The sequence below is a fragment of the Phocoena phocoena genome, chromosome 1 (assembly GCF_963924675.1).
Source record: "Phocoena phocoena chromosome 1, mPhoPho1.1, whole genome shotgun sequence".
Lineage (NCBI taxonomy): Eukaryota > Metazoa > Chordata > Mammalia > Artiodactyla > Phocoenidae > Phocoena > Phocoena phocoena.
Genome location: NC_089219.1, coordinates 81,224,027 through 81,290,983, shown reverse-complemented (window position 1 = coordinate 81,290,983; position 66,957 = coordinate 81,224,027). Strand labels below are relative to the sequence as shown.

At 36.2% G+C, this 66,957-nt stretch overlaps 1 protein-coding gene across 1 annotated transcript; it reads right to left on the bottom strand.

Annotated features, from left to right (window-relative positions):
• Positions 1–6,258: 6,258 nt before the first annotated feature.
• BRDT (bromodomain testis associated) lies at positions 6,259–55,245 on the bottom strand. The gene is made up of 17 exons (XM_065874690.1): positions 55,057–55,245; positions 54,172–54,309; positions 52,332–52,446; positions 47,703–47,872; positions 46,672–47,025; positions 44,133–44,261; positions 42,904–43,092; positions 42,093–42,265; positions 41,727–42,016; positions 41,520–41,633; positions 40,921–41,052; positions 32,502–32,557; positions 30,161–30,335; positions 23,738–23,838; positions 14,745–14,950; positions 14,059–14,233; positions 6,259–6,327 (listed from the first exon to the last, which is right to left on the bottom strand). The coding sequence occupies exons 1-17, from the start codon at positions 55,243–55,245 to the stop codon at positions 6,259–6,261; spliced, it is 2,775 nt and encodes a 924-aa protein (XP_065730762.1).
• Between the last annotated feature and the right edge of the window lie 11,712 nt (positions 55,246–66,957).

Below are 66,957 nucleotides of genomic sequence, written 5' to 3'. Positions count from 1 at the left end.
CAATCACAAAGTTATAAGAGAAATAATAGAACCTGTGTATACTTTATCCAGTGTACTTTATGCTTTCTAATTGTATCATATATGTGGCTTTGTGCACCCACCACCAAAATCAAGAATACGGAACAGTTCCATTACCACAAGTATCCCTCATGTTGCCCTGTAATAACCATACTTACACCTCATTCCTAACCTTTGGTGACTGCTAATCTATCCTCTGTTTCCAAAATTTTGTCATTTCAAAAATGTTATATAAGTGAAATCATATAGTATATGATCTTTGGGGATTTTTTCCTACTCAGCATAATAATTCCCTATAAATTCAAGTTATTGTATATATCAATAGTTCATTCCTCTTTACTGCTGAGTAGTATTCCACAGTATGTATATATTACAAATTGTTTAACCATTTACCTATTATATGACATCTGGATGTTTTTGACTATTATGAAAAAAGCTGCTAGGAACATTAGTGTACACATTTTTGTGTGATCATAAGTTATCATTTATCTTAGATAAATGCCCAAGAGTACAATTGCTGTGTCACATGGCTTTGCATGTTTTGTTTGTAAGAAACTGCAAACTGGTTTCTAGAGTGGCTCTACCATTATATTCCCACCAGCAATATCTGAGTGACCCAGTTTTTCTCCATCCTTGCCAGCGTTTTGTGTCATTATTCTTTTATTTTAACCTTTCTGATAGATGTACAGTGATATCTCATTGCAGTTCAAATTTACATGTCACTGATGGCTAATGATGGTGAACATGCTTTCATGTGTATATGAAAAGAGGTATCCTCTCTTTGAGGAAATTTTGTTCATGTCTTTTGCCCATTTCTTAATATTTTTACAATTGTTTTGAGAGTTCTTATATATGATATTTCTTTGTCAGGTATGTGGTTTGCAAATACTTGTTCCTAATCTGTAGTTTATCTTTTCATAGAACAAAAGTTTTAATTTGAAAAGATCCAATTTCTCAATTTCTCATTTATGGATCATGCTTTTGGTATCAAGTCTAAAATCTTTTTGCTTAACACACAGAGCCTAAAGATTTTTCTTGTTTTTTTTCCTAAAATTTTATGGTTTTACATTTTACATTTAAGTCCAAGATGCATTTTTGAGTTAATTTTTGTATAAGATGTGAGACTTAGGTTGAGATTGTCTGTTTTTTTTTTTTTTTGCTATGGATATCCAGTTGCCCCAGTACCATTTGTTGTAAAGACTATCCTTCCAGGACTTCCCTGGTGGCACAGTGGTTAAGAATCCGCCTGCCAATGCAGGGGACACGGGTTCAGTCTCCGGTCCAGGAAGATCCCACAGGCCACGGAGCAACTAAGCCCGTGCACCACAACTACTGAGCCTGTGCTCTAGAGCCCACAAGCCACAACTACTGAGCCCATGTGCCATAACTATTGAAGCCCGTGTGCCTAGGGCCTGTGCTCCACAAGAGAAGCCACCACAATGAGAAGCACACACACCACAACAAACAGTAGCCCCTGCTCGCCGCAACTAGAGAAAGCCCTTGCACAGCAACGAAGACCCAACACAGTCAAAAATAAACTAAAAAAACCCCACAAAGACTATCCTTCCATCCTTCCTCCACTGAATTGCACTTTTGTCAAAAATCAATTGAGCATATTTTTATGGTTCTGCTTCTGGGTTCCCTATTCTGTTCTAGTCCACTGATCTCTGGGTCTACCTCTTCACTAATACATTTCTTGATTACTGTAGTTTTTTAAAATTTTATTTTATTTTGGCTGTACAGGGACTTAGTTGTGGTACACAGGATCTTTGTTGCTGCATGTGGGTTTCTTAGTTGCAGCATGCGGACTCTTAGCTGCAGCATGCATACGGAATCTAGTTCCCCCACCAGGGATCGAACCTGGGCCCGCTGCTTTGGGAGCTCGGAGTCTTACCCACTGGACCACCAGGGAAGTCCTCACTATAGCTTTTTAGTAAGCCTTAATGTCACACAGAATGATTCCTCATGCTATTCTTTTTTGTCAATATTATTTAAGTATTCTAGTGCTTTTCCCATTCCACATACATTTTAGAATAAGCTTGTTTAGGTCTATGAAAAACTGCCGGGGTTTTGATAGGATGTGATTTTGAAGAGAACTGACATCTTTACTATGTTGTCTTCCAATTAATGAACACAGTGTGCCTCTTCATTTATTTAGGTCTTTCTATTTTGATTTGTTCCATAAGCATTTTGTACTTTTCAGTATACAGATCCTGTACACGTTTTGTTAAGTGTATACCTAAATATTCCATATTCTTTCGAGTGATTATAAACGTTACTGTTTTTGTTTTCACATGCTCATTAGCCTGCAGAGAACAGATTTTTGTATGTTGATTTTGTATCCTGTGACCCTACTTAAATCACTTATTAGCTGTAGTTTTTTTTAGATTTCTTGGATTTTCTGTGTAGAAAATCATGTGCAAAAATTCAGCAGCTGTTCCTTAAAGCAAGATTAATTTAGAAACTGTTTAAACATTATAGTTACCCCCCAAAAATAGCCTATGGTGAAATCCTGCAGCCATTTTAAAATTGGAAATATAAATGACTCCTATTGCTTCTATTATTTAACATTTTGGGAAATTATAGCTAAAGAAATAAAAATACACCAAAAAGTTTTATTCATTTCCAATTTGTATAACTTGGGTTTTTTTTTGCATAACTCAAATAAATCACACTTGGAGTAGAATTCTTTTCATACATTATGGGATTTGGTCTGCTAGTATTTTGTTGAAGATTGTTGTGTCTAAGTTCATTAGAGATAATGGTCTGCAGCTTTTTTGTTTTTTTTTTTGGTACTGTCTTTGATTGTAGTATTGGTATTACTGGCCTTATGAGTTGGGAAGTATTCCCTGTTCCTGTTGATAAAATGTGTCCTGTTGACAAAAATTACAGAATAGGCCAATTTCTGGAAGAGGCATTTTCTAGAATAGATTTTTTTCTTCCAAGAGATTGTTTAACACTGGTATTAATCCTTCTTTAAATGTTTGGTATAATTTTTCAGTGAAATCATATGGGCTTGGAGATTTTTTTCAGAAGCCATTAAATTATGAATTAAAAAAATTTTAATGGTACAGGGCTATTTAGATTATTTCACATTGAGTTTTGATGGTTTATGTTTTTTGAGGAGTTGGTCCATTTCTTCAAATTTATGAATGTAAAGTTATTTGTAGTATTTCCCTTTTATCTTTTTTTTTTTTTTGCGGTACGTGGGCCTCTCACTGTTGTGGCCTCTCCCATTGCGGAGCACAGGCTCCGGACACGCAGGCTCAGCGGCCATGGCTCACGCGCCCAGCCGCTCCGCGGCATGTGGGATCTTCCCGGACCGGGGCACAAATCCGCGTCCCCCGCATTGGCAGGCGGACTCTCAACCACTGCGCCACCAGGGGAGCCCCTCTTTTATCTTTTCAATGATTATAGGATCTGTAGTGATTTGTGTCTTTTTCTTTTTGTTATTCTTGCTAGAGGTGTATGTCTTTCTCTAACCAGTTTCATTGGTGCCAAGCAGGCAGATTAATAAAGACTGGAGTTTTGCCAAGTGAATTCAACAAAGAAAGGAACAGTGGAGTTGACAGTGTATGCAAGGGAGCGATTATAAATGATAATGTACTACAGACTCTGGATGAGGAGAGATGTGAGGGTGTGAGGGGAGAGGTACTGTGAAAAGGCACTAGGGTTAAAGGATCGTAGGTCCTAGTGAGGTCTAATGATTGCTGGAGTCAGGGCCTTTCCAGATTAAGCTAGAAAAAGACAGGAGTAAATAGTGAGAGACTAGGATGCTTGAAACTGAGATTAAGGAAGAGTTATAGTTGTTGGCAATGACAAAGGAGTCGCTAAAGTTGATTAGATATTAAGGTCATTAGCAGAGAAGTCAAGGGACTGAGAAGCATCAATTAGAGAGTGACAGTGAAACAGAGACTAAAATCTCTGGGGAACGAGGAGGAGTGAACCAGGGATGCTAAATGACTATGGGTGGTATAGTCTGATGATCATGAAAAACTTAAAGCTGAGATATTTAGGGAAGGAGAGAAAGGTCTGCAAGAAGCACTCCCTAGATAAGAAAACCATTAGTGGAAAAAACAAGTACTAAATGACAGCCTGTAGGAGAGAGCCAGGGTTCAGTTAGAGGAGTGATTCCCAAACTTTGGTGTATATTAGAATCACCCGGAGGGTCAACTATAGGTTGCTGGGCCTATTTTGATTTAGTAAGTCTGAAGTCTGAGAATCTGCGTGTTCCCAGATGATGCTGATGCAGCTGGTCCATGGACCACACTTCCAGAACAACTCAAGAACAAAAAGGAAAAAAAAGCAAAAAGGTTGATTATATAGAGAATGTTGTTAACACAAGTAAACTCCATGCAAGAAGTTAAGAGAAGCCAATTTTGTACTAAAAAATAATGCATAACATAGGAAGGATCAGTCATACATCAATAATTTCTCTGCAGAACTGCCTTCAATCAACCTACCAAAATTTTGTTGAGTATCTGCAATGTGCCAGGCCCCTTACAGACTGAGCGAAGGTTCAAGTGTGAAACTGGTTAAACTAAACACTGATCACCATAACACAGCTCTCTATAAGGACTGCTGCAAATGTTTATAGGAAAACCTCAAGTAAGCCATTTAATGTAAAAGGATATGTTAATGAAGCTGAACTTTCTTTTTAGATATAGACAAAGATCATTCATTGAGCAGTTTTATTAGTTATCGAAAGGCAGTTGTTGAAAGATTTAATGTGTATGTGACAGAACTAAATTCTTATTTACTATTTTTATTCTCTTCAAAATGGAAAATTTCCCACAGATCATAAAAGCATTACACAATCAATATTTAAATGAACCAGAAAATACTGAAAAGTCTACAGAAAATGGAAAAAACCAAAAAGCAAAAAAAAAATCCTGTAATCCCATCACCTAGAGGTAACCACTATGCATTTCTGAAGTATCTAAGACTATATATATAAATAAAGATTAGAATATATATCTATATGATCTTTTAGGAAAAACAATGCATGCTGTTTAGTATATGCATACTAATTTCTTGGTTAAAAATATAGTTTAATAGGTATGATTTTCACTTTAATTCTGGCTATGTTTCATGAAGGTATCATCACCATTTTAGCTACTAGTTAATCATGTTTTTAAAATGGTCAATAGTTTAAAGATATTTCAAAAAATTATCATATTGATTATAAAAATAAATGAAGCCAAGAAAACTTTCTTTTTGTACAATACACATACACTTTGAATTTTCACTTTAGATGATACTGGAATAGTGCCTGAATGTTACACTTCAAGAGTCCAAAATTTTAAAATACATGAAGCTGATATACATGACTTATACATAATTCCAACTTGAGAATGATGAAACAAAAATATTTTACAGACTTAAATACTTAGTGAAGTAAAACTTTAGATTTCCATTGCTATCACATATGCATATTAAGAAATGTATAGATTCTTATAAAAACTTGCATACATAATTAATATCTACTGCTATTTTGCCTCAAATTCAACATCTTTCAAACCGTAGGTAATATAAATTTTGAATATAGAACCAATAGAGAATCTTATGTAACCTGACACTCAAAGAAACCAAGTATGGTTTGTTAGAGGTTCTAAATATTTTTGAAGGCAGACAAATATTTGTTTTAAAAGTTAAAAACTCATGGTGATCATTTTGTAATGTACAGATGTATTGAATCACTATGTTGTACACCTGGAAATAACAGTGTTGTAGGTTAATTATACTTCAATTTAAAAAAATAAATAAAATACTGAAACATCTGCATTACAAAAGGGCCCATCACTCCATAAAATAAGGTTTGAACTCCATTAAATGACAACTCCCTCTAAAAAGCAAAATTAGAAACTCAACAAGAACTATATTTTTGATACCCTTGTATAGTCTTCATATTTTAAACAGGAAGACACCATCTCTTTAGGATTTTCATTGATTAGACAGGGCCTATAATATATAGTAGACTATTTGTAAAATGAATAACATTTGGGAATTTATTCAATTTTTAGGGATCCAGAACTGTAAAATTTCCTGTAAATTATGTCATTAAAAAAATGAACATATAGCTATTAAAAAACGTTAAGTGAAAATTGTTTAATCATCTTAGAGCAGTCAAAATACAGTATAAGACTGGTATCTTGGTGTCTGAAAGCAATCATTTTACCATTTGCATTTTAATCTTTTGTATTATTCATTTAAGTTGATGGTTAATTAAAAAACCTAGTTTTAATCAAAGTTGTTTTCAAACATTGTCATAATGTCACTTTGAAGAGTCATATCAATGGTACCAGCCATCTGCAGAAAAGAAGAGAAAACGTAAATGTTACTTAAAAAGTTTATACCTTCATTATGTTACATCTATATGAAAAAATGGTAATGCAACATTTGGAACATACAAAATGAATGCAATTTATTTAACATAATGAGTTTATACATAACTTTTAATATCTGTTCAAATACTATCTGATTTTTGTTAAAATACTGTTCATGTAATAAATAAAAATAAGTTTAAAACTTACAAGAACACAAAGAGTTTAACCTATCTCTCCAATAAAGTTCTCAGTGTTAATATATAAACATGAACTGAGATTACGTGGTTTCATGTATCTCTCCAGCCAACACAGTGCTAGACACATAAAATTATTTTCTGAATGAACCAGTATCTTACCTATGTGAGAGAACTATACTATGTATAAAGCCAAGGGCTTTCCATGATTTTGCCAATTACTGTGTAACCTAAGGCAAATGATCTAACCAAGTTTATTTTATATACAGATATTTACGAAGAGCAACCAGATTGCATGTATAACACTCAGTACAATGTTGTTTATTAAATGCTAAAAAGCTAAATAAAATAAGCTAAAGTATAGGAAAAGCTAATTAAGACAAAAGAAACAAATGTTTCTTACTATACTCTGAAGCCTTCTCTAAAAGTCCTTGTGATACAAGTTAGATAGTATTTGCCACATCTGAAATGATACCAACTAGGAAAGTTCAAAAAATGTTTTGTTTTGTTTTTTGAAATCAGTGAAGAGTAGCAGCCCAGAATAGTAGGTGAAAGCACCAGTTTGCAACCAGTTGGTTGACTTCCTGGATGGGAATCAGTGTTCTCTGGCTATGTGGAAGAAGACTTGGAATTATGACTTAGCTACCAAAAGGATATTAAGAAGCTATGTGTGACTCTTAAAAACTATGAAAATTTCTTTAGACATGCCTTAGAGACAAAAGGGTAAATTCTTAGATCTTAGCGCAGGCTATTTTCCTAATGCCAGCTCTTAGCATACCAAATATCTAGCCCAAATAGTTTCTTAAAAGTTCTATTTTAACCCTCCATGAAAGTTGGATACACTGTCCTAGTTTAAATATCACTGATACTCCTAGAAGTATCCAAACATACTGCAAAATTCCAAAAATATGTAATGAAACTTGTTTTGTTTAAAAGTACTTTGGGAAATTTGGAGTCAAGATGGCAGAGTAAAAAGACACAGAGTTCATGTCTCCCCACAACTAGGGCACATACCAGACACTGGTGGGGGACCTTGACACCCAAGGGGATGGGAGGAACCCCTGAGTGACCGGGTAGGACATGGAGGGGAGCAAGTGGGGAGGAGTGGAGACTGGATGGGACTGGCGCTCCTGAGGGGTGGCTGGGAGAGGGGAGGGGTTCCCACGCCTGGAGGGACCCTCAGGAGTTTGGAGGATCAGACTGTACTACAAAGCTACAGTAATCAAGATAATATGGTACTGGCACAAAAACAGAAATATAGATCAATGGTACAGGATAGAAAGCAGAGATAAACCCATGTACATATGGTCACTGAATTTATGACAAAGCAGGCAAGAACATACAATGGAGAAAAGACAGCCTCTTCAATAAGTGGTGCTGGGAAAACTGGACAGCTACATGTAAAAGAATGAAATTAGAACACTCCCTAACACCATACACAAAAATAAACTCCAAATGGATTAAAGACCTAAATGTAAGACTGGACACTATAAAACTCTTAGAGGAAAACACAGGAAGAACACTCTTTGACATAAACCACAGCAAGATCTTTTTTGACCAACCTCCTACAGTAATGAAAATAAAAAAACAAAAATAAACAAATGGGACCTAATTAAACTTAAAAGCTTTTGCACAGCAAAGGAAACCATAAACAAGATGAAAAGACAACACTCAGAATGGGAGAAAATATTTGCAAATGAAACAACAGACAAAGGATTAATCTCCAAAATACAGAAACAGCTCATGGAGCTCAATATCAAAAAAACAAACAACCCAATCAACAAATGGGCAGAAAACCTAAATCGATAACTGTCTAAGGAGGACATACAGATGGCCAAGGGGCACATGAAAGGATGCTCAATGTCACTAATTATTAGAGAAATGCAAATCAAAACTACAATGAGGTATCACCTCACGCCAGTCAGAATGGCCATCATCAAAAGATCTACAAACAATAAATGCTGGAGAGGGTGTGGAGAAAAGGGAACCCTCTTACACTGTTGGTAGGAAAGTAAATTGATACAGTCACTGTGGAGAACAGTATGGAGGTTCCTTAAAAAACCAAAAATAGAACTACCATATGACACATCAATCCCACTACTGGGCATATACCTTGAGAAAACCATAATTCAAAAGGTTTTGACACATGTACCTCAATGTTCATTGCAGCACTATTTACAATAGCCAGGACATGGAAGCAGCCTAAATGTCCAACAACAGATTAATGGATAAAGAAGATGTGGTACATATATACAATGGAATATTGGTCAGCTGTAAAAAAGAATGAAATTGGATCATTTGTAGAGATGTGGACGGACCTAGAGACTGTCATACAGAGTGAAGTAAGCCAGAAAGAGAAAAACAAATATTGTCTATTAATGCATATATGTGGAATCTAGAAAAATGGTACAGATGAACCTACTTGAGGACAGGAATAGAAACACAGACACAGAGACTGGATTTGTGGACATGGGGCTGGGGGGGGAGGGGGAGAGGGGGGACTAACTGGGAGATTAGGATTGACATATATACACTACCATGCGTAAAATAGCTAGTGGGAACCTGCTATAAAGCACAGGAAGCTCAGCTCGGTGCTCTGTGACTTCCTAGATGGGTGGGATGGGGGGGGATGGGAGGGAGGGCCAAGAGGGAGGGGATATAGGTATACATATAGCTCATTCACTTCATTGTACAGCAGAAACTAACAATATTGTAAAGCAATTGTACTCCAATAAAAAAAATTTTTTAAATAAAAAATAAAAGTACTTTGGGAGCTCCCTGGTGGTCAGTGGTTAAGACTCTATGTTCCCAATGCAGGGGGCCCAGGTTCGATCCCTGGTGGGGGAACTAAGATCCCACATACTGCAACTAAGACTGCGAGCTGCAACTACTGAGCCCACATGCCGCAAAAAAGAGCCCGTGTGCCGCAACAAAGACCCAGTGCTGCAACGAAGACCCAGCAAGCCAAAAATGCATAAATGAATCAATTTAAAAAATAAACTAACTTAAAAAAAATGAATAAATAAAAGTACTTTATTTTAGATTCTCTTCCATTTTGACTAAATCTGAACTAGTGGAATACTTATTGATATCTAACTGGTTATTGCCTATACCAATTAACCTTAGATACCACAATTTAAATATTAAGGCTCTCTGCAGCTGACACCATAACCTGGATATGGTCCTAATATACACTTCAGCCATTCAAATTTAAGATCAAAAATTGGGTCAAAGGAACTGGCAATAAGCTCTGGTAGGGAGCTTATGCTAGACGTCAAGTTTTTGCAGCTGTTTACAATATGGATCTGTCAAGTAGCAGCAGCATAAGAGTTTGGGTTGTCAAGAATGATAGTAGGTAGCTCCAAAGTCAGGTTTTCAAATGTCAAGCTGCTAGAGATGGCATTTTTAGTCACATTTCAGTGGGTTCCAGAAAAATGCATGGGGCTTAGAAGTTATATCAGGTTACCTAGTTGGGTTGTTAGATGGCAGGTAGGTTGCTGAGATATCACTTGTGGGTGACTGAAGTCAGGCCCTTGTGAGTACCAAAAGGAAAAACTCCTAGGTCACTAGAGAAATACTTCTATTAAAGTACTAATTAAACTTAATAAAGAACTCCTAAAAAACAAACAAAAAAATAAAACAATATAAAAAATCTGCTGTTTAAATTAATTAAAATTAAATGAAAAATTTAGTTCCTTAGTTGCATTAGCCACATTTCAAGTGCTCAATGCCATATGTGACTAGCAGCTATTATATTTAATTGTATAAAGCACATTCCTGTAATTGTAGAAAGTTCTATAAGACCATATTGCTCTAAAGTAAACTCCACCATATGTTACAACACTGCTAAATGCAATTTGTTTCTGCCTTCATACTATAGATAAGAGGCTGACAAAACTTTTTTATATTATTTCCTAGGAAATTTACTTGTATCATAATCAATATCACAGCCAAAGCCAGTGGATTTTTTCTTCTGGAACTAATGTTTCTGTATGTCCTATGAATTCACATGAGTTTTCCAGGATTACAAAAATATCCAGCACCCAATAAGGTAGAATTTACATCTGGCATCAATGGTTACCAGGTAAGCAAAGAAGCAGAAAAACACTATCTGTAAAGGAGATCAATCAATCAATCGAAACCAACCTGGAAGTGACATAAATGTCAGAATTAGCAGAGAACCCATTAAACAGTTATGATAACTGTATTCCATTTGTTCAAAAGTTTAATAGAGATACTAAAAACATTAAAAAGACCCCAATCATCTTCTAGATATGACAACTATAATGTCTGAGATGGGACAACTTCAAGTGGCCTAATACAAAAGTAATTGGAGTCACTAAAAGGATAAAAAGGAGGGGCTTCCCTGGTGGTGCAGTGGTTGAGAATCTGCCTGCCAATGCAGGGGACACGGGTTCGAGCCCTGGTCTGGGAAGATCCCACATGCTGTGGAGCAACTGGGCCCGTGAGCCACAATTACTGAGCCTGAGCGTGTGGAGCCTGTGCTCCTCAACAAGAGAGGCTGCGATAGTGAGAGGCCCGCACACCACGATGAAGAGTGGCCCCCGCTTGCCACAACTAGAGAAAGCCCTCGCACAGAAACGAAGACCCAACACAGCCGTAAACAAATTTAAAAAAAGGAGAAAAGGGGCAAACAGAAAAAATATGAAGAAATAATGCCCCAAATTTTTCCAAGCTTGATCAAAACTATAAACACATCGCTCCAGTAAGTTCAACAAAGCACAAGAAACATGAAGAAAACAATTAATGAAAACCCAGTGATTAACTTGGAAGCAACCAAGATGTCTGTCAATGGATAAACTGTGGTACATTTATACAATGGGATATTACTCAGCACTAAAAAGATATGAGCTAGCAACCTACAAAGACATAGAGGAAACTTAAATGCATATAACTAAGTTAAAGAAGCCAATCTGAAAAAGGTATATATACTGTATGATTCCAACTATACAACATTCTGGAAGTGGCTAAACTATGGTAGTAAAAAGATCAGTGGTTGGCAGGGGTTCAGGAGGGAGGGGTGAACAGGAGGAGCACAGCGGACTTTCAGGAAAGGGAGAGTATTCTGATGGTACCATAATGGTTGGTGTATGTTATTATACATTTGTCAAAACCCATAAGAAGCACAACACAAAGAGTGAACCCTGATGTGAACTATGGACTTTCCTTGATAAAATAAGATTGATAATGGTGTGGCAATGTTGGTTCACAGATCGTGTAACAAATGTACTGCACTAAAGTGGGATGTTAATGGTGGGGGAGATTGTGAATTGGTGCGGCAAAAGGGAGAATATGTGGGAACGCTTTATACTTTCAATTTTGCTGTGAATCTAAAACACTTTAAAAATAAAGTCTATTAATGAAAAACAAAGGCCAAATAAAGATACTTTCATGTACACAACAGCTGAAAGATTTCATCACCAGCTGACCCACACCACAAGAAATGTTAGAAGGATGTCCTTTTAGGGAAAAGGAAAATTATACCATTTGGAAATCTGGATCTAGACAAATCAATAAAGAGCACTAGAAATGGTAACTACGTAGGTAAATACAAGGTTTTTTTTAAAAATGTCATTTAAAACTTTTAGAGACAATTTGACTGCTTAGACAATGGCCTAATGGCTAGGAGGGGGCGAATGGAAGTACACTATTGCAAGGCTATTACACTAAATGTGAAGTGGTGTGATATAACTTAAGAGAAGACTGTGACAAGCTTAAGTATATATTGTAAGCGCTAAAGCAACCACTAAAGTAACAAAACAAAGAGTTATTGATAATAAGTCAATAAAGGAAATAAAATGGAATCATAAAAAATACGATTAATCTAAAAGAATGCAGGGGAAAAAAAATAACAAGAACAGAGGACACACATCAAAAAATAGCAAGATGGGGCTTCCTTGGTGGTACAGTGATTGAGAGTCCGCCTGCCGATGCAAGGGGACACGGGTTCATGCCCCGGTCCGGGGAGATCCCACATGCCGCAGAGCAGCTGGGCCCGTGAGCCATGGCCGCTGAGCCTGCGCGTCCGGAGCCTGTGATCCACAACAGTGAGAGGCCCGCGTACCGCAAAAAAAAAAAAAAAAAAAAAAAAAAGCAAGATGATGGACTCAAACGTAACCATATCAATAATCATATTGAATGTAATGGTTAAACACTCCTATAAAAGACAGAGATTGGATTTTTTTTTTTTACGTCAAGACTACACTACATATTGCCTGTAAGAAAATAAATTTAAAGCACAGATAAGTTAAACGTAAAAGGATGGAAAAAATTTTTGCGCCATGCCAACACTAGTCATAAAAAAGGTGAAGTGGTTATATTTCACAGGAAATAATATTACCAGAAGTAAAAAAGATCATTTTGTAATGGAAAGGGGGTCAATTAATCATGAGGATGTAACAATTCTAAATGTCTATGCACCTAATAACAGCTTCAAAATAACATGAAATAAAATTGATAGAATTACAAGGGTAAAAAGACAAACCTATAATTATACCATTGTAGGTGCCAATGTCCTTTCTCAGTATTTGATAGTGCAAACAGGCAGAAAATCAGCAAGAATTTAGTAGACTTGTAAAACATTACCAACCAACTTGCCCTGTTTAATAAATACTCTACCCAGCAGCAGCAGAATACACATTCTTCTCAAGGGCACACAGAATATTTACCAAGGTAGATCATAATCTGGGCCATAAAACAAGTCTTAGTGAATTCAGAAGAATTCAAGACATTGTATGTTCTCTGACCACAATGGAGTTCAATTAGAAATCACTAATTTTCTATTATTTTCACTAGCCAGAAAATTTCCAAATATTTGGAAACTAAATAACACACTTCTAAATAGTCCACAGATAAAAGAATAATCCACCGCAATAAAAAAAAGGAATTAATTCTACTTTTTAAAACATCAGTTTTTAAATATTAAGGACTCCTTAAACACAAGTCTTTTTTTTTTTTTTGGTTTCCAGTTTTGTTAAGATATAATTGACATATAACTTCTTCATCTAGTGTTCAACTAAATAAACACTGACTAGGGACAGATGGCATATTTTTTAGCCGCAATTCATAGGCAGTTTATGGATTTTTCAACAGTAATAACAGGAAGTGATTTTACCTCTGTGCCAGGCATTTTCAGATGTGCTTAATACATGTAAATTCATTTCACCTTTTACCTTTATTATCCATACTTTACAAATAAGGAAATTGAGGCACAGGGAGGTTAAATAAATAGCCCAGGCTCCAACATCTAGTTAATGGAAGAACCAGGATTTGAACTCAAAGTCTAGTAGCCTCCAGGATTGATATTCTATTATTACACTATGCTTGTGTCTTTTGACTATGAAATTTTAATTTTACTCTCTGATTTTAGAACCTGATCCTCACCAAAGAGGTAACTGTCACTGAAGAACCACCCAGAATACATCTTTGAACATGTAAAGACACTGCTCTGTTAAATCTTTCCTTTGTTCATTAGATTTAATAAACTAAAATTCACTTACTGCTTCTCTTCTCCTCCGCTCTTGCTCTTTCTCCCTTGCTAAATTACGGTCTTTGAGAAGCCAGAGTTTGCCTCCATCTTGAGCTTCCAGTGACTGCTGATGTTCTTTCTGCTCTTCTCCAAGACACTTGTTTTGCATTTTATTTGGAAAAGATTCTAGAGTGAAGCCATGGTCCCTTAAAGAAACAGTGAAGTTCAAAGTAGGTTTCAAGCTCCTTAAAAGTTTTATTATGAAGATACGTTGTTAAATGACAAATATAAAGCAATGTTCTAGGTACCCTTTTTTGTATGTTATGACATTATTTTTAGTATTTTTGATGTCAAATTTTACATCGGGCAATCTATGTTAATGAAGAGAAGGTTTTAGAAAACTATGACCAAGGTTTACCATCATCTTCTTACACATAGAATGGAAATATTATGACATTTCTGGAAAATAATGACATCTTTATAATTTAGCAATATTGGTATCTTTAATAGCTTCTTCAATCACTTGATTATTTGTATCCCCTTCAAAATAGATACTACTACTTACCAATTTTTAAAAAATCAATAAAAATTTACTTTTTCTAAATATAATTTGCTATTTACTAAATAGCTGAATTATAGACACTTACAAAAATGAAATTTATTTTAAATACATGTCTGTATCTCTCAAAGCCTCCATTAATCCAGTAAATAACAGACCTTTGATTTCCTTGAAATACTTTTGGTTCCTTTGTATTCTGTTCCAGATGTTTCTGTATTAGTTCCTGTGTTCGAGCTCTCACTTCCTTTTCTATCGCTGCTTTTCTAAATTGGTTGAAGAGCTCATCTGATGATTTCACTACCCCTGATGTTTTGACTGGTTTGCCTAAACTTTTCCAAGAATCTGCATTCTTGATCTTTATATCCTAAAACAAATATTTGATTCAGTATATGTCTACAGATGTCAACTAAATTTTGGAAGAAAAGCAATATTTTTTGATATAGTAATAGATCAAAAATAAAGATTCCAAAGGCTTCATAACTTTACTAAACTTAAGTTAAAGGTTACTAAAATAGAAAAAATAGGATAACAGATTAACTAAATTCAACCATTCATCTAAGATCAAATTAAAATAGCGTGCTTGACAATTACTTCAATTTAATATGAAACATATATGTTAAGGGTATGACAATCTGTTAAGAATATAAAAATCCCCATGTCACTGTAATCAAGATATTTATGAACAACAAGGTCCTACTGTATAGCACAGAGAACTATATTCAATATCCTATGATGAACCATAATGGAAAAGAATTAAAAAAAAAAATATATATATATATATATATGTATAACCAAATCACTTTGCTGTGTGGAGTAATTAACACTGTAAATCAACCACACCTCAATAAAAGAAATTAAGTTACAAAACTTAAAAAAAAAGACATTTATGATCTTATGAGAAAAATAAAGCAAATATACAAGTGATTAATCGGAGGGAAAGTAAGACGATGCCAGAAGAACAGCACAGTGTTTGTTGAGAACCCTCTGACATAGCTATGTTTTCCTTTCTTCGGTATGAAGAAAAAAATTAACTGATTGTGATCACTGTTCTTAACTGTGATATGCCAAGGTCTAGATCAGTGCTGCCCAATAGAAATATATATAGTTTAAAATCTTCTAGTACCACAATTTTTTTAAACTAAAACTTTTAATAATATATTTTATTTCACCAAATATACCCAAAGCATTATTATTTCAACATGCAGTCAATATAAAAGACTGAAGATAATTTTATTTATTTATTTATTTATTTACTTACTTACTTACTTATGGCCGTGCTGTGCGGCTTGTGGGATCTTAGTTCCCCGGCCAGGGATTGAACCCAGGCCCTTGACAGTGAAAGCCTGGAGTCCTAACCACTGGACCACCAGGGAATTCCCTATATTTTTGTAATGTCTTCTAAATTGGTGTTTTACATTTATAGCACATCTCAATTCAAATGCTTAACTTTGATTAGAAATCATTGATCTGTAATTAGACTTCATAAAACTTACAGTTGAAAAAGTAGATATGCATAATCAAACTGTTCCAAACATCCTTACACTCTCCAATAACTGAACTGAGTATAAGTTTTTAAATTTAAGTTAATTGTAAGTTCTAAAACTAAGTTTCTCAGTTGCACTAGACATTTCAAGGGCTCAATAACTATATGTGGCTAGTGGCTACCATACTGGACACTGGATATTACATATCTAGATGGCCCTTCTAATAGTTGTCATATTCTCCAGGATAGTTAATGTTATACCACAAAACAAGTCTTATAAATTTAAGAAGACTGAAATCATATCAAGTGTCTTTCCTTACCACAATGATATGAAACTAGAAATCAATTACAAGAAGAAAATTGGTAAGTTCATAAATACGGAGTTTAAACAACATGCTGCTGAACAACCAATGCATCAAAGAAGAAGTCAAAAGAAGTTAAAAAAAATACCTTGAGACAAATGAAAATGGAAATACAACATACCAAAAGGTATGGGATACAGCAAAAGCAGTCCTAAGTTCATAGTGATAAATGCCTACATCAAAAACCAAGAACTATCTCATGTAAACCTAATTTACACCTCAAGGAACTAGAAGAAGAACAAATGAAGCCCAGAATTAGAAGAAGGAAGGAAACAATAAAGATCAGAGTAGAAATAAATGAAATAGAGACTATAAAAAGACCACAGAAAAGATCAATGAAAATAAGAACTGGTGTTCTGAAAAGATAAGCAAAACAGACGAACCTTCAGCTAGACTCACCAAGAAAAAAAAAGAGGACTCAAATCAATATCAGAAATGAAAGAGAAGGGACTTCCCTGGTGGCGCAGTGGTTAAGAATCCACCTGCCAATGCAGGGGACATGGGTTCGAGCCCTGGTCTGGGAAGATCCCACATGCCATGGAACAACTAAGCCGGTGCACCACAACTACTGAGCCTGTGCTCTAGAGCCCACAAGCTGCAACTACTGAGCCTGCGTGCCACAACTACTGAAGCCTGTGTGCCTAGAGCCCATGCTCCGCAACAAGAGAAGCCACCACAATAAGAAGCCCACGTACCGCAACGAAGAGTAGCCCCTGCTCACCACTACTAGAGAAAGCCTGCAAGCAATGAAGACCCAACTCAGCCAAAATCAATCAATCAATCAAAGAAAAAAAGCAAAAAAAAAAAAAAAAAAAAGAAATGAAAGAGGAGATATTACAACTGATACCACAGAAATATAAAGGATTGTAAGAAACTACTATCAACAATTATATGGCAACAAACTGGACAGCCTAGAAGAAACTGATAAATTACTAAAAACATACAACTTACCGAAAGTGAGTCATGGAGAAATTGAAAATGTGGACAAATCAATTACTAGTAAGGAGACTGAATCAGTAATCAAAAAATTTCCAAAAAGTCTAGGACTAGATGGCTTCACTGGTAAATTCTACCAAACATTTAAAGAACTAATACCAATCCTTCTCAAACTCTTCCAAAAACAGAAGAGGAGGGAACATTTCCAAACTTATTTAACTAGGCCAGCATTACCCTGATACCAAAATGAGATAAGGACATCACAAGAAAAGAAAATTACACACTAATATCCTTGATGAACACAGGTGCAAGAATCCCCGACAACATATTAGCAAACCAAATTCAACAATACAGTAAAAGTATGATACACTATGATCAAGTTGGTTTTATTCCAGGGATGCAAGGATAGTTTAACACCTGCAAGTCAAACAACATGATACACCACATTAACAAAATGAAGGATAAAAATATGATCTTAATAGATGCAGAAAAAGCATTTGACAGAATTCAACAGCCATTTATGATAAAAACTCTCAGCAAAGTAGGTATAGAGGGACTATATCCTAGCATATAAAGGCTATATATGACAAGCCCACATCTCATATCATACTCAGTGATGAAAGGCTGAAAGCTCTTCCTCTGAGATCAGGAATAAGACAAGGATGCTCACTCTCACCATTTCTAGTCAACATAGTACTGGAAGTCCCAGCCAGAGCAATCAGGCAAGATAAAGAAATAAAAGCACTCAAATCAGAAAGAAGTAAAACTGTCACTATTTGCAGATGACATGATATTATATATAGAAATCCCTAAAGACTCCATCAAAAACATTAGAATATAGAAATTCAGTAAAGTTGCGGGATACAAAATCAATATGCAAAAATCCACTGTGATTCTATACACTAACAAACTATCAGAAAGACAAATTAAGGAAAAAAATCACATTTACAATTGCATCAAAAAGAATAAAATACCTAGGAATAAACTTAACCAAGGTGAAAGACCTGTACACTGAAAACTATAACAGTGATGAAAGTAATGGAAGAAGATACAGAGAAATGGAAAGATATTCCATGTTCATGTACTGAAAGAATTACTATTGTTAAAACATCCATATGTACCCAAAGCAATCTACAGATTCAATGCAATCCCTATCAGAATTCTAATGACATTTTTCACAGAAACAGAACAAACAATCCTAGAATATGTATGGAACCACAAAAGACCCTAACTAGTCAAAGCAATTCCAAGAAAGAACAACAAAGCTGGAGGTATCATGCTCCCTGATTTCAAGCTATATTACAAACTTACAGTAATCAAAACAGTATGGTACTGGCATAAAAACAGACACATAGCACAATGGAAGAGAATAGAGAGCCCAGAAATAAACAAATGCACTTATGGTCAATTAATTTACAATAAAGGAGTGAAGGACTCATTTCATACTTGGGCACGTGTTCTGGTGAGTGAGTAGTCCCTGTGCTGCTGCAGAAGAAGATGGGGAAAGAGGAAATTAAAAGAGCAGTGAAGGAAAATAGTGTGAATAGGCTAGCCTTCATATAGTTTGGCTTGGCCTCAGAGTCTTGTGGGAGAGAGCCAGTAGCCTCATTATTATTTCATTGGAAAATGTAACTTTCTGTTACATTTAAAATAAAGGAAAATGACCTACAAAAACAAACAAACGAAAAGGAGTGAAGGATGTAAAATGGGTAATGGACAGTGTCTTTAACAAATGGTATTGGGAAAACTGACCAACCACATGCAAAATAATTAAACTAGACTATTATCTCATACCATATGTAAAAATCAACTCAAAATGGATTAAAGACTTGAATATAAGACCTAAAACCATAACTACAACTCCTAGAAGAAAACATAGGTGGTAAGCTCCTTGACATCCATCTTGGTGATAATTTTTTGGATCTGACACCAAAAGCAAAGGCAACAAAAGCAAAACTGAACAAGTGGAACTACACCAAACTAAAAAACCTTCTGCTTAGCAAAGGCAACCAACAACAAAATGAAAAGGCAACCTACTGAATGGCAGGAAATATTTGAAAATCATATGTCTGATAAGAGATATATATAAAGAACTTAGAAAACTAACTCAACAGCAGGAAAACAAACAAACTGAAAAAAAATGGGCAGAGGACCTGAATAGGCATTTTTCCAAAGAGAACAAGAACAAACATATGGGCAACAAGTCCATGAAAAGGTACTCAGCATCACTAATCATAAGGGAATATTAATTATAAGGGAAGTGCAAATCAAAACCACAATGAGATATCACCCTCACACCTATAAGAATGGCAATTATCAACTGTTGGCGAGGACACGGAGAAAAGGAAATCCTTGTACAGTGTTGGTGGAGATTTAAATTGGTATGGCCATTATGGAAAACAGCATAGAGATACCCGGAAAAAAAAAATCCTACTTCTGAATATATAGCCAAAGGAAATGAAATCAGGATCTTGAAGAATATCTGCACTCCCACGTTCATTGCAGCATTATTCATAATAGCCAGGATTTGGAAGTAACACCACGTGTCCATCGATGGATAAACAGAAAAAGGAAATGTGGCATATATACATGATGGAATATTATTCAGCCACAAAAAAACCAAGGAAATCGTGGATGGAACTTGAGGGCATTTATTATGCTAAGTGAAATAAGTAGACAGAGAAAGACAAATACCATATGATCTCACATATGTGGAATCTAAAAAAACCCCAAGAAACACCACTCCCCCCCAAACCCCCCAAATTTATAGATACAGAGAACAAAGTGATGGCTGCCAGAGGAGGGGGAGTGGGGAGTGGGCGTAATGAGTGAAGAAGGTCAAAAGGTACAACCTTCTAGCTGTAAAATAAGTAAGTCCTGGGGATGCAATGTACAGCATGGTGACTATAGTCAATAATACTCCATTGTACATTTGAAATGTGCTTAGAGTAGATCTTAAAAGTTCTCATCACAAGAAAAAAATTTTTAACTATGTTGGGAGAGGGAGAGAATAGACTTCCTGTGGTGACCATTTCTCAATATATTAAGTTGTATACCTGAAACTAATAATATTATATATCAGTTATACCTCAATTTAAAAAAAAAGAGTTAGCCTACTTATCTGGGGTAAGGAAAGATGACAATGCAATACCTGAACATCCTCTGTTTAAATTTTTTTTGATAAATGTCTCCTTAATAATTATGCTTGATTCCTCTTTTCATATTATTTCCATGAAATATTAGGGAGAAATTTGTCCAGGGTCCCAGGTAAACCAAAAGAAAATTTATGACAAGACTTTTCCATAAGCCTTTTTAATTTCCATCCTGAAGTAATCTCACCCCTACTGTACACACAAGACCTTCACCATAGGTCACCCAGTTGTGTTTATGAAGTCTTTCCTGTATGCTGCCAATAAAACCTGTTTTCGTTCTTACCCATGGAATGGGCTAAATACTAGTTCCAGACTTCATTTTTCTACTGAGTTAGTTAAAGAATCTTGCCTTCAGGTAGAGATTTGAAACAGAACAGGTAATACCTGGTAGTATACTTAATAGGAAATAAAGGGAGGATGAAACCCTGGTCTCTGGCTTGATCCTGGAAATGTCTATCTAATTGCAATAAAATTTTGGCAGGTCCTAAAACAAGAAAGTTCATAATTGGGTTTGGAGTACAGTACAGTTTTTCAGACATCACAGAGAAGAATAAGAAGACTTTTGACAGACAGAGATGAGGATGGAAAGCATTCCTCACTAAAGAAAGAAAATCATAATTAAAGATATTACTAGATATATCCGGGGAGAAATGAAAAGTTCAATTTCAGTGAATTACAAGGCTTATAGTTAAGACTGAAAGGCTAGATCGGAGTCATAAGGTAAAGGTGTTTAATCTTCACTCTGGAGTCAAAGTTAGAAACTACTGAAGGTTTCATACATATTAGTAATATGATCAGAGCAATACATCAGGAGGAACAGTGTAAGAATGTTAAAAGCAGAATGGATTAGAACAAGGAAGGTTTCAAGTTAGTCTGACCAGTTATAAATATTACAAAGAGCTCAGACTGAAAGCAATGAGGTCTGTTCTCTGAGGCAGAAGTGGAAAAGGAAACATGTTGAAAGTAAAACGCAAAGAATTTAGCAATTCCTTGGCTGTACGGGACTGAGAAATCAAAAATGATTAAAACTCACAGGATGTCAGGTCTAGAACTATATATTTGAGTCATCTGCAGAGAGACTGTAACTGAAATCACCACAGTGGATGTTCAACCAGAGAGAGAAGTAGTAGAAGACCCTGGACTCCTTACCCTATCAAGACTTTGGGAGGGATGCAGCACTTTTAGACATCATTGGTTCCTCTGATAGGACAAATTACAGGAATAAGGGAACAGCTGGATTCTAGGTAAAATTAAGGTACTGCTTCACAACTGGGGTGATTCTCCTTTGCCCAGGGAAGACCTATGGCAATGTCAGCAAAGTTTTTTGTTGTCACGTAGTGGTAAGGGAAGGGGTGTTGCTAGCATCTAGTAGATAGAGGTTAGGGTTCCTGTTAAGCATCCTACAATGTACAGGCCTACTCCCAACAAAAACTTATCCAGCCCAAAATGTCAATAGTGCTATAGTTGAGAAAGCCTGGTTTAAAATGTAAACAGGTAGTGGAGAAATAAGACAAAAGGAATAATAGAGACTATAGAGATGGCAGGAGAGCTCCACAAAAATCTGTTAAATGAAAGAAAATGAAGAAGAGAGATAGAGAAGTCTTGGCAAGAAGGGATACCCTTTCTTGAGGCAGAGGTAAGTAAGAGACGAACAGCAAAGCTAGAGCTCTGAGTAAAACAACAGAGGTTGGGACCTTGTAGAAATGTTTTATTTTAGTATCAGCTCTTCTTTGGGCAAGATGCTTGAACTGTCTGGGCCACAGTTTGTTCATAAAGACTAATTCTCAAAGATCTGTTCTAGCACCAAAATTCTGTAGCCTTTTTTTTTTTTTTTCAGTAAGTGGTAATAACACTCCTGACAGTGAGTGAGCAACGGTAGGAAATAATGTCAAGGATGGAAACAGTTTAAAATCAAGGGAAAAAAAAAAAAAGAATGGAAACGGTTTGTTGTGAAGAGAACAAGCCACACAATCCCATTCCTCCTCAAGCTTTCAACATTTTAGTTCTTACTATATGCTAGACATCAACAGAGAGTAGACTTATGTCACTTTTACCTTTAACACAAACTTCAATGGTATGACATATACTTGATGTTTTGCTGCTTATTTTTGCTGTAATCTCTTTGCCCTTTTGAAAATTTTCTTACTGTTTTCAAAATTTATTTTGGGTCAGTCAAAATTACAGTTTTGTTAAATGAGAAACAAAGATTTTAGTACACAGTAAACCAAATATTTGAGAAACTCTGCTGCTTTATTCTTTGCATCCTAAAGGGGACAGATGACACTTCCAATGTTTAAACAAAAAACAATAACAGTAAAAAATTTATGCTGGATATCAGGAGAGGCACTTTTTAAAGAAAATTTATTGTTTTTTTATTTTCCCCCTTGGCCACACTGCTTGCAGGATCTTAGCTCCCTGACTGGGGATTGAACCCGCACCCTCGGCAATGAAAGCAAGGAGTCCTAACCACTGGACCAGCAGGGAATTCCCAGGAAAGGTACTCTTTAAATGGTTCTTATCAATAACAAAACACCCATATTAAACACAGGTCACCTTTGATGATAATAATTATTAGCAGAGCAGTCTGTAAGAAAGTCAAAGATTCTAAGAATAAGAAAAAACAAGGCCAAAGCAATATGCTCCTCATGGTGAAATGTCAGATATTCCTAAGTGTGCCCAAGCAGTAAGATTTGTCCTCTGAAGTACTTACAAGGAAAAAAGAAAGGAAAGAATGGAAGGAAGGGAGGGAGAGAAAAAAGAGGGGATATGTGAATATCTCATTCATAGTCCATTTCTGACAGTTACTAGATTCAAATGTCTAGAATAGTACCTGGTGTATCTAATGTATCCCAAACATCTAGAATACTTGTTGAAAGACTGATCAATGTGTGGTTTGAGATTAAGTGCACCAAAGACTCCATGAGGAAATCACCTACAACAGATTCTAAAAGATAGTTTTATAACATGTTTTAAAATCAGGATAGCTGGCAAATACCAGCATTATAGAATTTACAATTAAACACAAATATGGGGACTGAAGGTAGAGGGTGGGAAAGAGTGTTGCTCACAGGTTAACTTTTTTTTTTAATAAGTAGGCAAAAATTAGGCTTAGAGATCCAAAATTCATTCAAATTAGGGCTTAAAATACCTCCATGCCATTTCTATATTCAATTTTAAATCCCTTCAATATTTGTGAGAAAAAATAACTTTACTCTTACCTTTTGCACTGGAACTTGACATTCTGATTCTAATACCACTGTGTCATTATCACCGGAAGGATGCATCACAGTTAGGCCATTCAAGCGTTGTTCAGGATTATCTGATGCACACATTTTTAGAATAGTATAGTCAAGTTGTTTCATCTTGATTCTCCAGAATTTGACATTTCCACCACCACCCGCCCCCCCCGCCAGGTCAGAAACTATGAAAATAAAATAACTAGTTTTTTTATGCTTAATTTTGGAGTATTCTTAGTTGGAGAATTGTAATACTGTAAAATAAACATTTTCACTTGAAATTTTACCTCCTTTATTTCTTCTCTTTTTCTTCTTTTTTTTTTTTTTTGGTCAGCATAAAGTATAGCTGACATTGTGGCTCACCTACCAAGACCTATTTTAGCTTTCCCCATGGTATAGCAGTCTTTCAGCTTGTAAACTGACCTCAGCTCCAGAGATGGGTCTTCATTGGCCAAGCTAATTATGGTAATCCTACCCCCCACACCAGTGAATCATTTAGAAAAGAGGAGGCCTAAGCCACCTTAGGGCTTCTAAGGAAAGATGCTTCCTGGTAGCCAAATTGAGAACAAAGAAAATACAAAGAATTGAAGAACGAAGATACCAGACACCTAAACTGCCCAGTGGAGAATAGGAGTAAGAAATGCAAAATGTTGTTTGACTCTGAGGTGAAGAGAACAAACCACACAATCCTGCTGACTGTAAAGCTTTCATACAAATATTTCATTTATTACAGGTGAAAATAATTTCAGAAATAGAGCTTGAGCCTTTGTCAAACATGTCTAAATGACTGACCTACTTCTGGACTACAATATGTATGATAACAAAATTCCTTGTGTAAGCCAGGAGCTGAATTTTCTACATTTGTGACCAAAAGCATAATGGTGTATGAAATGTAATTAGGTCATTTCTGTTTCAGGTCTCTCCAGCTCTTGTCTATAGGTACTAACTAGTAGCAAAAGGACAGAGGAGAAAAATGAAAACTTGAGTTGCTATCTTTTTGTTAATTGGCTCAAGCTCATAAAATCCTGGCCACTTAGAGTTATAGGAACTTACATTTAAGCTTCTATCACCCATCAATTCCTTTGATTCTCTGGCTAAATCACACTAGTTGAATGTGAGGCTTGAAGAAGGGAGGGACACTAAAGGATAAGAGTGAGCACAGGAGGGTGAGACAAAACAGTCAGTGGACGGATGAATGAAGGAACAAAGTCTAAATTTGTGTGTTCCTATGTGGCCCAATGCACCTATTTTCTCAGTTCAACAGGTAATGGAAAAATAGGGAGAAAAAGTCTAAGTACAGAACTACATCCCCTCTCTGCCTGGGATCAGATATTATTTAAGAAGTAGAAAGAGTATACATGTCAAGAGAAGTATATTCTAAACGGCTCAGTTTGTTGACTCTAAGTTAGTAAATGGTGACAGTGCCATTATCAAGAACTAAAGAGGAAAGATTTAAATGTAGGAATTAAAAGGGGGAAATTCAGTTTTGACATGCTGCATTTGACATGCCTATGTGCTGTTTAAGGTATTCAGTAGAGTTGTATAAACATGCCTGGGGCTTGGATGCTTGAGTTGTAAAAATGAGACTAGAAATCATAAGACTCCAAGAAGATCATCCAGGAAGGATGTATAGATTGCTGCCTTCCAACCTTTTACATGCCATAGTAAGTAGAAAATGATCAATGTATGGCATACCTGGGTAAATGGGAGGTCTGCTCCAAGCCTATTGCTATGAGAGTTGAGGGGGAGGTCCTAGCTCAGTAAGCCTATGCGTTGGAATACGGCTAGAAAAGCCTGGAGTAAAGTAAAAAGAGGCTTAAGGATGTAACTCAGAGTATTATCAACATTAAAGGTAGGCAGATAAAGTAGGTGTCTGTAAAGAACGTTCAGAGATGGGATGATCAAGAGAAGAGTGTCACAGAAGCCAAGGGAAGTGTGTCAAGGGACCGACTCTCTGAAAAACATTTTCATATGGATGCCCTCTGGCACCTCAAAACACTACAAAACTCATCTTTCCTCAGACATCTGTTCTTCATCTGTGTTCCAGGTCTGTCAACCTGGACCAGTATCCAGCCACTATCCTCTGAGCCACCAAAGCTTATACACCCCTTTGTTATTAAAACCCAGCATATATTCATCTTTTGCAGACCTGCTCACTCCACTCTTGTGATTTCTTTCAACTATACCTTTTTCTTTCTTTCCATCACTTAGTTTTTTTGTACTACTGCAACAGCCCAGTTGGTCTTTTCCTCCTCTGGTCTCTGTTCCCCATCTCTCCGACTGACCTACACAATACTGGCAGAGTAATTACACTGAAGCACACTCTGTTCAAAAAATCTTCATTGGCTCCCCACTGACTATACTATTATAATTAAGTCCAAAAGTCTCTAGGTATTGAGGTTCTTTATGATCTGATCCTGATCTACCTTCCCAAATTTATTTCCCTGTATTCCTATTTATTCAAGCAAAGCTTTAATCACATTGAATTACTGGTCACCTAAATACACTCATTCATGTTGTTCCCTCTATCCAAAATGCCTTTTGATCCTACTATACATCAATACACATCTTTCAAAGAGGTCAGGTAATTCTGCCTTCCTCATCTCCTTAAATTTCATTTTGGGTTCTTTTAGGGCACATTATTTTTACTTTATTTTAATTAAAAAAAATTTATATACACATACACACACACACACATATCCACAGACATATTCATTTATTTGGTGTCTTAGTTGCGGCAGGTGGACTCCTTAGTTGTGGCATGTGAACTCTTAGTTGCGGCATGCATGTGGGATCTAGTTCCCTGACCAGGGATCGAACCCGGGCCTCCTGCATTGGGAGCGCAGAGTCTTATCCACTGCGCCACCAGGGAAGTCCCTATTTTTACTTTATATACCAGTTGTTTACTTCTCCTACTAGATGGCAAACTCCTTGATTTACCTTCTCATTTGCCATGTTAATTCACATTGATGTGACAGCATAAGTTTTTTTAAAAAAAATTTCTTAATACAACTGAGTAAAGATATTTTAAAGAGCTCTGGAAGGATCAATTATAAAGTTTAGTAATCCTTCATGACTAAAAACTTCAACTTATTTTAAGGAAAAAAAATTAGACATCTTCCAGTTCATGTGGAGATGATGGCAGAAGTTTTGAAGAAAACTGATAATACTTAAAACTTCAACTTCTTAAATATTTATGTACTCTAACATACATTTATGTACTCTATGTAACTCTAATTTAGTACTCTAATTTATTTCCACCAAGATTACATTCCAGAAAAGTAAAATTCTATATACATTTTATAGCTTATATATATTTGCAGTTTCCCTTGGGCATAGTGCCACCTACAGTTGGCAAATGCAAACCACTTTGGTTCTGAAAAACCTGCTTAAGTGCAGTAGAACAGCCATTCGGCATCATCCAAACTTCCTCTTTACACAGTACTGTTACTCACAATCACGTATAAACAGAAATTGAAGGAATACAAGAAACGGATCCCGACCGAAGATTTAGATATTTAAAGCCTGACTCTTCATAGATAGGACGTTTTCTTAAAATAGGAACAAAAGACCATCTTGACTGCATTATTTCCATTATTTTTCAATGTCTTTATTCTTCTTCAAAGCTATCCCTATCATTCTCCTAGGAACTTACTATAATGAAAACAGCACCTTTTCCCCACTCTGGTTCTTTGCGATTGACCTCCACACTCGATCAAATCGCCGATTTCAAAATTCAAAACAAAACAAACTCTCTCCCAGTCTTAAAAAAACAAAAAAACTATCTTCCTGTTAAAGCCACAGCTATCTTCCCATCCTCTTCAATAAAATTCTTGAAAGACTGGTTTACATTCAGATTCCATTACTTCTCAATTTACAAGAATCTGCTTCCATCTCAATCACAATAGCCATAAAAGAAGCTTTTGTAAAAGCAAAAAAATCTCACATTGCCAATTTTAATCTTCTCTCCTCATTCCTCATGGTACTTTAAGGCTTTGTATATAGTAGGACATGATACTCGTGATGATGATTTCCTCGAAAAATGTATCTCCTGGGCTTCTATTATTCCATTTTTCCTTTTCCTCTTAGCGTTGATTACCTCTTCTTTTAACTTATTAATTTTTTCTACTTTTACTGAGAGGGAGTTTGGTTACCCAGAATTTTGTCCTTGACCTTTCTCCTCCTGCTCTGTACATTTTCCTTCATTCTCATGGCTTCAAGTAGCTTCTACATATTGGTAATTCCTAACTGTAGTTCTTGTTACACCCTATTAGTTCCAGAAACCTATTTCTAGTTATAGATTTCCAATTAGATATTCTGCAGCATCTTAAACATGTCCAAAATGAACAATGTCTCTTATTTTCAAGCCAACTGTTGGATAATACTCTGGTAAGACACTTATTCTAATAAAGCTTAGTAATTCTGCCACAAAAATATCTAATTTAGCCACATCCTTTCTGTACGTACTGCCTTAGTTTTTTTTTTTTTTTTTTTTTTTTTTTAACATCTTTATTGGGGTATAATTGCTTTACAATGGTGTGTTAGTTTCTGCTTTACAACAAAGTGAATCAGCTATACATATACATATGTTCCCATATGTCTTCCCTCTTGCGTCTCCCTCCCTCCCACTCTCCCCATCCCACCCTTCCAGGCTGTCACAAAGCACCGAGCTAATATCCCTGTGCCTTGCGGCTGCTTCCCCCCAGCTATATCTACCTTACTACGTTTGTTAGTGTGTATATGTCCATGACTCTCTCTCGCCCTGTCAAAACTCACCCTTCCCCCTCCCCATATCCTTAAGTCCGTTCTCCAGTAGGTCTGCGTCTTTATTCCTATCTTACCCCTAGGTTCTTCATGACATTTTTTTCCCTTAAATTCCATATATATGTGTTAGCATACGGTATTTGTCTTTTTCTTTCTGACTTACTTCACTCTGTATGACAGATTCTAGGTCTATCCATCTCATTACAAATAGCTCAATTTCATTTCTTTTTAAGGCTGAGTAATATTCCATTGTGTATATGTGCCACATCTTCTTTATCCATTCATCCGATGATGGGCGCTTAGGTTGTTTCCATGTCCTGACTGCCTTAGTTTTGGTCCTCATAATTTCTTTCCTAGACTATAGCACCCAGCTTCCTTACTTGGTCCCAATTATATCAGAGCATCTTCATCTTAGTCCATCCCTTATACAGCAAGCAGCAATCTCTTCCTAATGTAGAATCTGATTTTGTTATGCTCTTGTTTGAAGCTACTTTCTGTGTGCAAAATAAAAGATCCAAATGTAGCACTGGTATTTAAGGTAACTTATGACCTAGAACAACTACATCTTCAGTTATTCTCCTGAATACTTGAAAATATTTTTCCAGAAAAGAATGGCTTTAAATATTTCATCCTTTGGATCTTTGTTTATACTTCTTCCTGGGATGCCCCTCAGTGTTGCCTCAGATATTTTCTCTCTTGATCTCCACTCCTTCTCCAGAGTCAAGAGCTATAACTTGAGTTAAATGCAAAACGGAATACTCAAACACAGAATAGTAGGGAGCTTTTACTGGAAGCAATAAAGGAGGATCAAAACTTCTGTGTTCCTCCTAATCTGTGCTTCAGTAAAACAGCTTAGAAATTTCTTCTGTTTTGGAGAAACCCCTGCCATTGGAAGGCCAGGGAGCAGTCTAGACAGAAGGAGACATGGATATGGAATATTCACATCTGCTTCTGTCTAGGCCTGAATACATTTGTGTCTCAAAGTTCAGGCACTCCATAAGCTGGGCTCATCACTATCAGAGAAGTATGCTCCTGTGCCACACATCCCCAGGAGGACCAGGCTGAGAAAGGTGATATGTTCACGTCTGATAAGACTAACAGATAAGACATTTATAAAGTCAAATGAACCTAACAATACAAAAATTTCCAGTTTTAGAAGACGTTTTTAGTAAATAGGAACCACCACTAAGCAAGTATTTCTAGCCCAAGTTTCTTTAACTGTAAACTGTTTTTAATGTTTATAACTTCATTTCTCTACCTATAGAATCTCTATCTTTTCCCTATTCTAATCTACCTTTCCAACCCACACAGACATCATGGAAATCAGAGCAACATTTCGCAAGTCTGCTCAGAGCTTGCTATGAGCTATGGCAGTGACAGGTTTTTATGCATGGCTCACATGCCAATGTATATAATCTGTATGAAAGTAAGTTGTGTGTGACCTGCACATACAATTTTCTTTCATTCAAATGTAATGAGTACCTTGGGGTATAAAGCAATATGCTTCAGGGATTATTTCTAACCTGGAATTTACTAGTTATGATTTTCAGTATTCCAGATACATAACATTTAAGATAATCTTGGCATTTTCATTTAGAAGTCAGTTGTTCAATCACAGTCATTTACTTCTTAATTTCTTACCTGAAAGAGGCAGAATTTGTAAAGGTGAAATGTTTTCCACACTCTGTAAACGTTCTGATTCTTGATAATTAAATACTAACTGGTAGGGATTTGGTGGTGTTCCACCTGAACATGTAGTCTGATGAACCAGACTAGTTTTCCCAGAGGTTGTATATTGCACAGATGATTGTATCCGCTAAGACAAAGTTAAACAAAACTATCTTTCAGAGCTTAACCACACAAGAAGTATAACTAAGAAAACAGAAACACAAGAGGATAGAATATAATTTAATACTGTCTTTGAATATGATATTAAATTAAGTCACACAAATTTATAAGGTATAAATATCACTATCTTACAAATGAGAAAACTAAGGTTTAGAACGATTAAATAACTTGGCCATTATATAGCTTATAAGCAGAGTCAAAGTCTGTGATCTTAGTTGCTAGTACACATAGTCTTAATACATATGTTATTAAACAGTGTTGCTTATTTTCAAATGCTTCCCTGTGATCTACTGAAAATAAAAACTGAGCTTTTATACCAAATCTAGAGACTAATCCACTTTCTTTACCCCCTTTTCCTTAGTGAATTATAGATCTAAAAGGAGGGGGTGTTTAAAAAAAGAATAACATGATGGTTGAGCCATAGACTATCAACAAATTCTGATTCCAAACTGTTAACTACTTATTAAGAAAAAGTGTATTATAATAGCTAATATTTAGTTAATACTTACGATGTGCAAGGCACCAGGGTAAGCCTTTTATATAGTTCTTAATTTCTCACACTAATTCTATGAGTTTGGTATAATTATTATCCCCATTTACAGTTTACAATAGGACTTAGATATAAGGAAGGTAACTTAACCTAAAACCTCACATCTATTCAGTGGCAAGCTAAGTTACAGTACCAAAGCCCAGGTACCTTGTCTACTAAGCTCTGAGTTATCGATAGTACAGAGATGAATAAGACAATCTTCCTTCTCCATCTAATAAAGGCGTTAGAGTGAGTGAGCCGATAAGGCAAGTGTATGAATACCTATGCTAGTTTGAATAAAACAAAGGGCATAGAAATGTTTATCCCAACAATAATACAGACCCAAGCCCAAAGCTTAAAGGCAAATGCTGAGATTTAAATCAGCAAAACAACACTTTCTGAAACACACAAATATGTGCATTTATTCATGATCCTATAAATATATTTCCTCTTTTGTCTTAAATGAGCATTTTCTTCTTCAGTGAGTGACACTGAAAAAAACTTGGTCACAAACAGATCATAAACATAGCATTCTGTGTGCTATGTACTGAGAATTATTCCAAAGTTTGTTCATAACTTGACATAATTTTCTGATTCCACTAATACCTATGGCAGACAGATCATCTGGATCTTCCTTCTACTCAAAAACCTTTGAGAGCTCACGCCTACCTAACAAATTAAATATTAACACTTTATCTAGGTGTGCAAAGCCCTCCCTATTATATCTCCAAAGCCAACTAATCCCATACAAACACTCTCTGCTACCATATTTCCCTGAACACACCTCCTGTGCTTCCCCCCGCCCCCACCCTCTTACTGCTACTACCTCTGTTTAAAAAAGTAAGTCCCTAATCAGCATGTCAATATACTAACCATTTCTTCCCTTTCCCTGTAATTTAAAACCCATTTTAAGCATTCCCTCCTTCAGGCAGTATATATATATTCCTCCTTTATTTTCTCAATATATTATGAATATAGATGATTATAGCACTAATCATACAATCTCTTAACTATATGATTATCTCTCTTCTCACAACTAAGAGATCCTTCAAGACAGTATTATTTATGTTGTATTTCCCCTAACCTAGAGTTAGATGTTGTTAAGTAAGTTTATGATTTAATAAAAGGTATACACCTGTAATTCTATATTTGGGATGGGTACAAAGGATTAAAAGTTTTATGAGGATTAGTAGTAAAAGATAAAATTACTTTTATTCTTTTTAAAGCACGTCAACTACTAATCAAACATAGATGTGCTAAAAATGAATAGTTGGTAATTGGTACGCACATGGGGACACCAAGACCTTCTCTCTGTATTTAGACTCTCAAGACTAAGCTGAAATTTCTATAATTTGTTCAACTTACCTGTCTGACTAAATCATAAAAAAGTCACATCTTGTTAGAAAAATGTAACCAAATCATTTCACTATTCAATCTTCTTTACAAAGAAATCTTTGAACATTTAGTTGACAAATTAAAATGAGTGACAACTCTTCATGTAAATAAAATCAACAATTTTAAAGAAAGCTACTACTATACCAGTGAGCTATAACCTACATAATTTTAAAATTCTAAGGTAAAAATGAAGAATTAACTTACCTTTACTTTCTCTTTAGAAGAAGAATCATTCTGTTCTACTCCAGTAAATTTAGGAAACATTTCTGCAAACGTATATAAATATTTTAATATTTGCCAACTTAAAAACTTACTATCATCTAAATGACAGATTTTTTCACATTAGAATGAAAGTGATGATTTTAAGAAAATGGTCAACTTCTTAACTCAAGAAATTCTTTTATTTACAAATTTTTTTGCCCTCTTGGAATCAGTCAAAATTTCTAAAGGGATACTTGCTTTGAAAAGGGATATTTTCTTTTCCACATAATGGAATAAATATCCCCTCACAAATTTCAATTTAGATTATTAGGCAAAAAGAACAATGTGTTACTTCAGAGTAAAGAGCTTGAATAAGTGACAGTTTAAAAAGAAACAAGTTACAACAGAGATAAGGGTTTAAACAAGCAGTACCAATTATACTAAAATCATCTTTAACCAAGTAGCCATTAAGAGGCTTAATTAAAATAATTGAGAATTTACAAGAGAAGGGTATGTCATTATCTGAGAGGGTACAGTCTTTTATTAAAAGTGAAGCTATTTGATTATACATGATAAAGTCTGCTCTGCTTGCTAAGCATTATAATAAAGATCCCATCTAATTAATACTCCGTTTACTTCCGAGCTATCTGGCAGCCTCAACTACATAGAAACAAATGGGTTTTATAGTACCTCCTTTACCTTTAGAAATGCCTTTACAGCTGACACTGGCAGTAGAGTAGATGTAAAAAGAGATCTCTCTGACATGGTGCTCATAGGTTCCTCTTTCATGATCCTACAATTGATTCTGGTGCTATCCTCCCCAGTAAGAAGCCTAAGTCAGTGTGGTAAAGCACCAAACTGGTAGTTAATGCCTTGATTCACCTCTCCAGCCAGCTTTCATGAGCCTCCTGAGCATTATTTGCCTCAGGCTTCAGGGCACCAAGGCTGGTCAACACCAGGTCTTATTCAAACTTAAAACATTCTAATTTTAATAATTACCTTCTGCCTCCTGAAATGCCATCAGTTTCCGCTGGATGTGTTACTGTTCTTTCCTAAAATGTCTGATGCTGGACACTGTTAAAATTGCTAAGTGCCACTCAATGACGTGCTTTAATTTAAAGAATTCAAGTATTTAAAATGACATGGACCATCTTAATGTCACTCCACTAAGTATTATTTTAAGTGTTGGGGGTTAGGTGGAAAGGGGAAGGGAAGACGACAGACTGCAAAGATTGAGGGTATAGATCCAGGTAGCTTTCACATTTAGGGGAAAAGTTATGATTTCAGCTTTGATCAACAACAAAAAAAACAGACTTCATTAATACAATCACATAATATATGTACATCTATACATGTCTTTTTTTTTAACATCTTTATTGGAGTATAATTGCTTTACCATGGTGTGTTAGTTTCTGCTTTACAACAAAATGAATCAGTTATATATATACATATGTTCCCATATCTCTTCCCTCTTGCGTCTCCCTCCCTCCCACCCTCCCTATCCCACCCCTCCAGGCGGTCACAAAGCACCGAGCTGATCTGCCTGTGCTATGTGGCTGCTTCCCACCAGCTATCTACCTTACGTTTGGTAGTGTATATATGTCCATGCCTCTCTCTTGCTTTGTCACAGCTTACCCTTCCCCCACCCCATATTCTCAAGTCCATTCTCTAGTAGGTCTGTGTCTTTATTCCCGTCTTACCCCTAGATTCTTCATGACATTTTTTTTTCTTAAATTCATATATATGTGTTAGCATACGGTATTTGTCTCTCTCTTTCTGACTTACTTCACTCTGTATGACAGACTCTAGGTCTATCCACCTCATTACAAATAGCTCAATTTCGTTTCTTTTTATGGCTGAGTAATATTCCATTGTATATATGTGCCACATCTTCTTTATCCATTCATCCGATGATGGACACTTAGGTTGTTTCCATCTCCTGGCTATTGTAAATAGAGCTGCAATGAACATTTTGGTACATGACTCTTTTTGAATTATGGTTTTCTCAGGGTATATGCCCAGTAGTGGGATTGCTGGGTCATATGGTAGCTCTATTTGTAGTTTTTTAAGGAACCTCCATACTGTTCTCCACAGTGGCTGAACCAATTCACATTCCCACCAGCAGTGCAAGAATGTTCCCTTTTCTCCACACCCTCTCCAGCATTTATTGTTTCTAGATTTTTTGATGATGGCCATTCTAACCAGTGTGAGATGACATCTCATTGTAGTTTTGATTTGCATTTCTCTAATGATTAGTGATACACATCTGTCTTAATTATCCAAATATGCACCTAAACAAATTATTCAATGATATAAACTCTTAACTACAGTAAAAATACAACATACCACATTAGTGTTCTGACGAAAAATTCAACGGCATTATCTTAGTTCTCTGACATAAAACTAAAGCTCAGGACTATTATAAAAACTAGCACCTCAAAATCTAAAAAACACTAGCAAAAGGCATCAAAGATTTTTAATTAAAAAAAAAACCAAAAACACCAAATACAGTATGCCTCAAAAAAGTCTTACAGACTATAGATAGATGAATAATGATAGCCTAAAACTCAGTATTCTGCTTCTCATTCTACTCTTATGTAGCTGACTTTCCAGGAACATAGTAAAATAAAACTGCATATTTCTGTTTATTTATGAGTTCCTGGCCTTTGGAATTAAAAGGCAAACATACACATTTTCACTATCAAGCTTAAGACCACATTTCAATAAATGAAGAAGCCCTACCAGGTCTTACAAACATTAATAAAACTGAGCACTATAGTGACAACATACACGCTTGTCAACTAACTTCACCAGGGATCTGTGATAATATGTATACCTACCTTGTGAGGATCCAATTGGATAAAATATGTTAACTACTAAACAAATGAATATTTTGCACATTATATAATGTGTTTTATTTTCACAGCTCCCCAAAAACCTCAATATAAAACTTTGATTGGAAAACTTTCCTTTCAAACTAAGCAAAAATTTTAATCACAGAATCAAGAAAAAGAGAGAGATCTGGCATCAAATATTTGATTGAAAGGTTTGCTAATAACCATCACCTATCAAAGCACTGAGATCAATGCTCCAGAGACACCAAATATTATCAGCAAGCCAGTACTGACTAAAAAATTTGATAAATTGAATATGAATATAATACCATACATAATGTAAAACCAGAATGTAATGTCATTACAGCAGAAAAAATTACTGAAGATTTTTAGATTAGAAAAACAAATCACACTTCTGTTGTATAGGACAGGGTACAGAAAAGTGATTGGAAGTTATTACCTTATTTTATAGGAAAGAAAGTATATCCAGAGATGTTGAATGATTTGCCCTATTGATAAAAATCAAGTACTTTGAATGAAAGAAATCTGCTCCCTTTAAAGAATGTTTTGGTATTTTGATTTAAGTGTGTGGTGCTTATGTAATATAGAAGAACAAACCGATTATAAGCTGCCTCTTCCTTTTACCAAAGTAATTTTAACTAGAGTTTAGAAAGTGGAAACAAACAAAAAAACACCTAGACTGATGATTCTCAAACACTGCAGCACATTAGTCACATGGGATACATTGTTTTGTTTTTGTTGGGTTTTTTTGGCAACGCCACATGAGATCATAGTTCCCGGACCAGGGATCGAATGTGGGCCTCCTGCATTGGAAGTGTGGAGTCTTAACCACTGGACTGCCAGGTAAGTGCACACATGGGATACTTTGAACACTACATTTACCTGGCCCCACCCTCCATTCAATTCAGATTTGGACACTATTTTTTAAAGTTTTACAGGTGATTCTAATGTACTGCCAAGGTTGAGAAACACTATTCTAGACAGCCTGTTTATTCAGTAAGACCCAGTTTGAACAGAAAATTTTTAAATGCACATGACAAAGTTTATCCCTATTTCTAAGACTCGTGGCTCAAGTACAGACCTCAATATATGCAAGTGTTTAATCAAGCCTGAGTCCTTGAATTTATCCTTCTGGGGCTTTAAAAACACTCTAATTGATGAGAAACTAATGAAAGTTTAAAATATTTAAATGATGAGTACTAATCATTTCTCTTAAACTTTCTAGCTTGAATGATGAAAAGTACTCCAAACTGTCATTTCATACTTCCTACATTTACTAAACCATTCTCCCCCTTAAAAGGTAAAATAAAATCTAAACTTGGACAAAGTTTTTCCTTTTTCCCTTGCATGAAAAAAAAAAATGCATCATTGTCACTTCTACAAAAGATGTGGGTTGTAGTACTAAAGAGAAATGGTTATTTTACTCCTACTTTTAAGTCACCATAATTAAGAAAGTTAAAAAAAAAAAAGAACAATTGGTACTTAAAGAATTTCATAAATTTCACTTTCAGAACATTACACTGAAGCCAATAAAAGCAAAAAGTCCAAAATATGATATGAAGTGACAAATTCACTTTGTCTTAACCAGGTAAAGAATTGATGCCATAACCATTCAATTTCTTTGTGTATAACTGTTGCAAGAATTGAAATGATAATCATTCCTGAAAAATATTCTATTCCACACTAATCAAGTATCTGAGCTAACATTTAGACAGTTCCTGAAGTTATTTCCTACAAGGATAGAATCAAAAAAGCACTATTACCTATGAGCTGCTCCATTTGATGGTTTCTCAGTAATAGTATTAAATCTGTTAATAATATTCCTCCCTATTATATCACTCAAGATAGCCAACCTTGTTGAGCATTAGAAAACTCTCAATTGCTTGTGTGTACATTCTAGCGCAGCCTAGTTAACATAGGATATATGTATCTGGAATTCATTTTATTGTCAAGCCTCATTTATATCTTTGATCTGGCATTTAATGATATTTTGGGTTATGAAAAACAGTTTAGAAAGGTTTTATATTTATACCAATGTTTAATCATTGTTCTTTTTTTTTAGATAGGATTTTATTTTATTTATTTATCTATCTATTTATTTATTTGGCTGCGCCTCACGGCTTGTGGGATTTTAGTTCCCCAACCAGGGGTCGAACCCAGGCCCTTGGCAGTGAAAGCGCAGAGGCCTAACCACTGGACTGCCAGGGAATTCCCAATCATTGTTCTTGATTTCTTGGCACATGACAATTTGCATATGCCAATGTAACTCAAGAAGATAATTTAAACGGCAAAATCGAATCACATTGAAATTTGCAATTAAGTACTGCTTCTAGCCCACAGATTTCTTGCTTATAGTTTTCAAAGATTTGGGATTTCATTACAAGTCTATCTTGGAACTGATTTAGTATCTTGTTTGAAATTATAACTAAAGAAATTTTAAAATAAATCTTTCCTTGGAACTTACTCCCCTGCCATTTAATTAATCCCATTTAATGAAGCAGAATTACTCCATATTTTTCAAACATGCATAAAATAAGGTTTAAGATTACATAGAACATAATAATGAATGTGTAAACAGCTCTAACACTATTTATAACATTTAAGGGTTTTTCACAGATGTCACCCTTAAAACATTTCAGCATACCTAAACAGAATAATATTGCAGTAAAGAGAGAAACTCATAATACAAGAAAACTACAGAAGAAACTTAAGAGTCAATACTATTAAAGAATTTCGAAAAGTTAATTTAGAGAGCTGTCCTTGATAACAGAAATTATGAAAGATTGTGACAAAAAAATAAATAACTAAATAAAAGATTGTGACTTTGTTAAGAAAACTGCATACAGTCTCAAGTTGCTAAAAAATCCAGGAAGACAGGTATTAAAAAATAGATTAAGAAAAATTACTAAAGATCAATATCCTTCTATCAGAAAAGAATTTCTCACAGAAGCTTTCAGAAAAGATTCCACTATTAAAATTTTGGGGAAATGAAATTATATGCATATGTCCTATTTTAAATAATCAAAACTCTTATTTAATCAGAGTTCTGATAATCAAGATATTCCTATTTTAAGTTTCAGCTCTTGACAAATTGTAATAAATTTTTTTTTTTTTTTTTGCGGTATGCAGGCCTCTCACTGTTGTAGCCTCTCCCGTTGCGGAGCAACAGGCTTCGGACGCGCAGGCTCAGCGGCCATGGCTCACGGGCACAGCCGCTCCGCGGCATGTGGGATCTTCCCGGACCGGGCCACGAACCTGTGTCCCCTGCATCGGCAGGCGGACTCTCAACCACTGCGCCACCAGGGAAGCCCGTAATAAATTTTAAAGTTACAAAATCTTATTTACATTTTCAATTAATTTTTACTTATGTAACAAAGTTTTTGCTAATATATCTAATTTTCACAAATTATATTTTCTCCACAGCCCCATTTCCCCTCACCCTGAAACTTAGACTTGGGATTTGTCATCTGCTTCTTGATAACGTCATGTGCATTATTAAGAATGGTAGATGCTTTGCTTATTCTTACAATAGGTATAGCTATTGATATAGTCTGAATTAATTATTTTTTACAATTTGCAGTCCTTTTACTTATAGTTTTTGTTGTTCTCAGGAAAGTTAAAAAAATGCTGTTAGCTTACACACTAGAAACCAAGAGCCTTACAGTATTTTAATGGGTACAACTGAAGTTAACAGGAGAAAAGGTCCCATTGCTTCATTTACTAATTTATTTTATTAAGCAAAGAGATAACTGTTCTTTCCCCGTTAAGGTAAGCATTGCATTTGCAACTTACAACCTACATATACAGTGTTTTTCCAATGAAGTATGTAGTTGGTTCATAAAACAATGAAAATTTCAAAGATAAATGATAACTCATACTATCCTATCATATTAGTAGACAAACTGACCTTAGTGTCACAAACCTATACATTATCCATAAAGTAGATTGAAATATAAAAATTCGCTACCTTGATTTTAACAGTGTTTTTAAAAACATCCCCAGTTACTTGGAAAAGATGACATCAAACAAGAATAAAATAAAATAAAATAGTCATAAAATAAAAATTAAATAGTGTTTTAAAATCAGAATTCTGAGGCTGAGTTATTCTGCTAGAAAGTTAGGAAAACATAATATATATTATACTATTTTAAGAACACAATAGATGAAAAACATTCTTTCCTTCAAGCAACATATTGGAAGATTCTATCAGAAACTGATAATTCAAATTAAAATTAAGGTACTTCACTGAAGCACTCTGAAGTACTTTTCTGCTAATACTCAAGGTATTTATTGATCAGTAGTCAATATATAATTAGATAATTTAATAAGAGTTTTATTCTACAAATAAAAGACAAAGTGCTCTAACTTATTAGGCCATAAATTCTTTATTAGATGAAATTACAAATGCTAGTCACAATTTAAAATACTAAATGCAAGTTAGAGTTTTTTCAGTACTTTTTTATGCTTAAAAAGTCAACTATAAGAAAATAATGTATAATCTGAGTCCTAAATTAATTTAAAAATCTTCTAGTGTGACAAATTTCAACAAAAGTAAAAATTGTTTATTCTAACAAAAATGTTTACGACTATATACTTCAGAAATGTAAAAACAAAATGCAGACATCAGCATCACAAATTAAAGAGAACCAAAAGTGAAACAATGTACTGCAACGGAGCAGACCCTTACTATCGGACTGAAATAGGAGGGATATTCTTACAAACGGTAAGAATTCCTAATGTGACAATATTCTGTGTGGGATGTTTTAAAGAGAGCTGAATTTCATGACAAACAAGAAATGTCTCATTTAAAATAAAGCAAAATCTTAGGCCCCCAAGTGCCCTGTATTTGAATGTGCCTTTCGGTGAACAATGATGGAATGCCTCTGACAAGTCTGAAACCTGGGGCAGGGATTAGCTGTCAACTACACAACCATCAGTGAAAGAGTACAAAGGAAACACGAATGCCTTAAGCTTGATATAGTTGATGATAAACTATATAAGGTAACATGGTACTTTAGCATAACTGAGAATCTGAATTTAAAGTACATTTTTCTATAAATGGACAATAATCAACAGTGAAGAAAACACTGAAGTTAAAAAAATCTGCTTTACACGTTTTCTGGGATGACTGGTTTCTTAATTCAAAATTCAATTCAGAATATATTGTCACAACAAAGCAAACTTTGCAACATTAGAGTGATTTGATATATCAGAGAATAAAGTGAAAGATGTCCTCAAATAATCTTTTATTAAAAAGTGAAAATCAGCATTTTATTCTGTGCTGTTTTTTGGTATTAGGACCTGATATTATATATCAGACTATCCCACCTTTAGTAAATTATTTTCAACATTACAAGCCTGTAAGTCACATACGTATAATATGAAGTTTCACTTTACACAGTATCTCTTTTAAGGAAAATAGTTCAGATTGTCAACATGCAATTAAATAATAAGTGTGGCATCCAAACCATAGATTCTGGGTAAGTAACGAACATTTCTTCAAATGATAAGTCTCAATATTACAAGAAAAATATTTTCCCACAAGCAGAGGTATACTTAAGGGGACAGCTAACCTGATTCGGAATCACTGCTGTCTGAAGAACTTGAATCACTGCTACTACTTTCAGACTCTGATGAGCTACTGCTGCTGCTTTCACTCAGTCGGGAACCACTTCCAATGTCCTTGGATGATTGAGTTTTCTCAGCTACAGAATACGAAAAGACATTAAAAATGGCAGACATTAGGCACTTCCCTGCTGGTGCAGTGGTTAGGAATCCACCTGCCAGTGCAGGGGACACGGGTTTGAGCCCTGGTCCAGGAAGATCCCACATGCTGTGAAGCACCTAAGCCCACGTGCCACAACTACTGAGCCTGTGCTCTAGAGCCGGCGAGTCACAACTACTGATGCCCGCGAGCCACAGCTACTGAGCCCGTGTGCCACAATTTCTGAAGCCCATGTGCCTAGAGCCCATGCTCCACAACGAGAAGCCACTGCAATGAGAAGCGAACGCACCACAACGAAGAGTAGCCCCCACTCGCCGCAACTAGAGAAAGCCTGTGTGCAGCAACAAAGACCCAATGCAGCCAAAAATAAATAAATAAATAAATGTATTTTTTTTTAAATGCCAGACATTAAATAGTTACAGGAACATTTTAAAAACCGGTACCTACGTTTTGTTTGATGTTTTCTAGAATTTAACTGATTACTGACATCCTGTAACTGCTTTTCCAATTCTTGTTTTTTCTGTGAATAAAGTTCTTCTTTGGACTTCATTATTCTCTTACCTGTGTGATTTAGGAGGAAAAAAAAAGAGTGAGTACAACCAAAAACTAACACAAATACCAGACTGATTTCTACTAATATAAAGAAATACATACCATGAGGTTTTACTGGTCTTTTTCTCAGACATGCAGCAACATATTTTTCCAGTTCTCTCAGTGTTGATGCTGTCAGTGCTTCAAAGTCTATATCTATCTCATTAGGGCTGGAATTTCTCAGTGAAGGCTCTCTGCACAGTATTATATGAACGACATGCCCAAGTTTATCTCCAGGGAGTTTGTTTATATCCAAGCTTAACTGTCTTTTCTCATCATAGTTCATAGGTTTAGCATTATCTTTATGTTCAGATTTCACAGCGAAGACCTGTTGTTTCCCCTTCTTTGGCTGACTGTAACAAAAGTTAAATTTAATCAAATGTATTTTAGATAATGTTATTTTAATAAGGCATCATTAAAGATACTTACTTGCACTTGGACTTTTCCTTTAATTTTATTTGCTTAAACTTTTTCCTTGGATTTTCATCTCTGTTATCAATCTTTTCTTTTTTCTTTTCCCTTTTAGACTTCTCATTCTTTCTCTTTCGCTTATTGAAAGGTACTTGGGACAGAACCGGTAGCTGTTGATGAACAGCTTTAAGCTGAAAAAGGAAAAATTCTTTAAACATTCATGGCTCTAAATAATTAAAGACAGTAGAAAAAAATGAAGGCACTCAAAACTCAACATTATCCTTTGTGAAATTCATTTCCTTCAGGTTGATATTTCATTTCACAAATTCATTATTTTGAAAGGCGTATGTTAAATTTCAAAGACTACCATGTACTCAACCCATAAACTTAAATAGTCATCTAAAAACAGACTAAGAATCATTAATTTTTCCAGGCAGTCTTAAGTCTTAAATCATTGATTTTTCAGGATTGAGCTCAAAGCAGGTTAACATTTTATCACAAAAGGTAACAAATATTAAATAAAGATCTCATCCATAAACTATCCAGGTTATGTCATATAAATTGTTTCAATGAGAATTGTGGTTAGGCATTTATTGTGATTAGGAATTGTGATTAGGAATATAAATAACAGAATTTTAAGATGTATATATTTTTGAGTGGGAAAAGACTATTAAACATTAAAAACGTGCCCATAAGTAAATAAAGTCACAGTTAATACGTGCTCTAAATATAACAGCTTTTAATCTACAAATAGGATTTTATAATAGATCAGCAGCAGCAGCAGCTCATAGAAAGAATATAAAAACTTTGTAACAATATAAACAACTACCTGCTCCTGAAGCTTTTCAAGACTCTGAGCTTGTTCATCTTCAGAATCACTAGAAGAGTTATCTGCAGAGGAAGCTTCACTACTCCTTTCTCTACCAAGGGTTTCTGTGGTATCTGTTTTGATGTAACATACAGGCATACTCTCAACAGGTTCATCTGGGATCTTTGCAAAATGCATTTCGAAAACATCCTACAATGGAAAATCAGACTCTTAAGGTCTTCTGCGTTTCTGATTTAATGCAGCAATAACATCTTTTAAGAAAAGGTACATTACAGTGTCATTTTTTTTTTTTCTGTCTGTACCTCACGGCTTGCCAGATCCCAGTTACCCGACCAGGACTGAACTTGGCCCCTCGGCAGTGAAAGCACAGAGTCCTAACTACTGGACTGCCAGGGAATTCCCTCAGTGTCTTTTTTTTTTTTTTTTGCAGTACGCGGGCCTCTCACTATCGTGGCCTCTCCCATTGTGGAGCACAGGCTCCGGACGCACAGGCTCAGCGGCCATGGCTCACGGGCCCAGTCACTCTGTGGCATGTGGGATCTTCCTGGACCGGGGCACGAACCTGTGTCCCCTGCATCGGCAGGTGGACTCTCAACCACTGCGCCACCAGGGAAGCCCCTCAGTGTCATATTTTGATGAGAATTCTATTTTTCCTTGTGGTACTCATTTCACAATATATACATATATCATAATGTATACCTTAAACTAATACAATGTCAATTATATCCCTATAAAACTGGAGTAAAAAAAGATTTACCAGAAATATAATAAGACTCATGCTTCCCTGCCTACCAACCTTAGCAACTTTTCTCCATTTTTCCAGTTAAGACAGACCTCTCAGATTATATAGGGGAAGTCCTTTTAAGATCTCCTGCCCTGTGGCTGGTGCATCATTCTACTACCTCCCAATGGCTTAGCCTCAAAAGTCCTTGAGCCTTCCCTTCAGTGGGACACTGACTGCAGTCAACCCTCTCTCAGATACATACTGTCCTCTCTTCACTACTATTTCCCCACTACCTTCTATATGTAGGGCAGCTTCATTAACAGATTTACTACGAATGGATGCTATGCCTCAGAAAACAAACCACCCCCACAATTTTAAGAGTATAAATTATGCTTTACTACTTGGCGGGGGTGGGGGTGTATTCTTTATCTCTTGAGTTATGGTTCTAAAATTTTTAAACTATGTTCAGAGGAAACTCACTTTCAGAGCACAAGTAAAAACTCACCTGAAGCATTCTTGCCATTGTAACTACTTCATGATCTGGAGGACTGTATTGGTAGCAATTCATGAACATTAATCTAACATCTGCAGCAAATTCATACGCATGTTTATATTCTTGGTTATCCATTTTTGCCTAAATTAAGGAAAATTACAGGATTCATCAACAATATAGTTCAATAATTGTTTGAGTACCTATGTTAAGTGTTTATATTATGAAATAATTCAAACATACAGAGGAATAATAGATAATACCAAAACCAGATACCCACCATCCAGATTTGACAAACATTAAAATTCTGCTATGCTTGTTTTGTATTTTTAGACTTTGAAAAAATCCAGTGAATTTTGACAAGTAGAGACAAAGGAGGGTGTTTCAAGTAAAGAAGAGAACAGGAACAAAACCACAAAAGCAGGAAAAAAACAGTGTTTCCAGATAATCTTGGATAGACCAGTTTGATTGTGGGAAAACAATGAATAAATAAACTCCTTAAATGAGCCTTGAACATCTAAATGAAAGGTTTATACTGTATTAAAATTCTCCTGGGAATGAAAAGACATTAAAAATTGAACAGAAGAGAAATATCAGGATGGGTTACATTTTTAGGTAGCTGCATATAAAGTGGATAGAAGTGAGGATACAGAGTAGCCAGGTAGGCAGCCACTATAAAAAGAAAAATGAGCAGTCAAGAAAATCCTATAGACTGCTGGGCAAAACAAGTGTATATTAACAGACAATCCATGAATAAATACAAAAGGCCCAAAACAAATACAGCATGCCAGACATCATTTGTAATTAAAGAAACACAAAACTAAAACAAGAAACATAATTTTCTACCACTCAGATCACTGGCAACTGGTAATGATTTTGGAGAACTAAATTAAATAAAGTCACTATCTTCTTATCCCTGGAATTCTATAATAGCCTCCTAAATAATCCAGTCTCCACATTGCTGCTACAGAAGTTACTGTAGGAATCAAATATGAGGACATAATCCTCATGTTTAATGCCAGCTCTCGGCCTCTACAATGAGGGTCTTTCATGTTCAAGCCCCAGTTTCCATCCAGTCTCATTTTCCCCTACTCACTGCTTCATATTGTGTCTCATGTTGGCTTAAATATTGTATTCTGGATGCTTTTATGATCTGAGGGCCTTCCAAGTTGCTCCCCCTGCCTGGAATGTCCTATAACTCAGGGGTCCCCAACCCCCAGTCCTGTTAGGAATAGGGCCACACAGCAGGAGGTGAATGGCGGGTGAGCAAGCGAAGCTTCATCTGCTCCTCCTCGTCGCTTGCATTATCACCTGAACCATCCCCCCACCGACCCGTCCGTGGAAAAATTGTCTTCCACGAAACCAGTCCCTGGTGCCAAAAAGGTTGGGGACTGATGCTATAACTTACTAAGTCTTACTTATCCTTTAAGACTCAGCTCAGGTTTACCTATTTCAGGTATTGTTTCATGACCTCTCATGTAAGTATTAGGGGAAAGTAGAAAAGCATATTTTGAAGAGATAATGCTTAAAATTTTTTTAGAACTTCAAACATGAGCTTCAGATTGGAAGTGCTAATTTCCAATCAAGATGAATACAATTAAATGCACAACCAGCGAGAGGAAAGACAGACTGCCTACAAAGGGATGACAAGTAGACTGACAGCAGACTTCCTAGCAGCAACAATAAATGCCAAAGGATACTGTCCTAGTGCTGAGGGAAAATAACTGGTCGTTCTAGAATTCTATAGTCAGTTAAAGAACCATTCAAGAATAAAGACAAAATACAGACACTTTCAGAGATAAGGCTATTAAGAGTTTACTACCTATAAATGCTCATGGAAGAACCACTGAAGTTGGCACTTCAGCAAAAAGAAAACAAACTAAGAGGGGAAAGAGTAAGAAGCAAGAAATGAGGGTGAGCACAAAAATCAGTAACATGTTAATAAACAATGTTGATGATGAAATAATAAAACAAAACTGTGTTTAAAAGAACCAAACTTCTAGACAATAGTAAAGAACAAGGAGTACAATGAGTAGTCATTCAGGAGGAACACTGAGATAATGCATCATTTTGAAAATGCTACAGTTCTACTCTTTTAGTAGTTTCCCTTAAAATGAATACACATAATTAAATTTTTCCAATAATTTAAAGCTTCCAAATCAGCAATAAAGAAAACTTACCAATCTGGCAGAAGACCAAAAAATGCAAGAGGATTAGAAACCACATAAATGTCTTGCCAAAAGAACCTCTTTTGTGTTATAATTATGCAAATTTAAAATACTTTTAATATATAACAAGAAAATATCTACAAAGTAAAAATTCAGGGTAGAGTTGTATTACATACTGTACCTCAAACATTGTGGTAAATAACCATGAATGTGTTTGAACTGAAGAAAATAAAAACATAACACTTTAAAATGTTCCCATGATTTACTTCAGGTGGTATGACTACTGGTGATTTTTTCTTTTATCCTTTTCTGAATTTTAAATTTATGATGACAAGATTACTTTTATAATCAAGAAAAGAAGTTCCTCCTATTAACACAACATTTACCTTGATGGTTCCAAGATCCATTGGATTTTTCACAATATCATTGTAGTTATGCAGTCCCAAAGCATTAATGTCAACAGGATTATAAAAGGGCCATGCATATGACAAGTGTTTCTTTGCAAGCATTTCTTTAAGAATCTCATTACAGTGCCTTAATTGTTCGGTTACTTGAACATTCTTTACAACTTTATATTGTTGCTGAGAATCTGTCAAAACATTCATCAGCACATTTTCTTTTATAGGTGGCATTTTCGCTGATTTTTTTTCTGTAAGTGTTGGGGAAGATTCACCACTTGCTTTAACTACTGAAGCTGTAGGAATTGTTGTATCTGCTTTCCTCTTCATACCCTTTGTAACCTAAAACAAAACAATTTAAAAACAAAAAGAAAACTATATATAAGGTGACATTCAGAGCAACAGTTTCACACTTTGATCATTACCCTTATCAGTTAAAAAATGGAAATGATATTTAGCACCAAGTCTTCCGTGTATTAAGTATTAGTAAAGGTTAATTTTTCTTTCATAGGTAAGATGAATAGTTCAGATATTTCCTTCCCACATCCCAAAGAACTGTCTGGTACAAACTTTTGAGACCAATGAAAGATGGGGGGAAAAATTCATGGTTATATCAAAAAGTTTCTGAATACCTGAAACCAGCTAGGGTATACAATTTTAAAAAAGAAAATTATCAACCCACCAAGTTGTGAGCCAATAAAAGTTATATCACCCAAAAAAGAAAAAAAAAAGTAGTTAGACAACTGATATTAATACTACAAAGATACTAAATCAGTTCAAATTCTACCTAAGGAATCTCTAAAATTTGGTTTGCCTCCCAGGTCTCTTTCACAAAATGTACACAGACAAAAAGACTGACTGCTGTATGCTGAAGATCAATTTTCTTATCAACTTATAAAAAGGTATAAACTAACACACCATTGTAAAGCAATTATACTCCAATAAAGATGTTTTTAAAAAAAGGTACAGACATCACATCAAACTTACACTGAAACATTTTAATGCTACAGTAAACTTACTTGGGTGCCTGTTTGTGAGGCAGAGTTCAGTGGAGCACTTTGTGCCATGTTTGAAGGAGAAATAGATGTTTCGGGAAATACAGAGGGAATTGCTTGCTGCTTAATTATTTTTTCCAGTGCTTTGACGGATTGTTTTTCTTTAACAGAAACTGCTGCATTCTGCTGAGTATCTAGTAAAGTGTGAACCACAGTCAGTATCTGAGTAAAACAAACTATTTTTCTTTTAGCATTCTACTTTAATACATTTAGTTCAGCTTTTAAAAATATAAACACAGGGCTTCCCTGGTGGCGCAGTGGTTGAGAGTCCGCCTGCCGATGCAGGGGACGCGGGTTCGTGCCCCGGTCTGGGAGGATCCCACGTGCCGCGGAGCGGCTGGGCCCGTGAGCCATGGCCGCTGAGCCTGCGCGTCCGGAGCCTGTCCTCCGCAACGGGAGAGGCCACAGCAGTGAGAGGCCCGCGTAACGCATAAAAAAAAAAAAAAAAAAAAAAAAAAAAATATATATATAAACACAGTTTACACTCACATTCCCCTCTGAAACCCTCCCACACATAGTTGCTGACAGTTAGACTGATTTAGATATAATACTGGAGACTTCAAAACCTGTTATATTAATGGTAGGTTTATCAATTTAATTCAAAAAGGTGCCTGGCTTAAACTCAGACTAACAGAGCTCTGTGATTTTAGCTTCAGATTGCTGTAAACCCAAGCAAAAATTTCAGACACCCTGGTGATAACTATATGGTACTACGTGAGGTCTTCAGAATGCTCTGCATAAATATCCTAGGACATTTGTTTCAGATAGTCCATCACTGGCTAACACAGAACAACAGGTGTGAACATAATTCTCTTATCAAAGGAACATTTGTGCGTGTTCTTTTGCCCTATATGTTCCCAAACAGTGCTAGGACTGGAGACATTTGGATCACATCACCTTGAAATCTATTACAGTCAGCACTCAGTATCCATAGGTTCCACATCTGCGGATTCAACCAACCTTGGATACAACACTCAGAGGCAACCCACGGATACGGGTGACCACTGTACTATGCCATTTTATATAAAGAACTTGAGCATCCGAAGATTTTGGTATCCACGGATGGGTCCTGGAGCCAGTCCCTTGTGGATTCTGAAGGATGACTGTATTTCAAAAGCCCATCCTTCCATCTAGGCAACTCTATTCTTCTAATTGCCCAGGCCAAAAACTTTGGAGTCATCTGTGACTCCACCCTCTCTCAAACCCAATTTCCAATCCATTAGCAAACTTTTTTGCTCTATCTTCTTATCCAGAATCCAACTATTATTATAGGTGGTAATAACCCTGAATTACTGCAGTAGCATCCTACAAGGCCTTCTTTCCTTCTGCTTTTTTTTTTTTTGTGTGGTACACAGGCCTCTCACTGTTGTGGCCTCTCCCGTTGCGGAGCACAGGCTCCGGACGCGCAGGCTCAGCGGCCATGGCTCACAGGCCCAGCCGCTCCGCGGCATGTGGGATCTTCCCGGACCGGGGCACGAACCCGTGTCCCCTGCATCGGCAGGCGGACTCTCAACCACTGCACCACCAGGGAAGCCACCCCCCTTCTGCTTTTTACATCCTATAGTCTATTCTCAAAACAGCAAGCAAAGGGATCTTTTAAAATTCAAATAAGATCATGACACTTCTGCTCAATGTCCAGTGGCTTCTAATCTTCTCTCCAAGTAAAAGCCAAAGTCCTCACAATGGCTTGTAAGGAACCATGTGACCTCTCTACTTTTTCCCCCTACCTCTGTGCTCCTTCCAACCTCACTTTCTATCACCCTTCCCCTCACTTATTTCACTCCAGACTACTGGCCTGCTGTCCTCAAGTTTGGTAACCATAAGCAGACTATTTGCTCTGCCTGGCAGGAGACAGCCTCATGGCTCACTTCAATACTCCCTTCAGGATTTACTCAAATGTCACCTTCTCAAGCCACCCTATATAAAGCAACCCTCTCTATTCCACTACTCTTTAGTTCTCTTATTTTTTCCATGTCATTATCATATTTGACATAAAACATACAGTATCCCTGACTCTCCAAATTCTATAAATCTGGGAGTTAATAGAACACAGATGGATTTTATGAAAATATCTAATACCAAGCCCTGAAAAATACCTCAATATTTAGAGATTGAGAAGAGGATAAGGCCAAGAAGACTACAGAATGGGAAGTAAACCCTCACAACTAGTGTGCACCAAGAAATAACGGCATTTCAAGAGACAGCAGCCTTCTAAAGCAACTGATAGGGATCAAGTAAAATGAGAACAGAAAAATATTACTTAAATTTAGCAACATAAAGACTACTGACAAGCCTTTCTAGTGATGTAGTAAGGCTAGAACCTATACTGAAGTGAGTTCATGAGTATGTAAGAGGAAAGCAAAAAACAGGACAGTGGCTGGAAGGATATAGGGAAAAGATGAGTTTTAAAGATGAGATACTAGAGCATGTTTATAAAACTAACCTGATAGAGAATGAAAGATTAATGACGCATGAAACAAAGGGGATAACCAAAGGAATAAAATCCTTAAGAAGGTAAGGAGGGAAGCAAGATCCAGGTCATAAATGAAGGCAATGGCCCAAAGTGATGGAAGGGAAAAGGCCTTTGCCCTAGCTGAGCCCTCTGCCTGGAATGTTCTTTGTTCAAATCTTAACTTCTCAATGAGGCCTACTTTGAACCTATCACGTATGTCTCTCTTTCACTACTAGAATGTAAACTCCAAGATGGCAAAAGTTTTTGTTTTATTCATTGATATATCCCAAGAATACAGAACAGTGTTCTGGTACATAAAAGGTACCCAAATATTTGTTCAATCAGTAAATCAACACCAATTCAATTCAAAGTACTACTTAAAAAAATTTTTTTCTTTGCCATAAAGTATCAACATGTAACCACATTATTTAGACTAGCTACTGTCACATGGCAGTTTCCCTACCACTGTGCATGAAAAATGACATGACTTAGGCAGTAGAAAGCTCCTACTAAAAGTTACTTGGAAACCTAGACCTTCACACCAAAGCCCAATCCTACCTATCTGTCAAGGCCAAACTCAAGTTCTATCACCTCTAAAGCCCTTCCCAGCTTTTCCAGTGCAAGTCAATTTCTCACTCTTGAACCATAGCACACACCATGTGTAATTTCACCTGACACTTATTGTAATGCATTGCCGTTTTATTTCTAACTTAAATGTAAATTTAAACTGAGAGTTAGGGTGGTTATACTTTTTTGTAGTCCCAAAGTACGTGCCTTATAGGGACAAACATCCAAGTAGGTACTGACAGAAAAACAGAGTCAAAGAACTTTTGTCTAAGGGAAACCTATGCTTTTAGCAATAACCTGAGCACCTGAAATAAGTAGCTACAACTTAACCATCAAGAAACTGTTAAAGTGTTGTTTTAAAGGAAAAAATTCTAAAGGTAAGTAATTTTCACCTTGCTAGAGATAATATTTTAAGTCAGCAATAATTATCATCTTGTTTTAACAATTTAAGTAACATACTGATCTATGTGTTTTTTGCCTCACAAGGGCTTATTTTAAACCTCTTGTGGAAACCTATGCTTATATGGTCAGACTTACGATCAATCTTCTCCAAAAATAATAAAATAAAAACTTTATTAAACAGTGAGTATCTCACAGGATGGATGGAAAGCAAGCTATAAGTCATGACCCATCCTAAAGATCTATTAACAACCAGCAAAAAAGTACATCATACTATCAATAAAACAACCTCAACCATCACCTGAATTGGTACAAGTCTCATATGTCCCAGCCACTTAACATATACTTTACAAAAATTCACAATCATGAAAGCTAAATATTTTCCAGATATTATAGATGAGGAGACTAACATGGAATGATTAAGGAACTTAACCAAGGTTTACAGCTTCAGTGACCCAAAGATAAACCAACATTTGACCTATGACAATCTTGATTAACCTCTACAATAAATCCATCTGAATACTTAAGATTAATTTTATAACTTCATATTTAAATATTAGGATTATTAGCTGTAAAACATCTCCCCCTAAAGTTCTGAGTTAAGATCTAGAAAAAGAGCATCTTCAGACCCACCAGCAACACTTCATTCTTAGCTATGGGATCTTCTGACACAGAGAAATGCTGGCAATTTTGGCCCTCTTAATTAGTATAGCACAGATACATGATCTACTAAAATAGTAATAGTAACTGTGAATTACTTGGTGCCTACTAAGTGAATGGCACTATTCTATAGGAAACTTTACTCCAAGGCCATAATCTATACAGTCCTCCCAATCTTGTATGATAGCCATCCGTGTGCTCAAGGTTTAGCAGATTGTTTAAAGGGACATTTCAGATGTAAAAGGACTTCTAGATGTCTACCTCCTTTCAGGTATTTATTATTTATTTATTTATTTTTATTTATTAATTTTTTTGGCCATGCCGCATGGCTTGCAGGATTAGTTCCCCGACCAGAGATCGAACCCGGGCCCTTGGCAGTGAGAGTGCCAAGTCTTAACCACTGGACTGCCAGGGAATTCCCAGGGATTTATTATTTAATTATAGTCATTATAGATATACACACATTCAAATATATATGGAAAAAAGAAAGAGAACATAAACCTTTTCTTGCTTACCTTTCTTTATTCTTTCCTTACCACCCACAACTTGCTCTTCTTGTGGCATCTGAGATAATTTCTGTCTGAACAGATTTTCTAGAGCTTGTGCCATAAGAACGATGTCATCTCCAGGCTAGAAAATATATAAAATGTAACATAAGTTTACACAGTATGGTCACTGTATCAAATTTCTATAATTCAGGCTACCTTAGTGAAGGCAGTGCCATAGTACTCTTAGACAGTATTTACTAAACAGTATTTATCACTTCTAAATTAAGTATAGCAGCTCACTTTTAAAATTCTAACATCCTACCCCTATAACTTCTAAAAAGGACTGAGGATGCCATTCGGAGCACTAAGGGTTAAAATCCAACCAATCCTACTAATACAAAAAGGTATTAGAAATTAGAATTTCTACCTTACAAATAGGATAAAGTAAAACTTGTTCATGGCTGTGAAAAGCACCTCATGGTTTGACTTGATGTGATTCAATTTTCAATTAACTAAGCAATAAAGTGACACTGTAGAGCTAAGTTTTTAAATCTTAACTATCTGCTTAGAAGTCTTTATCTTGCTTTACTTGACTACTGAGAAAAAACTAAATTACAAAGCAAAGCCTAAAGCAGACACCTATTTCTAAGATAGGTAGTTCAGGAAAATTACTGAATTTTGTTTTAAAATATTAAATGTAAGAGGACTCTTTACAATTATTAAATTAAAATGAATTTGCCAATGGTACTTTCAGAATACCATTAGCTCTGATTTTTAAAAAATTCATAGTAGCTAATAATCTTAAATCTATTATACATAAGGTGGCACTGATGATCACCTTGGAAACTAGACCAACATTTCTATTACATTTCAGTGTCACTAGTGATTTTGAATAAATGGAAAATAAGTTTTAAAAATTTTAGATAGCATAGAACAGCTTGAAAAGGATGCAGTACTTAGGGAAACAGGAATCCTATATGGAGGAAAATTGAATACACAAATCCAATTTTATGGATGAAGACAAAAGTGAAGATTAAGTTCAAAATGTCCACATATATTATCATACAGTCTAACACATTAACACAAATGCAAAACTACTACTGAGATATAACACAATGTGTCTGATCTTTAAGTTAACTTGTATGAAGTTTAGAAGTATGTAATTTGGCCTTCCCTGATGGTGCAGTGGTTAAGAATCCGCCTGCCAATGCAGGGGACACGGGTTCGAACCCTGGTCTGGGAAGATCTCTCATGCCACAGAGCAACCTAAGCCCATGCGCCACAACTACTGAGCCTGCGCTCTAGAGCCCGTGCTCCGCAACAAGAGAAGCCACGGCAATGAGAAGCCCGCGCGCCCTGCTCACCGCAACTAGAGAAAGCCCACGTCCAGCAACAAAGACCCAACTCAGCCAAAAAGAAAGAAATAAATAAATTTATTGAAAGAAAAAATAAGTATGTCATTTGTTTGGCTTCTTAGATTATAACTAGAGATCCATGCCATAAAAATTTAACCAAGATTAGTGTATAATAAGATTTATCATTCATATTTTAACTAAAAAAGCAGAAGTGTAGTAGAGAACATTTTGAGATAATTTATTCACAGAAACCAGCAATCATTAGTATTTTATTTTTTAAAACATAATAAGCCATTATAGCTATTCAGACAAAAATATAGCAAAAAATATGGCAAAATGAAATATTGATACATGAAAATTAGGAAATAAAGTAAAAAACATTATCTTTAAAAATATGGAATGTACCCCAAATCAAGACTTGAAATTTGAAATCAGCACACTTATTTATACATATCTCTTTGCTCTGTATGTAAGAGAAAAGAATTAGCAAGTATAGCATAAGGCTTACAGACCTTGTTGTATAAATAACAATTTGAAAACATTGTATTGAAGTCTTCTATACATTCCGAAGCTTTCACATAATATTTATGTTCCAAGCGTTTCCGGATTGTATTTAAATCCATTGGGTTTTTTATTATGGTATAATAATCCTATGGTGTAAGAAGAAATTCTAAATGTTAGTAGTAAGAATGAATTCACTACAATTGGTACACAAAGAAATTTAAGAAGCTATACACCTGTAACTAGAGAGAGCACTGATTAAAAGCGATAATATAGAAACCAAAACCTTTTGCGATGAGAAACAAAGTTGATTACCATGGCATTTTTCTTCAGAGAGAAGGAAAAAAAAAGCCAATAAAGAAAGAATAACGAAATAATATAAGAGTAGAACCATCCTGGAAAATAACAAGGGCATGAAGAAAAAGAAACTAGAATTTATGGAGTCTGATAAATCCAGAGTGCAATCCCAGCTCTACAGTTTACTAGTTATATTACAAATTACTTAACCATTCTGTTATCAGATGGCTAAAATTCTTAATATAAGACCTAAAGTTGAATTCTGTATGTGAAACACGTAAGTCTGTCAGGACGTGTCAAGAGTGACTTCTTGGAGAAGGGAACACTTATGACAACCTTACACCAAAAGGTCAAGGGACATATGCTATAAACAAGAAAGCATATGTTGATACTTAAAATTTACCACAACTTGCTAAAAGAGAATTTCAATGCTCAGAAAAATGAGTTTTTTGTTTTAGGAAAAAATACTCGTTGGGATATTCTTTAGTGGTGCTGAATAATTTATTTATTAAGTTAAATATATTTCATAATATTTCTATCAGAGGATATTTATAGGGTTTTACTTGTTTTAAACTAACATAATTATAAGATACACTCACAGGCAACTTTAGTTTGACAGCATCCACAGGCCGCTGAAAAGGCCAGGAAAAACTATGCTTCCACAAAGCCTTCAGGACAACTTTTTGTAGATACTGCAGTTGATTCGTCAATCGCCCATTTTTCTTAGTATTTATATACGCTGGTGGTGGAGGGTTAACAATAGCTGTTTGTCGACTTGGCAGAGACATTCTCAACTGCTTCAAGTCCTTATATTCTAATGTTGTCTATAGGTATATGCCCTAAAAAACAAACAAAAAAAGAAACCAGAAAACAAACAACAAAAAAACTGAGTTATTTTCAAAGCACCTTTAAAATGGTTTTTATAGGAACAGAAAAGTTTTCTTCAAGAGTAGCAGATTTCATATTTTAAAGCATATCATGACTAAGGCAGCAAAAAAAAAAAAAAAGAAAAAAGAAAAGCCAAATGATAAATTTATTTGTAAACAAATACGAACCTTTTTCTATGTAAGTACTAAAAGTTGTTTCATTATGTATGCCTCCATTTTGGATGATTTAAGTTATTCCAATCTTTTACAGTAATTTCTTTCTGTCTTTCTTAGATACAAATTGAGGTCTCAGCAGGAAAAGTCTATAAATTCTTGGTAAAAATGAAATAACAGGGAATGTTAAAGAGATGGTTAAAGAATAACTATCTGAGTACATAGTTATTCTACAATTATTAATCAGTGAAGGGAGAAAGGCAAAGGAATTTTTCTGGCTAATGTAAATAATGTGATTTAAAAGCGAATTATTAGGAAGAAAAATGACAAGTGTTAATATGCTACTCTTTAGTGAATATTTCTATACCTAAAATAAAATACTTTAAAGCTTCACGAGTATTTCAGAAAGATGGTATCTAACATTCCTAGGCAACATTATTACTTTAAGGATAACAGAGCAAAGGTACTACCAAGTGTATCAGCAAAGTATGACTATTAAATAAATTGTCCATTTTTCAGTGTTAACATTTAGCCAATTTACCTTTTTTTTCATTAAAGCAGTGTTAGTTTTCAGCTCCTGCTGCATATTAATCACTTGTGGATCCTTCGTTTAAAATTGTGGCAAACTACATACAGCATAAAATTTACTATCTTAACTATTTTAAGTGTACAGTTCAGCAGTGTTAAGTATATTCATATTTTTGAGCAACTAACCTCCCAAACTTGTTCATCGCACAAAACCAGAACTCTATACTATACCTATTAAACAACTCCTCATTCTCCCGTCTCCCCAGCCCCTGGCAACCACCAATCCATTTTCTGTTTCTATGAATGTGACTACTCCAGGAATCTCACATAAGTAGAATCATACTGTATTTGTCTTTTTGTGACTGGCTTATCTATTTTAGCACAATGTCCTCAAGGTTCATCCATATTGTAGCATATGTAAGAATTTCCTTCATTTTAAGGTTTAATAATATTCCATTATACGTATACACATTCTGTCTCCCCATTCATTCATTGACAGACATTTGAGTAGCTTCCACCTCTTGGATATTGTGAATGGTGCTGCTATAAAAACATGGATGTAGGGGCTTCCCTGGTGGCGCAGTGGTTGAGAATCTGCCTGCTAATGCAGGGGACACGGGTTTGAGCCCTGGTCTGGGAGGATCCCACATGCTGCGGAGCAACTGGGCCCGTGAGCCACAACTACTGAGTCTGCGCGTCTGGAGCCTGTGCTCCACAATAAGAGAGGCTGCGATAGTGAAAGGCCCGCACACCGCGATGAAGAGTGGCCCCCGCTTGCCACAACTAGAGAAAGCCCTCGCACAGAAACGAAGACCCAACACAGCAAAAGTAAATAAATAAATGTAAAAAAAAAAAAACCATGGATGGATAAATATCTCTTCAAGACCCTGCTTTTAATACTTAGAGATATATCCCCAGGGTGCAGAAGTGGAACTGCTAGATCATATGGTAATTTTATTTTTAATTTTTGAGGAATCCCATACTGTTTTCCACAGCAGCAACACTGTTTTACATTCCCACCATCTACAGGGTTCCAGTTTCTCCACATCCTCACACCACCTGTTACTTTGTTTGTTTAATAGTAGCCAATGTAATGGGTGTGAGGTGTTGTGGATCATTTAAAAAATATCAATGCCCTTCTGAGATGGCCCATCTCCCAAGGTCCTCTTGCCTTTTGAGACGGACCACACTCTGTCTATGGAATGTGTATCTCTCTAAATAAATCCACTTCTTACCTATCAAAAAACCCCCAAAAAACAAAGAAACAAAAAAACAATGCCTAGGTCTAAACCTCTGGAGATACAGCTTGAGAATCAGTTTTGTTTCTTTTTTAAGTTCCCTGGACATCCTGATATGCAGTCAGGTTTCAAACCACTACATTAAAATGAATTAACTTGGAGATGACTTATAATTTTATCTCATCATTTCACTTTTCTCCTCATCTTATACAAATATGAACTAGAACTCAATAAAAAGTCATTGAGAAAAAAAAATTCATTGAGGGGGCTTCCCTGGTGGTGCAGTGGTTAAGAATCCGCCTGCAAATCCAGGGGACACGGGTTCAAGCCCTGGTCCAGGAAGATCCCACACTGCAACGAAGAGTAGCCTCCACTTAACACAACTAGAGAAAGCCCGCGCACAGCAATTAAGACCCAACACAGCCAAAATAAACAAATAAACAGATAAATAAATAAAATTTTAAAAGTCACTGAGAAGAAAGAAGGTGCTATTCTAGTGTTGCAACTGCAACTGGCTCTTATCCTGGCTTTGCAATTATTTAAAGCTAGCCTACCTTTTGAATATCCCAATCACTACACCCTCCCTTCTCCACAGAGATAACCACTACGATGACTTCTATCTCCATACATTAAATTGTGACTGTTTCTGAACTTTTACATAAATATAGTATTATTTACTATGTATTATACTGTGCCTAGCTTTCTTTCACCAATATTTTTTTGAGATTTATCTATGTTTTTGCCTATGTTGTTTGTTCACTTTCACTTTCATTACTGTATTCTATTCTGTATACTGTAAAATTATACTGTAATCTATTGTAAAATTATACCAAAATTTATCCATTCCTGTTGAGACTTTTGGGTTGTTTCCAGTTTTTGACTATGACAAATAATACTATGAAATACTTTAGTGTGTACGTACATGCATTATGCTGGGTATAAACCCAGAAGTAAAATTGTTGGGACATAGGTTATGCATATGTTCAGCTTTAATAGACACCACCAGTTTTCCAAAATGTACCAACTTATATACACAACAGCAGTCTAAGAATTCCAGTTATTCCATATCCTTGTCAATATTTGGTAATTATCAGCTTCTTCCATTTTAGCTATTCTGGTGGGCGTACGATGGGATCTCATTGTGATTTTATTTTGTATTTCTCTGATGAGTCCTCCTCCAAAATAAATCTCAAATTCTCACTACTTCCACCACTATGACCCTAGCCCCAGTCATTATCACCTCTAACAAAGACTAATGCCATCGCCTCCAAACTGATCTGAAACCTCCCAAGGTCTGGTTCATTGTTCTGTTCCTTCCACCTCCACTCCTCCTCTCCCAGCTCAATCACTTCACACCAGCCACCCTCTTCTTTGAGTTCTTTGCATCAAGCCAGTTCTGGTCTCTGGGCCTTTACACTCTGCTTGAAATGCTCTTATTTCAGACTGATTCAAAATCATCAGCTCCTGAGGGAGACTTTTTCTTCACAACCTCATTTTAAATAGGCATACTTACCCCTCCTCCCCAATTCCAATCCATCAGCCATTTCTCTGCTTCACCAACATATTTTTGCCTACTTGCTTACTGTCTGTCTCCCAACCCACCCTCCCACCAACTCCCAGAATGTAAACTCTATGCTGGCCATGGACCTTGTTTGTATTGATCCAATGCATAGGACAGAGCCTACATATGCTGAATTTAAGTGTTCAGGTTCAATTTTATGTTAGAAATAAAGCAGATGTGACTTGTTTATACAGGGAGAAGTAGGGAGAGAAATCAAGGATGATTTACTCTTAAGTTAGTTCCTACTGCTCAGGAATCCGCCTTCAAAATATATATATATGAATGAATGAATATACATCAATTATAAAATGCTTTTTCCAAACCTGTTCCACTCCTCAAAACCTCAGGCCCACTATACCCATTTGCAGAGGATCTCATCTTAGTTTACATGAGAAACTTTTAAAAATTAATTTCTTAGCTTCTCTTATTTCCTACTCTATTACCTCTTATTTAATAAGTGCCTCACCTCTTTTCCATAAGGACCTTCTTTCCCTTTTTCCAGAAACCTATTATTTCATTAATAATTCCTTTATCTCCATTATTGTATGTTTCTTTTTTATTAGGTTTATGAAGCCTTTCCTCTATTTAAAGATTATGCAACACATAGTTCTGTTTCCTGCTTTGTCTTAAGGCTTCATTTTCTATATTTGTTTACATTATTAGCTTCTGCTGATATCTCTGCCTACAGACATGTTCTAATCAGAGTCTTAAAATTTTTTTTCTTAAAAACACCTTTCCATACGAAAATCTGCACGCAGACGTTTATAGCAGCTTTGTTCCTAATTGCCAAAACCTGGAAGCAACAAAGATGTTCTTCAGTAGGAGAATGGATAAACTGTGACGCAATAGCCAGACAATGGAATATTACTTAGTGCTACAAAGAAATGATTTATACAGCCACAAAAACACATAAAGGAATACTAAATGCATAATAAGTGAAAGAAGCTAATCTGAAAAGGCTACATACTGTATGATTCCAACTATATGACATTCTGGAAGAGTCAAAACTATGGAGACAGTAAAAAGATCAGTGGTTGCCAGGAGCTGGGAGAAAAGATGGAGCACGAGGATTTTTAGGGCAGTGAAAATACTGCCATTATACATTTGCCCAAACCCTTAGGAAGTACAACACCAAGAGTGAACCCTAATGCAAACAACAGACTAAGTGATAAAGCTGTGTCATTGTAGGTTCATCTGTTGTAACGAATGTACCCTTCTGTTGGGGGATGCTGGTAACAAGGGAGATTATGCATGTTTTGGGGCAGGAGATATACAGGAAATCTCTGTACCTTTCAATTTTGCTGTAAACCTAAAACTGCTCTTAAAACAAACAAACAAACAAACAAACAAAACTTGGGTGCAAAAAATCTTGTAAAGGTCAAATACATCCATCTGATTTCTCCAACTCTCTTCTGAAACTGCTCTACCAAAGACCACTAATACCTTGAAATACTCCAAATCCCTCACTGGTGTTCCTAAGTTATCTTCCCAGACTCCTCTGTAGTATTTGAAATGGTTAGCAACACTTTTAAATTGTTTTCCTCTGCATCCCATACATCCTTAGCTACTCATACCACTTCATCATATGACCGTTATATTTCAACCACACTAGTCCACATTTTCTTGCTTCTGGTACTTTGATCAGATATCTGCACCAAATTAGTCAAATCCAATACTGAAGTTTTTGTAGTATTTAGGAAAATAATACTAACTAGAAAGAACTTAAAATAGCATATATTGGGTTAAAAGCCTATATATATATATATATATATATCCTGATAAGACAAAATACAATCTATATAGCATCTATAAAGGCTTTTTGCCAAAAATGTGTAACAAGCTTCTAGATTTAACTTTTCTGTAACAGAAAATTCAAGGGCTACAGCTGCATTGTCCAATGTGACAGCCTCTAGCCACATGTAATTCTGTTTATTTATTTATTTTGGCCAAACCACACAGCATGTGGGATCTCACTTCTATGACCAGGGATCGAACCCACACCCCCTGCACTGGAAGCATGGAGTCTTAACCACTGGACTGCCAGGGGAAGTCCCCAGCCACATGTAACTCTAAATTTAAATTAACCAAAATTACCTAAGTTAAAAACTCTGCAGCATTTTAAGTGCTTAATGGCCACATATGCCTACTGGCTACTGTACGGCACAGTGCAGCTATAGACCACTGCCATCATTGCAGAAAAGTTTTTTGACGTGCTAGAACAAATGAAACGAAAATCATAAGGAAAGAGACAAATGTAGAATATAGAATATTTTATAAGACAAATGGCCCATCTTTTATAAAAAGCAAGATTGTTAAAGAAAATGAGGAACTGCTCTGAATTAAGACATAATAACTGGGGACTTCCCTGGTGGTCCAGTGGTTAAGAATCCGCCTTCCAATGCACGGGACGCGGGTTCGACAGCTGGTCGGGGGACTGAGATCCCACATGTCACGGGGCAACTAAGCCCACACGCTCTAGTGTCCGTGCCCTCTGGAGCCCACATGCCACAACTAGAGAGAAGCCTGCACGCCGCAATGAACAGACCACTCGCCACTACAAAAGATCCCGCATGCCGCAGCTAAGATCCTGTGTGCCGCAACTAAGACCCGATGCAGCTAAATAAATAAATATTAAAAAAAAAGACATAACAACTGAACTCAACTTACCATCCTATATCAAATCTTGGTTTGAGATCAACTATTAAAGACATTTTTGGGGACAACTAGGGAAATTGAGGGAATTTTGATAGGTGTGAGAACGGTAGGGTAATTATGTAAGGAAAAAAAAGTTGAAATACATGCTCAAAAAATTTGGTGTGAATAGCCACATCTGTGAAATATGTTTAAATGGTTTTGGGGAAAAACCTATATAAACAAGCAAACATGGCAAAATGTTGACAATTGTTGGTAGTTATACAGGTGTCCTTTGTACTACTTTATCCATTATTCTACATGTCAGAAATTTTTAATAATAAACTTAAAGTGCACTGCGATTGAAGGTAGCAGATGGACTGACCATGGACAAGAGCTCTGATAATTATCATTGGGCAAAAGAATAGCTAATATTTGGTAATCTGATGATGATCTCAGAAGTGCTCTGCATTAGCTACAGGCCCTGGTTTCTTTGAGGTGAAATTCTGTCCAGCAATAGAGCGCTAGGAATTATCCCCTTTATAAAATATTCTTTGTAATTATCCCAGTCTTACTGTTCAAATTATTTTAATCTTTTCTTTCTTATTTAAAATTTTTTAAAAAGGAGCTATGTGGCTTTAAAAGATATTTGGCAAATTTCTGTTAGATAGCTGCCAATTTCACTATTTTATTTTACATTCTCTAAAGACTTTTATTATTTTTAGCTTTTACTCTTAATTATTAATTAAGAATAAACAAAAAATGCCAGCATCATGGTCCAGCAACATACCCTCTAAAAGATCCACCTTAATTGACATAATGGTAGGTCACAAGTAGTAAGGTGTTAGAAGTAATTTGTCATTTAAATAGATTGGTTACTTCAAGATTTTCTCTAAAATTACCTCACTCCAACATACTGAACTACTGGGAACTATGCATAATCCGTGGCCTATACTGCTTATGTGAAAATCCACTGTTGTTTCTAATGGTTATGATGAGCTGTCATTTTATTGTTATTTCTGCTTTCAAAACATTTTTTACCCATGGATATATTTCTAAAAAGAAAGATAGCATGGGCAGATGAAATCTAATGTCACTAAGAATTGAATGTTATGTAACAACCACCAGTTACAACTGCTCAAAAACAATGTATCATAAATGATTATTAAAAGTTCTGAAAAAAAAAAAAAAGTTCTGGTTTAGGGACTCCCCTGGTGGCACAGTGGTTAAGAATCCACCTGCCAATGCAGGGGACACAGGATTGAGCCCTGGTCCGGAAAGATCCCACATGCTGCGGAGCAGCTAAGCCTGTGCGCCACAGCTACTGAGCCTGTGCTCTGGAGCCGGTGAGCCACAACTACTGAAGCCCACATGCCTAGAGCCGGTGCTCCGCAACAAGAGAAGCCACTGCGATAAGAAGCCCACACACTGCAACGAAGACCCAACGTGGCCAAAAATAAATTAATTACTTAATTAAAATTCTGGTTTACTTTGATAAATATAATCACATAATAATGTAGCATCACCTTGTCAATTATTCTACGGTTCCATGGGCAAGTTGCCTGAAAATCAGATCCCTTTTGTCCACACAATAGCTCATTATAAAATAATCTTGGGAATTCTGGAGAAATTCTTAAAGATAATATATCATTTATGGATTTCAAAAAATAAACAAGTTTATTTGAATTTTAACATCTACATGGTTTGAATGGTATACAACAAAGTTTCCTTTCCCATTCTTGTCCCCCAGCCAACCAGATCCCCCTCCTTACTCTTAGCAATTTCTTGAGTATCCTTTTAGAAACTGGTTCTTTACACTTAATTCATCTTAGAAAATGTCCCAGAGCAGCCCCCTCCCTCCTTAATGCCTGCGTAGTATGTAATCTTATGGATGTGGACATATGGATATTATAAGCAATGTTGCAATGAATATCTACTCATTAATAAGTAAATATATTGTTGCATATGTATGCCAAAACCTATTGGATATATTTCTTCCTTTCTTCCTTTTCTTCTTTTGGCCTGGCCTACTGGATTTATTTCTATTGGCAATTTCTGGGCCAATGCATTTAAATTTTGCTAGATGTTTAATTGTTCTCTATAGGTTATTCCAACTTATAGAGTGAAATTTTAAACTTCTAAGAAAAAGAGAGCCTTTGGGATTGTTGTGAATGTTTCCGTCATCCCTGACAAATACATATAGGCCAAAGATTTCCTGAAATGCACACACAAGCTAAAAAATGTTTCCAAAATGTTACAAGAAACATATAAGTTATTTTGCTGTGTGGTGGCACTTCTGGTTGGGTTCATAGATCTTACACATGCAGGGAAGCAGTACAGCATAAAAAGCTTGGATTCTTTAAGAGTTCTCATCACAAGAAAAAATTTTTTTTTCTATTGCTTTAATTTTATACCTATATGAGATGATGGACATTTACTAAATGTATTGTGATAATCACTTCATGATATATGTAAATCAAATCATTATGCTGTACACCTTAAACGTATACAGTTCTGTAAGTCAATTATATCTCAATAAAACTGGAAGAAAAAAGAGAACAATTAAAATAAACCCACTGTCTAAGAATCTATTGGTCTCGTCTGATTTTCTAATTTAGTTTGGTTTCGTATACTTAACATTTCCTGAAAGTTACCTTTTTTTCCCTGTTTTAAATTATTTTTTCTTAAAAGCCTCTGGTGTTATATCTCTCAAAGCATTCTCTTTTTTTCTATTTGGGTTTTGTGTATTTATTAGGTTTGTAAAAGTCTGCTTATTAGTTTCTTTTCAAATACTCCTATCTCCTGTATATCCTGAATAAAAGTGGTGATAGTGAGGTGGAAAAAAAAGTTTGGATTCTGAATATCAGATCCCTCTAGGGCTCAGAAAGATCAAAAGCAATCTGCCCTGTGATGAGCTCAAATACTGACTACAAATCCTGCACCATCAAATTAGCCATCTCCAGTTCAAGAGAGAAAATGGTTTCTTTGAAATAAAATCAGGCTTTATTTAAGGTCAAACAGGTAATTTGTAGAAAATGTATATTCTTCACAATGGTTCAATCTTCTCATCTGCTCCTCCCTCAATCTTCTTGTCCGAACTCTTTTCCCAGATACTCTAGATAACACCCCTGCTGAAGGTCCTTGCTCTCTTCTGCCTGTATCTTCAATACTTCTATACTAGCTTACCCTCCATATAAACTTTCTCAAGTCTCCTTAAAAATTCCTCTCTTGATCCTATTCTATCCTTGTAGTCTCAATCTTCTCTCTTCTGTATCTCACACCAGAGCATCCTAAAAAATGACACTGTCTTTACTCCCCACATCACACATGCCTTTTTCCTGCCATTCCTCTAAAACTCCCCTTACACTAAGGTTAATACTTACGATATTTACTTGTTAAATCCAATGGATTCTTTTTGAATCTTATACCTTACTTGACCTCTCAGCTATATCTGTCACTAGACTATTGTGACTCTCTTGAAACTCTTTTCTGGTTTCCAGGATACCACTTTCCCCAGATTCTGTTTGTTCACTTACTAAATATTTACAAAGCACCTACAATGGTGGCAAGAACTGAGCTAGGAATTGGGGGATACAATAATCTCTTTACAGAGACTTATAAAATAGGCAATTCCAACAGCATACATATAATTATAGCTGTGACAGAGGTTAAGAGGGTGCTAAGGGAACAAATAGGTGGGTCAGATTAGAATTCCAGAGGAATCCATAATCTCATCTTCTGCTAACCCATTAATATTCTCCACAGTTTTTCCTTTGTCTTCTTTACTACTTTTCTGCAGATCTCAGCCACTCCAAGGCATCAAATACCTCTAAACAACTGACTCTTGAATATAAATTTACATATTCTGAATACTTATGGTGTTCCTAATTTCCATCTCCCAAACCACTCCTTTTGTTCAATCACTTGCTATCTCCCACCTGAATTCATGCAATGGTGATGCTGTGATTTTTGTTCAGCAACTTAAGATCATACTGCTCAACCTATAGCCCTTCATGACATACCAATAAACAAACCCTCTTATGGCCCCTTGCCTATCTCACTAGACTCATCTCTTCCTACTCTCCCAACACGGTGCCAGCCATGTTCAAAAATCTGCCAGTTTTCCACTGTCCCACCTACTCTTGTGTTCTCACGTCTATGCTTTTGGGAAATTTCCCCTCCTCACCAGAGCTCCCCTCACTCTTTAGACAAACTTCTATTTCATCTCAAGACCCAGCTCAGTTATTGCCTACCCAGAACCCTCCCTTGCTCCCTTCCAACCACCCGGGCCCTTCCCACAGGTCCCAAAGCACCCTGTACATACCTCATTTTAATTCTTAACACAATTCAGCGCCTTGAGGCCTACCCTAACTCCAGATTCCGCAACACCCAACAGAGGGTTTAATATGTTCCAAGGGCTTAATGTTAGTTGAACAAATAAATGAATCAAGGATGGGAAATTTCCTGTCCCAAATGATCACGCCCAGGATAAACACAACAAAAAAAGTCAGCTACAGCTAAAGCTCCGTGCTCTCCTTCATTCCCGAAACTACAGTACAAGCAGCGATCCATCAATCCAAGACCTAAGAGAACTACAACGGCCATGAGTGTTTTTCAAATGGGGAGGTGGTTGGGCCGCCATTCCTTGGACCAACCTTCCTCTTCTCACCCCTTCCTTGGAAAAAAAAAAATCACCACCACCACCACCAAGCGTAAGAGAAAAGCCAAAAAAATTTTAGAGGGTCCACTGGGGCAATGAGCTTGCAGCTGGTAAGGCCAAAGAAAAGCAACCGACAGCTCACCTGGGCTAAAGGCACACGCCGAGATGGCCTCTCTAACGGCCTCTGCTGTCGCACAATGTTGATGGGGGAGGGGAGGAGAGGAAAAAACGGTTATTCCCCACCCAGGGTGACAGCGAGGGCTCGGATCCCAGAGTAGTGCTTCCCGCAAGGGGCTCCCTTACCCCTTGTGGAAAGGACCTTCTCTGACTGTCTCCTTCAGCTTTCACGAGATGAAGCGCTGCAGGGAAGCACCTTTCCACCATCCGTCGCCGCCAACTCTCGCCCCAATGGCGGCCGCTAGGGGGCAGCAACTGGCGCCTTTATTGGCGATCCTCTGGGGGCAACCCGCCCATTGGCTGGAGTGTGTCACGTGGCCCGGCCTGGAGTTCGACTGCCTGAAAGGTGCTTGAGGTCTGAGCTCTGCGGCCCCAGGCTTGAGCGTGGATTGCAGATGGTTCACTCACCACGTGCACGTTTGCTGTGTGCTTTCTGAATGCCAGGCCCCGTACAGGGAGCTGAGGATTTAGGAGTAGGAGCGCCGCCCTGAAGGCTTTTACCGTCAAAACAAGTCAGTGGATTAGCCCCCATGTCGTTTAGGGGATTCGTGAGTTTTGCCTTGCGGTGTTGTCATGTTTTTCATACTTTCCTCCCACCCTCCCTAAAGCTCCGTTCTCTTGAACGTAGTGAGTACTCAGCATGTGGTAGCAGCTGAGGTTGGAGC

Excerpts from the sequence above, each read along its gene's own strand:
- BRDT (XM_065874690.1), bottom strand. The coding sequence starts at position 55,245 with ATGTCTCTGCCAAGTCGACAAACAGCTATTGTTAACCCTCCACCACCA. Across the intron at positions 52,447-54,171 it reads ATTGTTATTTATACAACAAG|CCTGGAGATGACATCGTTCT; the intron begins GTCTGTAAGCCT and ends TATATTTTCTAG. Across the intron at positions 42,017-42,092 it reads AAGGAAAAGTCCAAGTGCAA|TCAGCCAAAGAAGGGGAAAC; the intron begins GTAAGTATCTTT and ends CTTTTGTTACAG.